This window comes from Pieris rapae, chromosome 4, assembly GCF_905147795.1.
Source record: "Pieris rapae chromosome 4, ilPieRapa1.1, whole genome shotgun sequence".
Lineage (NCBI taxonomy): Eukaryota > Metazoa > Arthropoda > Insecta > Lepidoptera > Pieridae > Pieris > Pieris rapae.
This window is the reverse complement of record NC_059512.1, coordinates 48,840-119,841: the sequence shown is the minus strand read 5'-3', so window position 1 is coordinate 119,841 and position 71,002 is coordinate 48,840. Positions and strand designations below refer to the sequence as shown.

Below are 71,002 nucleotides of genomic sequence, written 5' to 3'. Positions count from 1 at the left end.
TTGCGTTACATTTTGTAGAACTTTTTTATAATATATAAAGTCATGAAAACATTTCAGTTATGTTAAAATAAGCTTTAATATGTTACTGAAATTGTGGTTTACTTATTATTAAACATTTTGAATTATATTACCAATTACTTTTTATATTTTACGCTTTGCACAACTTTCTCTACTAGATGAACTATTTTGCATCGGTGCTCGTATATTAACCACTCACGTATAACAAAAGAATATTGCTTATTAATTAAATGCTTATTGCTATGTAATGTTATGCTGAAGAGTGCCTGCGTCTAGGCGAAGCGGGATTCTCGGGGCGTAAATCTGACAAATTAATTAGATCGCCACAAATAATAATAAAAAAAACGGTTTAATGATTAAGGATGACTAAACCTTACGTTTAGTCTAACAAAGTTAGTTATTTTATTGACCCCAAAAGGTAACCATGGAGTTGCACCTTTCTACTTTTCCTACACGTGCCTTAGTGAATTCAAGCCTTTCAACTAAATTCGCAATATCGAATCACTTTTGTGTTATAATTAATTATGTCTAATTTAAAATAAAAATAGGCGCAAATTTGGCCCCACATGGAGTACTGTTCCCAGCTCTGGACGGGAGCTCCCAAGTACTACGACGAACTCTTAAAAGGTCGGGAACGCATTTGCGAGCCTTCTGGCAATGTTAGTGGCCATGGGCGGCGGTATCATCGGTCAACGGAAGATACGATAGCAAATAGGTAATAAGAAAAAAAATAATGAATGTAAACACTTGTTTAGATTGGAAATCAACTGGCTTTATTATTATGTACATTTTCGTTGAACAAACGTTTATTGACTATATAAATAAAACAAGAACGAGAAGCCAATCTAACATCGTACTATAGGCACAAACTATAGCCTGGGCTAAGCTAACACTCAGCTTGACTGTAGTATTGATGGTTGCTTGTAATAAGTTTTGCGATATCTAAGATAAATGTCTCTCCATAGGCGATAGGCGCTGGGGTTTGGCATTGCACCCATGCGGCGCACTTGCCCGATATGCAAAAACCGTAGTTGGCCCGTATCGCTTGGCTCCCAACGGACTAAACTGGGTTGCTTTGGCGGAGTCGGATTCCTACAATACAATACAATACACATTTTATTAACACTTTCCTTCAAAAAAAGAAACAGTCTCACAACAAGGTGTAATTTATATCAACAAACCCGTATTTCGCGAAATTAGACCAAAGTGAGGTAAGGAACTCCACCATATCACGGTCGGCGTCGCTAAGACGAAAGGGCAGAACAGCAGCATCAAACAGATAGAAAAGCTCGTCCCCGTGACATGCGCCCTTCTCACCTCCGCCACCACGCGACGAGCGAAACTTTAGCAGATTACGTCCGCCGGAGTAATCAAATATATAGTTGAACACTGGCTCACTGCTTGCGTTTAGCAAAAGTTCTGACTCCAGTATTGAAGGTACTTCGAAATATAAATGCGTATATAGATCTGTAATATTATTAATTCTTTCGATAGAAATACGATCGGAGCCGAAATAAAAGTGTTGCGCAGCGCGGGAGACGCGCATGCCTTCCTCCACGCTAGAGAAGCTTAGGTCACTGGCAACTATGTATTTCCCGTTTCTTCCCTCCACAGAGCCGTCCACCTCCGCCGTTAAGAACATTCCCTCTCGTGAATTAGTGCCGTAGACAACTGGAACGCGATTTTTCTTCTTGATAAATAAATTCCAAGGTAGGTCTGTGATCACCGACATCTCCCCTGGGATTATTTCCTCGACGCAGGGCAAATGGAGTAATTGAGTGTCGAAAAACAGTTCTTCAGGTTTACCATGCATAACCGGAACCAAATCCCGATAATCAGTTTTACTTAAAAACTCATAGAGTTTGTGTGGGTCCTCTGAATGATAACCTAATTTGGAGGCGACAAGACTCGCTACCTTAACTGGTTCCCGATTGATAGCCCAGTTGGATATCCCACTACCGCTCTGCAGGATGGCGCGTTTGAAAAGGCCGGAGGCAGTGGTACTCGCCATCAGAAGAGAAGCGGAAGTGGCACCTGCACTTTCTCCGAACACTGTCACGTTGTCCGGATCACCACCAAATGCACCAATATTATCTCGAACCCATTTCAGAGCGGCTATTTGATCCTTTAAGCCGGCATTGCCGGGAGCCTCTTTTATACCGAGGCATGTGAATCCCAGAGCGCCGAGTCTATAGTTAAAGGTGACGAGAATTACGTCTTTTTTCATGAGAAACTCCGGGCCATAAATAAAAGGACCACCGCTGCCCAAGATAAAAGCTCCACCATGTATAAATACCATGACGGCCCGCGGACGAATCACTGTCATCGCCGGCACGTACACGTTGAGTTTAAGACAATCCTCCGAGCCCACCACCGAGCCCGTCACGATGCTTACTTGAGGGCAAACCTCAATATCGTTGACAGCCCTCAGCGTGCCTTTCCATTTAGGCGGAGGTCCCGGGGCCTATTAAAAATATCGGTTATTGTTATTTTATATTATTGCCCTTGCAGTTATAGGTACCATTAAATGGCTACCTATAACTGCAAGGGCAATATTCTCATAAATAAATAAATTCTACTTTATATTATGCTCTCACTCCGTTCGCTGAATAGTTGCTTTGAAAACTGAGTATTCAACTTTTCCAAAAGCTATATAAAAATCTGTTTAGGTATCCAACTGAGAAACTTTCTTGTGATTAACATAAAAAGGAAAGAGTGAAGTTTTCACCCAAACCAAGTTTCAATAGACTATATGAAAATGATTCTGATAACAAAATGTAGATGTTCAATGAATAAAAAGGTAATCTTCTAAGAATTATTTTAACGGGAAGTAATTTGTTTCTTGTAGAGTCAGAAATAAATCATATGAGAACAAAAAATATGAGGATTATCTTTAAAATATCATATATATAATACCTACATATTAATATTAATGTAAAATCGTAGTTAATGAGATATTATTTAGACATATTGCATCAATGTTTATTTATTGTAAGAACCCTTATGTAAAAATGTTAGCCACCATGTTGCTCAAGAAATTACTTATGCTTGTAGGCTAGTTAGATGGAAATCCAATTTTATTGATAGTTTAATATTTTATATTATATGATTTAAAAATTATTTTAATTATGCTATTAGATTTTAAAAAAATATTGTAAACTACAAAATATGAATGTACTTAAATGTATTCCACCCACTGGTGGAGAGCACTTTATCAACATAATATTCTTAGTAAATGTCAATCTACCTATATTAATTATATACTTATTTTTATTAATATAAATTATCAGCTACATTATTATTATTTTATTAATATATGAGACTACTATAGTGTTCATACAATCTCTTACAAGTGTCCGACTGAACCTATTTAGACAGTAAACTACTCCTTAAACAGTATCATTCCTTATACTTACTAAAATCTCAAATACAATAATACTAGTCTTTATTATAAATAATCTTTGTAACATTAGACATATTGCAAACATTTGTATAATATCATTACAAAGATAGATAAGTAAAATTATAAAAAATAATTATGTACCATACCAAATATTAAAGCATAATTTTTCTTGATGAATATAGGTAGTGACAAGGTTACAGTCATATATTAAACTATTTCAATCCGAATCACGGTAATACCACAATTTAATTATAGTTGATAGTGTGTATCTATTGTGTAGAAGACCTTTGTGATAATAATAGGTGTGTAAGACAAACCCTGAAACGGGTGGCAGTAGCGTAAGGAATGCCAGTGTAAAGAAAGAAGGAGCCATCAGCACTGATGATGCCCTGAACCCAGCCGCCGCTCACTTGAACCTCCGGTGCCGGCTGCTGCACCAGGGACGCCGCTACCAATGACCATAGTACTACGCGCTGTTTCCACTGCATAATAATACTCTAAACCACTACACTACCAGAAACATTCTGGAAATCCGGTTTCACAAATTCTTAGCCCTCACGGTATTTTGCTTACAGAAACAACAATAGTAGAAAAATATAAAATACTAAATGGTGCTACTAGAGAGTGATGTGATACGTAATTAATTATTTCTGATTCGTCATTCAATCCTTTAGATGATAATAACTAAGTTGAATAATTTAGTAATGACAAGGTACATAATTAATGATAACGATATCGGATAATAAATACTCCTCAGAGATTACGTTTAGTTTATATTAAGAAGTAAGATCTACGGTTAAGCATAGAAAGCGTGTTAAAAACAATTTTGAGTTCAAAATTATATTAACCTCGGACTTCTACATTTTCAATTTGATGTTTCTTTTCTTGTAGTTTCAAATAATAATAATATCATGCAGCATGTACCATGTGACAACTGACAAGTCGCCTTGGCGTCAAGACAACTGACAGATTGCCGTCGATAACTCGATAAGTTTTCAACATACATTCTTGTTTTTTCACAGCCAAGGAACAAAATATGGCGATATAACTGTAATATTATATTTCTTTGAATTGCATGTTAATATTATGGATTGTTTCATGTTCTATCAGAAATAATAGGCGATAAATAATTAATATATGTTTCATTATTGCGACTGACATTTTTTAATTATACCTACTCATACTTTTATATTTTCAGCATTTTATTTCAATAACTAATCTGCAATATTATGAAGCAGTTTATTAAGGTATGCCCTTTAAGAAACAATAAGAATACCACTACACATTGATAAATTAAATAATTTAAGTAGAGAGAAATTGATAAACACTCCAAGGAATTATTAAGATATAGCTGACCTGGCAAACGTCGTCTTGCCAGGTCAGCTAGTAATTTATAAAACTACTACCTTTAACTCAGCGCCATCTGTTAGAATTGTATCAAATAATAAACAAATGTTAATGTTATCGTAATTTTAGTAAGGATGCCTATTTTTTTGAAAATGAAATATAGCCTATGTCACTCAGGAATGATGTAGCTTTCCAACAGTGAAAGAATTTTTCAAATCTGCCAAGTAGTTTCGGAGCCTATTCAATTCATACAAACAAACAAACAAAAAATCAAACCTTTCCTCTTTATAATATTAAGTATAGATAGAAGTTTGAAAGACTTACTTAAACTTAGACAAGTGTTAACACTAAAATGAGAGTTAATTAAAGTGATAAAAAATTTTATTTGGAACGCTTGAACATTTTGAATGTGAACTTTAAAGCAGAGTTGATGTAATTGTTTTAAATGAATTGTCTCTGCACGAAGACATCATCTAGCCTAACTTATTATACAGGGTGGTCCAATCAATATTAAATGATGTGAGGAATCTAAAAAAATATTTACTTTACTAGTTGGACCACCCTGTATACCAGTGATTCCCAAAGTGCTATATATCGACCTCTAGGGGTCTATGACAACCTGCAAGGGGTCTACGTCAGTGAAAAAAAACTTGGGTGTCCATGAAAGGAAATGGACCACGATAGTGGATCTCAACACATACACTGATAGTACCTATTTACTTACATCATACTATCTTATTTCCCCAATTTGTCACAGACAAGCTGCTAGGAAGACGACGTGTCAACTTACGTTCAACATTTAAATACTCTCTATTCAGATTTAGATTGAAAATCTAAAGGTTTGAGGATATTTTGACTATGGTAATACCATCGTGGTTAATTATTAATCCATATGGAAATATATATAGAAGAAACGAATGTCATAATACAAGAGGAACTGACTGAACTAAGTACAAAGAAAGAACTTAAGGTTCAGTTTAAAAACGGATATGAGTAACTCGGGCTGCAAAACAACATACCCGTTACTTATCCCGTATTATGAAATATAGCGAGGAAATTTTTAATTTCCTTTCCAACCTAGTGGAAAGGGGGTTCGGCGCTGTTACCAATCTCCTAACAAAAAAAAAGAAACAGACTGGACATCATTAGCCGAGGAGATTTAACATTAACCCTAACAAGTTTGACACCAAATGTTGATAATTTATTATTTATTTATTTATTTATTTTTTCCAGTAAATTTTCCTATCTTAACAGTTACAACTAATGCGATAGAATTCCATTATATTACCCACACCAACTAACCTACATACAAACATTAAAAAATTAAACTTAAATTCCTAAATCTTATAACTAACAATATAGCAAGCAACTCTTGTGAACTCAGCCAGCGTACAAACAAATAGGTCCACCTCAATGGAAATTTTGTTAATGATCTGTATTGCTCGCGTGAGTGGCGCTTTGCTAACCATTTATTAAAGCATCAGGTTCATCATTCTAACTAAAAATATTGACTTATTGTTTATGTTATTTTATTAATAGTTTATTTAATGTTACGTATATTTTACATACATACATTTAGAACGGAATCAATACCGGAACAATGGGCAAACTCGACGATAACACTTATACACAAAAAAGGAGATAAGAGTGACATCAACAACTACAGGCCCATAAGCTCTATAACGAATATATACAAAGTCTTCGCTAAAATAATTCTACATAGACTTGGTAAAATCTTAGAAGACAACCAACCTATAGAGCAGGCAGGTTTCCGGAGTGGATATTCGACAATAGACCATATCTTCGTAGTAAGGCAAATCTTAGAAAAAAGCAAAGAATATAATCTCGCAATCTACCTATGCTTTGTTGATTATTCTAAGGCGTTTGACTCTCTGGAACATGAAAAAATATGGCAAGCCTTGCAAAGTCAGTGGATAAACAATAAATATATAAAAATAATCAGGAATATATATAAAAATGGAAAAACTAGAATAAAAATGGATAAATTAGGAGGGATTATAAATATTGAACGGGGAGTGCGACAGGGAGACCCTCTGTCACCTAAACTGTTTTCGGCTGTTCTGGAGGAAATTTTCAAAAAACTAAGTTGGGATAAGTACGGACTAATGATAAACGGCGAAAGATTGAACCACTTAAGGTTTGCAGACGACCTAATTCTATTTGCCTCAACACGCGATGAACTGGAGAAGATGGTCACAGATCTTGACACAGAAAGTAGGTTTGTCGGTCTGAAAATGAATACCGAGAAAACCAAAGTAATGACGAATTCCATAAAGGAAAAAGTACTGTTAAATAACAATATTATAGAATACGTAGATGAGTACTTATACCTCGGGCAGACAATATCTATGACCGATTCAACAACAAAAGAAATCGACACAAGAATAGCAAAATCATGGAAGAGCTTCTGGGCGCTTAAAGAAGTCATGAAAAATAAGAAAACAAGCATGGTAATTAAAAGAAAGGTCTTCAATACTTGTGTACTACCTGTACTAACATATGGATCACAAACTTGGGCGCCTACTAAAGCGCAGTATACAAAGCTACAGGTGTGTCAAAGAGCGATGGAACGATGTATGATAGGGAAAACAAGAAGAGACAAAATAAAGAATACAGTATTAAGGAAAATAACTAAGGTAACAGATGTTACAATAACGATCAAGAAGCTAAAGTGGAAATGGGTGGGACACATCGCAAGAGGTACAGAAAAGTGGAGCAAAAAACTGCTTAACTGGTGCCCAAGGTACAGCAAACGCAAAAGAGGGAGACAACTGAGAAGGTGGATTGACCACATTAAAGAAACGGCAGGTGGTACATGGCAGAGAGTGACACAGTGCAGAGAGGAATGGCGGGATTTGGAGGAGGCCTTTGCCAAAAAAGGGCACACAGATGCACCAGAATTAGATTAAAATGAAAATTTGTTTAAATGTATATAAAATACCAATATATGTGTATTCGGACATACATACATAGACATCTACAAGCGTAACATGGCTACCTACAATGCGCTGCTATTGTGTTATTTCTAAAGACTGCAAGAGGTACATTCTAGGCTTAGATAACTTTTACATTGTTAAAGATTGACATGCAATATTTAATAAACAATTTATATTATTTTTTTATGATTTTTTTACAACAGGTCTTTTTTTACAACTCTTTATTGTTTTTAATATCATATTTGAAGTTGACTATAATCTCTTTTAGGTCTTGGCCTCAGATTTCTGAATCTGTTTCATGATCATTTGTCAATCTAAGAGAAAACTAGGCCATCAGCCTCCTGTGACACACGCCGTGGACGGGGTCTCCTCAAGTGGGTTTCCTCACGATGTTTTCCTTTGCCATTCCAGCGAAAGTTAAATTCCCGCATAGAAAGAAAGTACATTGGTGAGCCGGGGATCGAACCTACGACCTCAGGTATGAGAGTCGCACGCTGAAGCCACTAGGCGAACACTGCTCTTTTCTTTGGCTTAGGTCAATTAAATCTGACAAAATTTCTTCGCTGTATTACAAAGAAAGTATTAGTTCTGCTGTCACCAGCACCGTCTCGTCACTATATTTGTACCTACAACCCAAAAAGATACTCACTTTTAACTAACTATTCAGTGAATTGGAGGAAAGACTCTTGCATTGAATATTTCTTACTACTAAAACAAAACCACAGTTTTTATCAAAGGAGGTTTTAAGCGATTTACGATCTCTGTCGGTTATAAACATTTATGCACCTGTTTTGACCATTTACCAGGACCTTTTCGACTTTGATTGACAGTTAAAAGAGCCTCTTAGTACAAATACGTAACCTACCTCGATTTTGATTGAAATTGCCTGTAAAAACATTTCGAATTAATGTGAAGGGCAATATTTTTAAGACGTGTATTTAACTCAAATCTTTTTATATCAAGTATTTGTCATTATATTTTTAAATATGCATTTCTCTATTTACTTAGAGGAATTTTAAGAAAGAGAAGATTTTCTACTATATCTTTGATATTAAAAAATAAATTTAGATTATATTCTGATCAGTTCAATGTAAGGAGATACGTTACAAACTAACACATCAGATATTGAATTGTTAACTCACTTGACTGTTTTATAAATGTTTTATTTCTGTGCGAAATAGAAATTAGAATTTTTCAAAGTGATCCTTAACTGAAGTGGTATATATAAATATGTCAATAAGCAAATATTCCCATATTACAGTATACTTCACTTTATATGCTAGACAACAATCGTAAAAATAAATAGCCGATTAAAAAAACACATAAAACTTTCAAATACGAAAAATATCAGGACTTTAATACATCCGCAACTTTTTCCTATTCAAACTATTCAATATGCCAAGTATTATCAATACATTTGCCTCCATAGACTGCGCTTAATGCCAAAAAAGTTTGGCAATTTTATCCATAAAATTCTAGATATTGCTCTCAGCCAGCGATTCCGTACATGCGGTATAAGTTCAATAATATACCAAAAGGGTAGAAAAGCTGTCTGTTTATTGAGGAGGTATAAATACGGCCATATTCTCGAAAATTCCACTTTGTGGAATCTTCGATAAATATATGTGTATTCGGTGGGGAGGCCCGTAAAGTGTGCGGACCTCCGCATCCGGGACCTTTGATGTTCCTCCTATGTCCGGTTGCCTCGGCCAATAAGATCAAGAGTGGGAGGCTCCTCATTGGGTGGAGTTCCTGTCGGGTGGAAATCCAGGAGCACCGCCCTTTGAGGTGCTTTAAGTGTCAACAGCTGGGTCATGTACGCGCAACATGCAACTCAGTGGTGGACCTGGCGGAGGCTTGCCACCGATGTGGGGTTGCGGGCCATAAGGCCAATGAATGCAGCTCGAAAGAGCTGCATTGGCAGCGAACCACAAGATGGCGGGAAGGGCCTGCAACCCTCCAAGGCAAGGGAGGGCCCCGCATGCCCCTAAAGCGTCCGGCACAGTGGTGGAGAACGTTCCCATGGAGGTTGGTGTGGAGGTGTCAAACAAATAAAATGTCTGACAACCTCACTAGCCTCCTCCAGGGGAACCTAAGGCGCTCCGCTGCGGCTCAGGACTTGTTCCTGCAGTCGATGGCGGAGTGGGGTGTGATGGCGGCCGTTGTCACAGAGCCCTATTACGTGACTCGACGCACTTCGGGACCTGAGGTCTCACACCGCTGGGGTGGTAGACGGGGGAGGGAGAGCATTGGCAGTATCGTTAGATATTGCAAATGCTTTCAATAGTCTTCCCTTTGGTGTGATCAGAGAGGCCCTTGCTTTTTTCGAGGTCCCTCTGTATCTGCGCCAAATAGTGGGGGACTGTTTTATGGAAAGACGGATCGTGTACTTCAATATGGAGGGCACGGTCTCCTACCACCCTGTGCGGTGTGGAGTTCCTCAGGGCTCAGTACTTGGGCCGCTTTTGTGGGACATGGCCTACGATTGGGTGTTGCGGGGCGCGCTTCTTCCGGGAGTGCGCGTCTTCTGCTATGCAGACGACACCCTCGTGGTGGCCAGTGGGGCCAATTTTGGAGAGGTGGCTCGACTCGCAACGGTCGGCATCTCCCTTGTTGTGAGACGGATAAGGGCCCTGGGCCTTAGGGTGTCTCTCGATAAGACGGACGCCCTATTGTTCCATGGCCCTAGGAATGGTCCACCTCCTGGGGCGGTCCTGATGGTGGAAGGAGTGAGGGTACCGGTGGCGGCCAAGATGAAGTATCTCGGTCTCATCTTGGATGGGCGCTGGAACTTTGAGGCCCACTTTGAGGCTCTTGGGGGGAAGCTGGTAGGGGCAGCGGGGGCGCTTGCAAAACTCCTGCCGAACATTGGGGGCCCAAAGCAGAGTGTGCGCAGGCTCTACTGCGGAATTATACGCAGTATGGCCTTGTATGGGGCCCCAATATGGGATGATCGATTGGGGTCGAGGAACCGCACCCTTCTCAGGAGGCCGCAGCGAGTGATGGCGGTTCGGGTGGCTCGTTGCTACCGGACCGTCTCGTTCGAGGCGGCATGCCTGTTGGCGGCGACTCCTCCCTGGGAGTTAGAGGCGGTGGCCCTAGGGTCCCTGTATCGCCTCAAGTGCGAGACGAGGGCGGATGGCCGATGGGCCGAACTGGTCGGACCGGCGAGGAGGCAGGCCAGGGAGGTCATCTTTGATAGGTGGGCCCATGATCTGGCCACGCCGAGGGCGGGAGTACGCACTGTGGAGGCGATTCGCCCATGCTTACGGGAATGGGTGAATCGCCCCAGTGGAGCTGTGTCCTTTCGGATGGCGCAGATTCTGTCCGGGCATGGATGCTTTGGACGGTTTCTGCACAGGGTGGCAGGGCAGGAAATCTATCCTATCTGCCACCACTGTGGCGCCCCAGAGGACACGGCGGAGCACACCCTGGCTGAATGTGCCACCTGGTCGAGGCAACGCCACGACCTGGTGTCGGTCATCGGGACGGACCTCTCGCTACCGAGCGTTGTTGCAGCGATGCTAGGTAGCCAAGAGGCATGGCGTGCGGTGGCTTTCTTCTGCGAGCGCGTGCTTCTGCAGAAGGAGTTTGCCGAGCGTCAGCGGGAGGTGCGTGGCGATGGCCGGAGGGGTTGTGCTCGGCGGCGGCGAGGCAGGTGCGCGGGGGCTAGACGCGGAAGCCGTCTGCCCAACAGCGTCCCGCTGCGTCGTCGCTGAGCCCGTATGCAGACATATTTGCCTAAATTCCCTGGGTTGAATGCCTAGTGCGACCCCCGGGGAATTTAATGTGGGGCCAGACGTCATTCATTCAGAATGGATGAGGCTGGCACTGCAGGCGATATGGAGGGTTCTGGAGGAGTTTTTAGTGGGTCGGGTATCTCCCCTCTGACTAGCAGAGGGATAAGAGTTAACCATCCCCACAGTCCCCGCGTTAGCGACTGCATACGCGCGCGGGCCTGCATCTGTGCATTTCAACCTCCATTATAAAAAAAAAAAAAAAAAAAAAAAGGTTAGGTTAGGTTAGGTTAGGTTAGGTTAGGTTAGGTTCCCCCCCCCCCCTCCGCGGACGAATTTACCCGCGGCTCCTAGGCTTGTCGTGCCGGGGGGGCTTAGTACCTGGAACGATTGCAGCAATGCCGTCGTAAAGGGGAAGCAAATAAGGAGGTATAGGCTGGCCTTCACTTCGAAGGCTAGTCTCTGGAGAGGGCATCAGCGCCCAGCGGAAAAGATTTCCGTGAGCCCTTAGCAAGCTGGAGAGATCATTTGATCTCAAAGGTGAAACTGAGGGACTTTTACTTATTGGTGTTCTTTGGAGTGTGCCGGAGGCGGCCAGGGAGGGGGTCTGCTTCATAGCGCTACTGCGTACTTGACTCTGGGCCTCATCTGCTCTCGACTCTTTCTTTTCTAAGAAACGTGCTAGATGCGGTGTAGCTACATGCCACGCGAACTTGCGGGGTGCAAACAATAATCTCGGGAGAACCAATATTAAATCTGGTGTTGTTGTTGTCTTCTTGGGCCAAAGTGCAGTGGAACGATGGATAGCCAGCGGAACCGGCAATTATTGGATATACCTTTTGGCGATATAGTCAGCGTATAGCGGCGAACGCTCGAATACTCTTCAGCTTGTGATTGTTCTGTGTTCAATTGAAGGAGAGGCCTTATTGGGCAACAAGAGGAAGGAAACCTTGATACAAAAATCCCCTAACGTTCGGCGCTGATGAGCGTGGCGTCGGACACCTAATCCCCTCTATGAGGAATTGAGGTCGTTGACGGGCAGGTCAATGCCTAGCGCCAAAAAACAAAAAAAAAAAAAAACGCGTCCCCGGTTCCCTCCGGAGTGACGGCGAGGACTCGCTACAGCTCGGGCACTCGGCTGCGGTACATGGGTCTTAAAGAGGGCCACAGGGGAGCGGCCCCTGGTCAAATAAAAGCAAGCATGAGTTCGAATACACGTTTAACTACCCCAGGTGGGTTAAATCCCACCCATGGCGATGCCATGGCTCAGCCCCACCGTACTCTGGGGGGGGGCAAAACTCATGAGGAAGAGAAGGATGAGGAGAGAAGAGTGGTAGGATGTGGTGATGTGAAGGAGAATACAAGGGACGGAGGCGAGATGTCTAACCGGAGTACGCCCGTCCCACTCAAAGATTGTAGAGTTATGCTGGTGCGAACTCCACTACCCATATTGAGTCCAAATAACAGCACAGGAGACCGTGAAGTTGAGGCCATTACTGCCATAGGAAAAAATGTCGGACGACAAGTGATGGAGGCCAGCCTGGAGACGAGCTGTGAGATGCTCAGCGCTGACGTATCGTTTACCTCCATCAACTCACCACATGTACAAGGGCGACCGGCGCGATTTTTTCGTCGGAAAAGAAGGAAGGAAGAATGCAGCTCTAGCGACGCTGGAACCCCTCACTCGACGAGAAAGTCGCGGGCTGCATTAAGTAAACTCCAACGAGTAGAACGGGAGAAGAGGGTTGAAGCAGAACTACTAGAGGCGACCCCCAGTCCCCCAACAAAAACTGGAAGCACAGCGCAAACCGAACGTCACGCTGATCCAAAGGTGAGGATTGAGGCCAGTCTCGCTGCAGTGGAAAAAGTCGCCCGACACTCGAGTAACCTGAAGGGCACTTTTGTCTCAGCGCTAAAACAGGCGGTAACCTCGATCCGTAGAGACGCCGAAGAGCTAGCTGACCGTACAGTCAGCGAGGAAACGAGGGCGCTCCGGAACGAAAATGAGAGACTTCGTGGACAGGTGGAAGCACTTCAAAAAGAAATGGCTGAGTTGAGAACCCTGATACAAGAGTGCTCAAGGAAACCGGTGCATAAAGAGCCATTACGGACTTCTTCACCATCTTCGCAGCTACCACAACTCTTAGCCGAGCTGGAAGGTCGTTTAATGAGGCAAATGGGCGAATGTCTTAGCGCGAGACTCGCAAACCTGGAGCCTCGATTAAATGCGGAACCGAAAATTCGGCCACCATTAGCCGCGGATCCGATTCCAATTGAGGACTCTACGACAAAGAGCATAGAAGAACACTCGATAGGGGAGAAGAGAAAATCTAGGAAAGGAAAGAAGCTGCGGGCACCTGATGCTAACAATGCACCCGATGCAGTAAGTGCGCAGATCCCACCAACCCAGAGCAACCCAGAGGCAAACTGCGAGCAAGAGTGGATAACAGTGCAAAGTAAGCGTAAACAGGCCAAGAATACCCCAACCGCTGCCATCGTAAAGCCCGTGGCTACGACTACTCAACGGCCACGAGCAAAGCTGAGAGCCCCGAGATCCACGGCCGTTGTGCTTACAATCACCGAAAAAGAACAGACCTACGCCTCTGTATTACGGGAGGCAAAGGAAAAAATTAAACTAAGTGATTTGGGCATAGAAGCCGTCAAATTTAAGCGGGCGGCGACGGGAGCGGTGATACTAGAGCTACCCGGATCACGCAGTGGAGACAAGGCCGATGCCCTTGCTAGTAAACTGAAAGAAATCTATGCTAGCGGGGTGAGCGTGTCGAGGCCGGAGAAGTGTGCCGAGGTACGAGTGGCCGGCCTCGATGACTCTGTAACGTCGGACGATATCAAAAAGGCGATAGCGGAGATTGGGGGCTGCAACCGCGAACAAGTAATAGTGAGTGAGGTTCGGCCAGACAGAACTGGATTGTTTGGAGCCTGGGTTCGGTGTCCAATTCTTGCGGCCAAGAAAATCACCGAGGGACGACTACTCATAGGCTGGGTCGCAGCAAGGGTAACCTTACTGGAACGCAAGGAAATTAGGTGCTACCGGTGCCTTCAAAGTGGGCACGTAGCCAGCCGGTGCACGTTTGGCGCTGATCGTAGCAATCTCTGCTACCGCTGCGCACAACCAGGCCACCGGGCCGCGACTTGCGAGGGCAAACCCGTGTGCGTCCTTTGCACGGAAGCGGGCCGAAAGGCAGACCATCGGCTAGGGAGCGCTAAATGTCCGGCCCCTAGCGCCAAAGTTGCTAGAAGAGAGACGCCGCGGCACAACATGGTTCCGACCGGGTCCGCCCCACCGGACGGGGCAGCAATGCTTACAGATAAAATCATAAATGCCTAGCACGGTACGGTTCCTCCAATGTAACCTCAACCACTGTGCCAATGCCCAGGATCTTCTGACACAAAGCATGGCACAGTGGTCCATTAATGTTGCAATGGTGTCAGAACCATATATCTCAGAGCTGAGGACCGCTTCAAATTGGATTGTGGATACGGAAGGCCTCGCAGCCGTTATACTCGACGGGGACCAGATGGCACTTGCGGGACCGCACCTAAAGGGTCGCGGGTGTGTCGCCGTCCGAGTCTCGGAGAATCTGGTAGTAATAAGCGCCTACTTTTCACCCAACAAGACACTCGCCGAGTTCGAGCGGTTTTTAGTCGAGATAGGCTCACTGGTAGATTGGGCCCGACCCCACGAGGTAATTGTCGCCGGTGACTTCAACGCAAAGTCGACTGCGTGGGGGACGCTGGATGACCGTGGACGAGGACAGGCCTTGTTACGATGGGCCGCAATGTACAATTTGACAGTATTAAATAAAGGCTCCGAGCACACGTGCGTACGCAGAGCGGGAGGCTCTATCGTTGATGTCACTTTTGCGAGTTCCTGTCTTGCTCGTCGCGTTGAAGATTGGGAGGTTATGACAAAGGTAGAAACACTGTCGGACCATAGATACATCCAATTCCGTATCCCTCCATTGTCGTCTGCTAGATCGGCTGAGCAGAGTCTCATTCCGTCTGAAATCGGCCCTAAATGGTCGCTGAGGTCGTTGGATAGAGTCGTGTTCGAAGAGGCGACAATAGTTAAGTCCTGGTGTTCCAGCCGCACTAATGCTGATATAGAAAGTGAAGTTCGGTGGCATGCAAAAGCGTTAGCAGACCTATCAGAGGCGTCAATGAGACGCGTACGAATTTTGAGGCCGAGGGATAAAGTTTACTGGTGGTCTGACGAACTAGCTGGTCTTCGATCAATCTGTGTGAGATCGCGGAGGATGTTTACGCGGTACAGGCGCCGACCGCTAGCACGTCGCAGTCAAGATGAAGAGGAACGGCTATACGTAGACTATCAAACTGCAAAAAAGGATCTAAGGGTAGCAATAGCAAGGTCCAAAGAAAATGCTTGGAATGAGTTTCTTAACACGTTGCAACAAGATCCCTGGGGTCGCCCCTTTCGACTTGTAATGAGCAAATTGCGACCCCGGGCGCCGCCACTGACGTCCACCATGCAACCTTCGCTTCTTGACTCGGTGGTATCCACCCTGTTTCCACGTGGGAATGGGCGTACACCTACCCCAGCGCATCCGTACTCGATTCCAAGCGAAGAGTCAATACGCGTGACGCCTGAAGAATTAGAAGCAGCATTGGCAAAGGTCGCCGCTAAAAACACAGCTCCAGGCCCTGATGGCATTCATGGCAAGGTGTGGGCTCTCGCCCTTAAGGACGAAGAATTGGCGTGGAGGTTCTGCAGTTTGTTGACGCAAATCATGCAGAAGGGAGAGTTTCCCTCCGCCTGGAAGACTGGGAAATTAGTGCTGCTAAAGAAGCCCGGAAAAATCGAAACATCCCCTTCTGCTTACCGCCCAATCGTATTGTTGGATGAGGGTGGCAAAATCTTGGAGCGGATCATGGCTAAAAGAATAAATAGACATCTAGAAACCATCGGACCAGATCTGCACAGTGCTCAGTTTGGCTTCCGGCGGTCGCGGTCTACTGTGGACGCAATCGCAGAGGTGCGAGAAATCAGCGAGGAGACCACGGAGCAGGGTGGAGTTGTACTGGCGGTGTCCCTTGACATCGCCAACGCCTTCAACACCATTCCTCACGAGGCTGTTCTGCGAGGCTTAGTACATCATGGGATACCGTTATATCTCCAGAGGCTAGTAGAATCGTACCTGTGCGATCGTAAAATTGTGTTCCCGGGTAGGGATTCTTGGAGAAGCTACCGAGTCACATGTGGTGTACCTCAAGGGTCCGTTCTGGGGCCCCTGCTTTGGAATATAGGCTACAATTGCATCATTAAGACATCTCTGTCTATAGGTGTTAGGGTCATCTGTTACGCCGACGATACCTTGGTTGTGGCATCTGGCAGTTCCTACGTCGAGGCGAGCCGTCGCGTAACTGCTGGGGTAGCTCAAGTCGTAGCGCAGATAAGACACCTCGGGCTGCGTGTCGCGCTGGAGAAGTCCGAAGCGATCTGTTTTCACGGCCCGGGGCGAGCGCCTCCAGCGGGTGCGCACATCGTCGTTGCGGGAGTGTCCATCGAGGTAGGAAAATCCCTGAAATATCTGGGCCTAGTACTAGATTCCCGGTGGACGTTTAGAGCACATTTTGCGGCACTTGCCCCGAAGCTCACCGCCACTGCAATGGCTCTTAGCCGGATTATGCCAAATCTAGGCGGGCCGAGCGAGGGGTGTCGTCGACTCTACTCCGGCGTCGTCAAGTCGCAAGCTATGTACGGGTGCCCAATATGGGCTGATAAGCTGTCCCGCAAGAACAAGCAGCTTCTGAGGCGTTATCAAAAACTAATGACGATTAAGGTTGCGCGAGCGTACCGCACGGTGTCATACGATGCCGTGTGTTTGATCGCAGGTTCCGCGCCCTGGCACCTCGAGGCTACCGCTCTGGCAGACGTCTATTGGCGCAGGGCTGATACGCGTGAAGCAGGGAGAGAACCGGACACAGAGACCATACGCTCCTGGCGCCTGGATGCCTGCCAGCGCGTGATACAAGACTGGAGAACCAACTTAGACAGGGCAGAGATGGGCGGATATACAATAAGTGCCATATTGCCCGTCCTAACCAAGTGGCTGGAGAAGAAGCGCGGCCCGTTATCCTTTCGTCTGGTGCAGGTCATAACAGGCCATGGCTGTTTTGGCAAATACCTCCACCGCATCAGACGGGAACCGACCCCTGCGTGCCACCACTGCCAAGGGGATAACGATGATGCCGCGCACACTCTAGCGGCTTGTCCGGCGTGGGCGGAGGAGAGGCGCCACCTGGTTGCGGCCTTCGGGACGGACCTGGGCTTGCCTGAAGTTATTAAGAAGGCGGTGGACGACCTTGACAAGTGGACCGTCCTAACAAGATTCTGTGGCGTGGTGATGCGGCTGAAGGAGGAAGCGGAGAGAGCCCGAGAATGTTAAAAAAAAAAAAAAAAATTAAATAAAAAAAATTAAAAAAATAAATAAATATATAAATCAATAAATAAAAAATAAAAAAAAAGTAATAAAAAAACAAAAAAAAAAAAAAAAAAAAAAAAAAAAAAAGAAAGGGCTTATTACTAGTGTGGTGTCGAGAGAGTAACAGAGAGTCGCGAAAGCGGCAGTCGCTAGACGGGGCGCGGTGAAAAGGCCTAGCTGTTACCCGCCCTCGTCTAATAGCGAACAGTGGGCCCTGGTGGTTTTAGTGGGTATGGGGTCATCGTATTTTACGGCCTTGACCCCCACACTCCCCGCGCCACTTAACAACTTGCCCAGGCGCGGGCGCCCGTAATCGGGTTTCCCCAGGTAAAAAAAAAAAAAAAAAGGTTAGGTTCCCCCCCTCCGCGGACGAATTTACCCGCGGCTCCTAGGCTTGTCGTGCCGGGGGGGCTTAGTACCTGGAACGATTGCAGCAATGCCGTCGTAAAGGGGAAGCAAATAAGGAGGTATAGGCTGGCCTTCACTTCGAAGGCTAGTCTCTGGAGAGGGCATCAGCGCCCAGCGGAAAAGATTTCCGTGAGCCCTTAGCAAGCTGGAGAGATCATTTGATCTCAAAGGTGAAACTGAGGGACTTTTACTTATTCGACGTTCCCGATTGGTGTTCTTTGGAGTGTGCCGGAGGCGGCCAGGGAGGGGGTCTGCTTCATAGCGCTACTGCGTACTTGACTCTGGGCCTCATCTGCTCTCGACTCTTTCTTTTCTAAGAAACGTGCTAGATGCGGTGTAGCTACATGCCACGCGAACTTGCGGGGTGCAAACAATAATCTCGGGAGAACCAATATTAAATCTGGTGTTGTTGTTGTCTTCTTGGGCCAAAGTGCAGTGGAACGATGGATAGCCAGCGGAACCGGCAATTATTGGATATACCTTTTGGCGATATAGTCAGCGTATAGCGGCGAACGCTCGAATACTCTTCAGCTTGTGATTGTTCTGTGTTCAATTGAAGGAGAGGCCTTATTGGGCAACAAGAGGAAGGAAACCTTGATACAAAAATCCCCTAACGTTCGGCGCTGATGAGCGTGGCGTCGGACACCTAATCCCCTCTATGAGGAATTGAGGTCGTTGACGGGCAGGTCAATGCCTAGCGCCAAAAAACAAAAAAAAAAAAAAAACGCGTCCCCGGTTCCCTCCGGAGTGACGGCGAGGACTCGCTACAGCTCGGGCACTCGGCTGCGGTACATGGGTCTTAAAGAGGGCCACAGGGGAGCGGCCCCTGGTCAAATAAAAGCAAGCATGAGTTCGAATACACGTTTAACTACCCCAGGTGGGTTAAATCCCACCCATGGCGATGCCATGGCTCAGCCCCACCGTACTCTGGGGGGGGGCAAAACTCATGAGGAAGAGAAGGATGAGGAGAGAAGAGTGGTAGGATGTGGTGATGTGAAGGAGAATACAAGGGACGGAGGCGAGATGTCTAACCGGAGTACGCCCGTCCCACTCAAAGATTGTAGAGTTATGCTGGTGCGAACTCCACTACCCACATTGAGTCCAAATAACAGCACAGGAGACCGTGAAGTTGAGGCCATTACTGCCATAGGAAAAAATGTCGGACGACAAGTGATGGAGGCCAGCCTGGAGACGAGCTGTGAGATGCTCAGCGCTGACGTATCGTTTACCTCCATCAACTCACCACATGTACAAGGGCGACCGGCGCGATTTTTTCGTCGGAAAAGAAGGAAGGAAGAATGCAGCTCTAGCGACGCTGGAACCCCTCACTCGACGAGAAAGTCGCGGGCTGCATTAAGTAAACTCCAACGAGTAGAACGGGAGAAGAGGGTTGAAGCAGAACTACTAGAGGCGACCCCCAGTCCCCCAACAAAAACTGGAAGCACAGCGCAAACCGAACGTCACGCTGATCCAAAGGTGAGGATTGAGGCCAGTCTCGCTGCAGTGGAAAAAGTCGCCCGACACTCGAGTAACCTGAAGGGCACTTTTGTCTCAGCGCTAAAACAGGCGGTAACCTCGATCCGTAGAGACGCCGAAGAGCTAGCTGACCGTACAGTCAGCGAGGAAACGAGGGCGCTCCGGAACGAAAATGAGAGACTTCGTGGACAGGTGGAAGCACTTCAAAAAGAAATGGCTGAGTTGAGAACCCTGATACAAGAGTGCTCAAGGAAACCGGTGCATAAAGAGCCATTACGGACTTCTTCACCATCTTCGCAGCTACCACAACTCTTAGCCGAGCTGGAAGGTCGTTTAATGAGGCAAATGGGCGAATGTCTTAGCGCGAGACTCGCAAACCTGGAGCCTCGATTAAATGCGGAACCGAAAATTCGGCCACCATTAGCCGCGGATCCGATTCCAATTGAGGACTCTACGACAAAGAGCATAGAAGAACACTCGATAGGGGAGAAGAGAAAATCTAGGAAAGGAAAGAAGCTGCGGGCACCTGATGCTAACAATGCACCCGATGCAGTAAGTGCGCAGATCCCACCAACCCAGAGCAACCCAGAGGCAAACTGCGAGCAAGAGTGGATAACAGTGCAAAGTAAGCGTAAACAGGCCAAGAATACCCCAACCGCTGCCATCGTAAAGCCCGTGGCTACGACTACTCAACGGCCACGAGCAAAGCTGAGAGCCCCGAGATCCACGGCCGTTGTGCTTACAATCACCGAAAAAGAACAGACCTACGCCTCTGTATTACGGGATGCAAAGGAAAAAATTAAACTAAGTGATTTGGGCATAGAAGCCGTCAAATTTAAGCGGGCGGCGACGGGAGCGGTGATACTAGAGCTACCCGGATCACGCAGTGGAGACAAGGCCGATGCCCTTGCTAGTAAACTGAAAGAAATCTATGCTAGCGGGGTGAGCGTGTCGAGGCCGGAGAAGTGTGCCGAGGTACGAGTGGCCGGCCTCGATGACTCTGTAACGTCGGACGATATCAAAAAGGCGATAGCGGAGATTGGGGGCTGCAACCGCGAACAAGTAATAGTGAGTGAGGTTCGGCCAGACAGAACTGGATTGTTTGGAGCCTGGGTTCGGTGTCCAATTCTTGCGGCCAAGAAAATCACCGAGGGACGACTACTCATAGGCTGGGTCGCAGCAAGGGTAACCTTACTGGAACGCAAGGAAATTAGGTGCTACCGGTGCCTTCAAAGTGGGCACGTAGCCAGCCGGTGCACGTTTGGCGCTGATCGTAGCAATCTCTGCTACCGCTGCGCACAACCAGGCCACCGGGCCGCGACTTGCGAGGGCAAACCCGTGTGCGTCCTTTGCACGGAAGCGGGCCGAAAGGCAGACCATCGGCTAGGGAGCGCTAAATGTCCGGCCCCTAGCGCCAAAGTTGCTAGAAGAGAGACGCCGCGGCACAACATGGTTCCGACCGGGTCCGCCCCACCGGACGGGGCAGCAATGCTTACAGATAAAATCGTAAATGCCTAGCACGGTACGGTTCCTCCAATGTAACCTCAACCACTGTGCCAATGCCCAGGATCTTCTGACACAAAGCATGGCACAGTGGTCCATTAATGTTGCAATGGTGTCAGAACCATATATCTCAGAGCTGAGGACCGCTTCAAATTGGATTGTGGATACGGAAGGCCTCGCAGCCGTTATACTCGACGGGGACCAGATGGCACTTGCGGGACCGCACCTAAAGGGTCGCGGGTGTGTCGCCGTCCGAGTCTCGGAGAATCTGGTAGTAATAAGCGCCTACTTTTCACCCAACAAGACACTCGCCGAGTTCGAGCGGTTTTTAGTCGAGATAGGCTCACTGGTAGATTGGGCCCGACCCCACGAGGTAATTGTCGCCGGTGACTTCAACGCAAAGTCGACTGCGTGGGGGACGCTGGATGACCGTGGACGAGGACAGGCCTTGTTACGATGGGCCGCAATGTACAATTTGACAGTATTAAATAAAGGCTCCGAGCACACGTGCGTACGCAGAGCGGGAGGCTCCATCGTTGATGTCACTTTTGCGAGTTCCTGTCTTGCTCGTCGCGTTGAAGATTGGGAGGTTATGACAAAGGTAGAAACACTGTCGGACCATAGATACATCCAATTCCGTATCCCTCCATTGTCGTCTGCTAGATCGGCTGAGCAGAGTCTCATTCCGTCTGAAATCGGCCCTAAATGGTCGCTGAGGTCGTTGGATAGAGTCGTGTTCGAAGAGGCGACAATAGTTAAGTCCTGGTGTTCCAGCCGCACTAATGCTGATATAGAAAGTGAAGTTCGGTGGCATGCAAAAGCGTTAGCAGACCTATCAGAGGCGTCAATGAGACGCGTACGAATTTTGAGGCCGAGGGATAAAGTTTACTGGTGGTCTGACGAACTAGCTGGTCTTCGATCAATCTGTGTGAGATCGCGGAGGATGTTTACGCGGTACAGGCGCCGACCGCTAGCACGTCGCAGTCAAGATGAAGAGGAACGGCTATACGTAGACTATCAAGCTGCAAAAAAGGATCTAAGGGTAGCAATAGCAAGGTCCAAAGAAAATGCTTGGAATGAGTTTCTTAACACGTTGCAACAAGATCCCTGGGGTCGCCCCTTTCGACTTGTAATGAGCAAATTGCGACCCCGGGCGCCGCCACTGACGTCCACCATGCAACCTTCGCTTCTTGACTCGGTGGTATCCACCCTGTTTCCACGTGGGAATGGGCGTACACCTACCCCAGCGCATCCGTACTCGATTCCAAGCGAAGAGTCAATACGCGTGACGCCTGAAGAATTAGAAGCAGCATTGGCAAAGGTCGCCGCTAAAAACACAGCTCCAGGCCCTGATGGCATTCATGGCAAGGTGTGGGCTCTCGCCCTTAAGGACAAAGAATTGGCGTGGAGGTTCTGCAGTTTGTTGACGCAAATCATGCAGAAGGGAGAGTTTCCCTCCGCCTGGAAGACTGGGAAATTAGTGCTGCTAAAGAAGCCCGGAAAAATCGAAACATCCCCTTCTGCTTACCGCCCAATCGTATTGTTGGATGAGGGTGGCAAAATCTTGGAGCGGATCATGGCTAAAAGAATAAATAGACATCTAGAAACCATCGGACCAGATCTGCACAGTGTTCAGTTTGGCTTCCGGCGGTCGCGGTCTACTGTGGACGCAATCGCAGAGGTGCGAGAAATCAGCGAGGAGACCACGGAGCAGGGTGGAGTTGTACTGGCGGTGTCCCTTGACATCGCCAACGCCTTCAACACCATTCCTCACGAGGCTGTTCTGCGAGGCTTAGTACATCATGGGATACCGTTATATCTCCAGAGGCTAGTAGAATCGTACCTGTGCGATCGTAAAATTGTGTTCCCGGGTAGGGATTCTTGGAGAAGCTACCGAGTCACATGTGGTGTACCTCAAGGGTCCGTTCTGGGGCCCCTGCTTTGGAATATAGGCTACAATTGCATCATTAAGACATCTCTGTCTATAGGTGTTAGGGTCATTTGTTACGCCGACGATACCTTGGTTGTGGCATCTGGCAGTTCCTACGTCGAGGCGAGCCGTCGCGTAACTGCTGGGGTAGCTCAAGTCGTAGCGCAGATAAGACACCTCGGGCTGCGTGTCGCGCTGGAGAAGTCCGAAGCGATCTGTTTTCACGGCCCGGGGCGAGCGCCTCCAGCGGGTGCGCACATCGTCGTTGCGGGAGTGTCCATCGAGGTAGGAAAATCCCTGAAATATCTGGGCCTAGTACTAGATTCCCGGTGGACGTTTAGAGCACATTTTGCGGCACTTGCCCCGAAGCTCACCGCCACTGCAATGGCTCTTAGCCGGATTATGCCAAATCTAGGCGGGCCGAGCGAGGGGTGTCGTCGACTCTACTCCGGCGTCGTCAAGTCGCAAGCTATGTACGGGTGCCCAATATGGGCTGATAAGCTGTCCCGCAAGAACAAGCAGCTTCTGAGGCGTTATCAAAAACTAATGACGATTAAGGTTGCGCGAGCGTACCGCACGGTGTCATACGATGCCGTGTGTTTGATCGCAGGTTCCGCGCCCTGGCACCTCGAGGCTACCGCTCTGGCAGACGTCTATTGGCGCAGGGCTGATACGCGTGAAGCAGGGAGAGAACCGGACACAGAGACCATACGCTCCTGGCGCCTGGATGCCTGCCAGCGCGTGATACAAGACTGGAGAACCAACTTAGACAGGGCAGAGATGGGCGGATATACAATAAGTGCCATATTGCCCGTCCTAACCAAGTGGCTGGAGAAGAAGCGCGGCCCGTTATCCTTTCGTCTGGTGCAGGTCATAACAGGCCATGGCTGTTTTGGCAAATACCTCCACCGCATCAGACGGGAACCGACCCCTGCGTGCCACCACTGCCAAGGGGATAACGATGATGCCGCGCACACTCTAGCGGCTTGTCCGGCGTGGGCGGAGGAGAGGCGCCACCTGGTTGCGGCCTTCGGGACGGACCTGGGCTTGCCTGAAGTTATTAAGAAGGCGGTGGACGACCTTGACAAGTGGACCGTCCTAACAAGATTCTGTGGCGTGGTGATGCGACTGAAGGAGGAAGCGGAGAGAGCCCGAGAATGTTAAAAAAATAATAATAATAATAATAAAAAAAAAAATAATAAAAAAAAAAAAAAATAATAAAAAAAAAAAAAAAAAAAAAAAAAAAAAAAAAAAAAAAAAAAAAAAAAAAAAAAAAAAAAAAAAAAAAAAAAAAAAAAAAAGAAAGGGCTTATTACTAGTGTGGTGTCGAGAGAGTAACAGAGAGTCGCGAAAGCGGCAGTCGCTAGACGGGGCGCGGTGAAAAGGCCTAGCTGTTACCCGCCCTCGTCTAATAGCGAACAGTGGGCCCTGGTGGTTTTAGTGGGTATGGGGTCATCGTATTTTACGGCCTTGACCCCCACACTCCCCGCGCCACTTAACAACTTGCCCAGGCGCGGGCGCCCGTAATCGGGTTTCCCCAGGTAAAAAAAAAAAAAAAAAAAAAAAAAAAAAGGTTAGGTTAGGTTCCCCCCCTCCCCCCCCCTCCGCGGACGAATTTACCCGCGGCTCCTAGGCTTGTCGTGCCGGGGGGGCTTAGTACCTGGAACGATTGCAGCAATGCCGTCGTAAAGGGGAAGCAAATAAGGAAGTATAGGCTGGCCTTCACTTCGAAGGCTAGTCTCTGGAGAGGGCATCAGCGCCCAGCGGAAAAGATTTCCGTGAGCCCTTAGCAAGCTGGAGAGATCATTTGATCTCAAAGGTGAAACTGAGGGACTTTTACTTATTCGACGTTCCCGATTGGTGTTCTTTGGAGTGTGCCGGAGGCGGCCAGGGAGGGGGTCTGCTTCATAGCGCTACTGCGTACTTGACTCTGGGCCTCATCTGCTCTCGACTCTTTCTTTTCTAAGAAACGTGCTAGATGCGGTGTAGCTACATGCCACGCGAACTTGCGGGGTGCAAACAATAATCTCGGGAGAACCAATATTAAATCTGGTGTTGTTGTTGTCTTCTTGGGCCAAAGTGCAGTGGAACGATGGATAGCCAGCGGAACCGGCAATTATTGGATATACCTTTTGGCGATATAGTCAGCGTATAGCGGCGAACGCTCGAATACTCTTCAGCTTGTGATTGTTCTGTGTTCAATTGAAGGAGAGGCCTTATTGGGCAACAAGAGGAAGGAAACCTTGATACAAAAATCCCCTAACGTTCGGCGCTGATGAGCGTGGCGTCGGACACCTAATCCCCTCTATGAGGAATTGAGGTCGTTGACGGGCAGGTCAATGCCTAGCGCCAAAAAACAAAAAAAAAAAAAAAACGCGTCCCCGGTTCCCTCCGGAGTGACGGCGAGGACTCGCTACAGCTCGGGCACTCGGCTGCGGTACATGGGTCTTAAAGAGGGCCACAGGGGAGCGGCCCCTGGTCAAATAAAAGCAAGCATGAGTTCGAATACACGTTTAACTACCCCAGGTGGGTTAAATCCCACCCATGGCGATGCCATGGCTCAGCCCCACCGTACTCTGGGGGGGGGCAAAACTCATGAGGAAGAGAAGGATGAGGAGAGAAGAGTGGTAGGATGTGGTGATGTGAAGGAGAATACAAGGGACGGAGGCGAGATGTCTAACCGGAGTACGCCCGTCCCACTCAAAGATTGTAGAGTTATGCTGGTGCGAACTCCACTACCCATATTGAGTCCAAATAACAGCACAGGAGACCGTGAAGTTGAGGCCATTACTGCCATAGGAAAAAATGTCGGACGACAAGTGATGGAGGCCAGCCTGGAGACGAGCTGTGAGATGCTCAGCGCTGACGTATCGTTTACCTCCATCAACTCACCACATGTACAAGGGCGACCGGCGCGATTTTTTCGTCGGAAAAGAAGGAAGGAAGAATGCAGCTCTAGCGACGCTGGAACCCCTCACTCGACGAGAAAGTCGCGGGCTGCATTAAGTAAACTCCAACGAGTAGAACGGGAGAAGAGGGTTGAAGCAGAACTACTAGAGGCGACCCCCAGTCCCCCAACAAAAACTGGAAGCACAGCGCAAACCGAACGTCACGCTGATCCAAAGGTGAGGATTGAGGCCAGTCTCGCTGCAGTGGAAAAAGTCGCCCGACACTCGAGTAACCTGAAGGGCACTTTTGTCTCAGCGCTAAAACAGGCGGTAACCTCGATCCGTAGAGACGCCGAAGAGCTAGCTGACCGTACAGTCAGCGAGGAAACGAGGGCGCTCCGGAACGAAAATGAGAGACTTCGTGGACAGGTGGAAGCACTTCAAAAAGAAATGGCTGAGTTGAGAACCCTGATACAAGAGTGCTCAAGGAAACCGGTGCATAAAGAGCCATTACGGACTTCTTCACCATCTTCGCAGCTACCACAACTCTTAGCCGAGCTGGAAGGTCGTTTAATGAGGCAAATGGGCGAATGTCTTAGCGCGAGACTCGCAAACCTGGAGCCTCGATTAAATGCGGAACCGAAAATTCGGCCACCATTAGCCGCGGATCCGATTCCAATTGAGGACTCTACGACAAAGAGCATAGAAGAACACTCGATAGGGGAGAAGAGAAAATCTAGGAAAGGAAAGAAGCTGCGGGCACCTGATGCTAACAATGCACCCGATGCAGTAAGTGCGCAGATCCCACCAACCCAGAGCAACCCAGAGGCAAACTGCGAGCAAGAGTGGATAACAGTGCAAAGTAAGCGTAAACAGGCCAAGAATACCCCAACCGCTGCCATCGTAAAGCCCGCGGCTACGACTACTCAACGGCCACGAGCAAAGCTGAGAGCCCCGAAATCCACGGCCGTTGTGCTTACAATCACCGAAAAAGAACAGACCTACGCCTCTGTATTACGGGAGGCAAAGGAAAAAATTAAACTAAGTGATTTGGGCATAGAAGCCGTCAAATTTAAGCGGGCGGCGACGGGAGCGGTGATACTAGAGCTACCCGGATCACGCAGTGGAGACAAGGCCGATGCCCTTGCTAGTAAACTGAAAGAAATCTATGCTAGCGGGGTGAGCGTGTCGAGGCCGGAGAAGTGTGCCGAGGTACGAGTGGCCGGCCTCGATGACTCTGTAACGTCGGACGATATCAAAAAGGCGATAGCGGAGATTGGGGGCTGCAACCGCGAACAAGTAATAGTGAGTGAGGTTCGGCCAGACAGAACTGGATTGTTTGGAGCCTGGGTTCGGTGTCCAATTCTTGCGGCCAAGAAAATCACCGAGGGACGACTACTCATAGGCTGGGTCGCAGCAAGGGTAACCTTACTGGAACGCAAGGAAATTAGGTGCTACCGGTGCCTTCAAAGTGGGCACGTAGCCAGCCGGTGCACGTTTGGCGCTGATCGTAGCAATCTCTGCTACCGCTGCGCACAACCAGGCCACCGGGCCGCGACTTGCGAGGGCAAACCCGTGTGCGTCCTTTGCACGGAAGCGGGCCGAAAGGCAGACCATCGGCTAGGGAGCGCTAAATGTCCGGCCCCTAGCGCCAAAGTTGCTAGAAGAGAGACGCCGCGGCACAACATGGTTCCGACCGGGTCCGCCCCACCGGACGGGGCAGCAATGCTTACAGATAAAATCGTAAATGCCTAGCACGGTACGGTTCCTCCAATGTAACCTCAACCACTGTGCCAATGCCCAGGATCTTCTGACACAAAGCATGGCACAGTGGTCCATTAATGTTGCAATGGTGTCAGAACCATATATCTCAGAGCTGAGGACCGCTTCAAATTGGATTGTGGATACGGAAGGCCTCGCAGCCGTTATACTCGACGGGGACCAGATGGCACTTGCGGGACCGCACCTAAAGGGTCGCGGGTGTGTCGCCGTCCGAGTCTCGGAGAATCTGGTAGTAATAAGCGCCTACTTTTCACCCAACAAGACACTCGCCGAGTTCGAGCGGTTTTTAGTCGAGATAGGCTCACTGGTAGATTGGGCCCGACCCCACGAGGTAATTGTCGCCGGTGACTTCAACGCAAAGTCGACTGCGTGGGGGACGCTGGATGACCGTGGACGAGGACAGGCCTTGTTACGATGGGCCGCAATGTACAATTTGACAGTATTAAATAAAGGCTCCGAGCACACGTGCGTACGCAGAGCGGGAGGCTCTATCGTTGATGTCACTTTTGCGAGTTCCTGTCTTGCTCGTCGCGTTGAAGATTGGGAGGTTATGACAAAGGTAGAAACACTGTCGGACCATAGATACATCCAATTCCGTATCCCTCCATTGTCGTCTGCTAGATCGGCTGAGCAGAGTCTCATTCCGTCTGAAATCGGCCCTAAATGGTCGCTGAGGTCGTTGGATAGAGTCGTGTTCGAAGAGGCGACAATAGTTAAGTCCTGGTGTTCCAGCCGCACTAATGCTGATATAGAAAGTGAAGTTCGGTGGCATGCAAAAGCGTTAGCAGACCTATCAGAGGCGTCAATGAGACGCGTACGAATTTTGAGGCCGAGGGATAAAGTTTACTGGTGGTCTGACGAACTAGCTGGTCTTCGATCAATCTGTGTGAGATCGCGGAGGATGTTTACGCGGTACAGGCGCCGACCGCTAGCACGTCGCAGTCAAGATGAAGAGGAACGGCTATACGTAGACTATCAAGCTGCAAAAAAGGATCTAAGGGTAGCAATAGCAAGGTCCAAAGAAAATGCTTGGAATGAGTTTCTTAACACGTTGCAACAAGATCCTTGGGGTCGCCCCTTTCGACTTGTAATGAGCAAATTGCGACCCCGGGCGCCGCCACTGACGTCCACCATGCAACCTTCGCTTCTTGACTCGGTGGTATCCACCCTGTTTCCACGTGGGAATGGGCGTACACCTACCCCAGCGCATCCGTACTCGATTCCAAGCGAAGAGTCAATACGCGTGACGCCTGAAGAATTAGAAGCAGCATTGGCAAAGGTCGCCGCTAAAAACACAGCTCCAGGCCCTGATGGCATTCATGGCAAGGTGTGGGCTCTCGCCCTTAAGGACGAAGAATTGGCGTGGAGGTTCTGCAGTTTGTTGACGCAAATCATGCAGAAGGGAGAGTTTCCCTCCGCCTGGAAGACTGGGAAATTAGTGCTGCTAAAGAAGCCCGGAAAAATCGAAACATCCCCTTCTGCTTACCGCCCAATCGTATTGTTGGATGAAGGTGGCAAAATCTTGGAGCGGATCATGGCTAAAAGAATAAATAGACATCTAGAAACCATCGGACCAGATCTGCACAGTGCTCAGTTTGGCTTCCGGCGGTCGCGGTCTACTGTGGACGCAATCGCAGAGGTGCGAGAAATCAGCGAGGAGACCACGGAGCAGGGTGGAGTTGTACTGGCGGTGTCCCTTGACATCGCCAACGCCTTCAACACCATTCCTCACGAGGCTGTTCTGCGAGGCTTAGTACATCATGGGATACCGTTATATCTCCAGAGGCTAGTAGAATCGTACCTGCGCGATCGTAAAATTGTGTTCCCGGGTAGGGATTCTTGGAGAAGCTACCGAGTCACATGTGGTGTACCTCAAGGGTCCGTTCTGGGGCCCCTGCTTTGGAATATAGGCTACAATTGCATCATTAAGACATCTCTGTCTATAGGTGTTAGGGTCATTTGTTACGCCGACGATACCTTGGTTGTGGCATCTGGCAGTTCCTACGTCGAGGCGAGCCGTCGCGTAACTGCTGGGGTAGCTCAAGTCGTAGCGCAGATAAGACACCTCGGGCTGCGTGTCGCGCTGGAGAAGTCCGAAGCGATCTGTTTTCACGGCCCGGGGCGAGCGCCTCCAGCGGGTGCGCACATCGTCGTTGCGGGAGTGTCCATCGAGGTAGGAAAATCCCTGAAATATCTGGGCCTAGTACTAGATTCCCGGTGGACGTTTAGAGCACATTTTGCGGCACTTGCCCCGAAGCTCACCGCCACTGCAATGGCTCTTAGCCGGATTATGCCAAATCTAGGCGGGCCGAGCGAGGGGTGTCGTCGACTCTACTCCGGCGTCGTCAAGTCGCAAGCTATGTACGGGTGCCCAATATGGGCTGATAAGCTGTCCCGCAAGAACAAGCAGCTTCTGAGGCGTTATCAAAAACTAATGACGATTAAGGTTGCGCGAGCGTACCGCACGGTGTCATACGATGCCGTGTGTTTGATCGCAGGTTCCGCGCCCTGGCACCTCGAGGCTACCGCTCTGGCAGACGTCTATTGGCGCAGGGCTGATACGCGTGAAGCAGGGAGAGAACCGGACACAGAGACCATACGCTCCTGGCGCCTGGATGCCTGCCAGCGCGTGATACAAGACTGGAGAACCCACTTAGACAGGGCAGAGATGGGCGGATATACAATAAGTGCCATATTGCCCGTCCTAACCAAGTGGCTGGAGAAGAAGCGCGGCCCGTTATCCTTTCGTCTGGTGCAGGTCATAACAGGCCATGGCTGTTTTGGCAAATACCTCCACCGCATCAGACGGGAACCGACCCCTGCGTGCCACCACTGCCAAGGGGATAACGATGATGCCGCGCACACTCTAGCGGCTTGTCCGGCGTGGGCGGAGGAGAGGCGCCACCTGGTTGCGGCCTTCGGGACGGACCTGGGCTTGCCTGATGTTATTAAGAAGGCGGTGGACGACCTTGACAAGTGGACCGTCCTAACAAGATTCTGTGGCGTGGTGATGCGGCTCAAGGAGGAAGCGGAGAGAGCCCGAGAATGGTTAAAAAAAAAAAAAAAAAAAAAAAAAAATATTAACAAAAAAAATACATAAGGGAGAAAAGGGGAGAGGGAAAAAAAAAAAAAAAAAAAAAAAAAAAAAAGGGCTTATTACTACTGTGGTGTCGAGAGAGTAACAGAGAGTCGCGAAAGCGGCAGTCGCTAGACGGGGCGCGGTGAAAAGGCCTAGCTGTTACCCGCCCTCGTCTAATAGCGAACAGTGGGCCCTGGTGGTTTTAGTGGGTATGGGGTCATCGTATTTTACGGCCTTGACCCCCACACTCCCCGCGCCACTTAACAACTTGCCCAGGCGCGGGCGCCCGTAATCGGGTTTCCCCAGGTAAAAAAAAAAAAAAAAAAAAAAAAAAAAAAAAAAAGGTTCCCCCCCTCCGCGGACGAATTTACCCGCGGCTCCTAGGCTTGTCGTGCCGGGGGGGCTTAGTACCTGGAACGATTGCAGCAATGCCGTCGTAAAGGGGAAGCAAATAAGGAGGTATAGGCTGGCCTTCACTTCGAAGGCTAGTCTCTGGAGAGGGCATCAGCGCCCAGCGGAAAAGATTTCCGTGAGCCCTTAGCAAGCTGGAGAGATCATTTGATCTCAAAGGTGAAACTGAGGGACTTTTACTTATTCGACGTTCCCGATTGGTGTTCTTTGGAGTGTGCCGGAGGCGGCCAGGGAGGGGGTCTGCTTCATAGCGCTACTGCGTACTTGACTCTGGGCCTCATCTGCTCTCGACTCTTTCTTTTCTAAGAAACGTGCTAGATGCGGTGTAGCTACATGCCACGCGAACTTGCGGGGTGCAAACAATAATCTCGGGAGAACCAATATTAAATCTGGTGTTGTTGTTGTCTTCTTGGGCCAAAGTGCAGTGGAACGATGGATAGCCAGCGGAACCGGCAATTATTGGATATACCTTTTGGCGATATAGTCAGCGTATAGCGGCGAACGCTCGAATACTCTTCAGCTTGTGATTGTTCTGTGTTCAATTGAAGGAGAGGCCTTATTGGGCAACAAGAGGAAGGAAACCTTGATACAAAAATCCCCTAACGTTCGGCGCTGATGAGCGTGGCGTCGGACACCTAATCCCCTCTATGAGGAATTGAGGTCGTTGACGGGCAGGTCAATGCCTAGCGCCAAAAAACAAAAAAAAAAACGCGTCCCCGGTTCCCTCCGGAGTGACGGCGAGGACTCGCTACAGCTCGGGCACTCGGCTGCGGTACATGGGTCTTAAAGAGGGCCACAGGGGAGCGGCCCCTGGTCAAATAAAAGCAAGCATGAGTTCGAATACACGTTTAACTACCCCAGGTGGGTTAAATCCCACCCATGGCGATGCCATGGCTCAGCCCCACCGTACTCTGGGGGGGGGCAAAACTCATGAGGAAGAGAAGGATGAGGAGAGAAGAGTGGTAGGATGTGGTGATGTGAAGGAGAATACAAGGGACGGAGGCGAGATGTCTAACCGGAGTACGCCCGTCCCACTCAAAGATTGTAGAGTTATGCTGGTGCGAACTCCACTACCCATATTGAGTCCAAATAACAGCACAGGAGACCGTGAAGTTGAGGCCATTACTGCCATAGGAAAAAATGTCGGACGACAAGTGATGGAGGCCAGCCTGGAGACGAGCTGTGAGATGCTCAGCGCTGACGTATCGTTTACCTCCATCAACTCACCACATGTACAAGGGCGACCGGCGCGATTTTTTCGTCGGAAAAGAAGGAAGGAAGAATGCAGCTCTAGCGACGCTGGAACCCCTCACTCGACGAGAAAGTCGCGGGCTGCATTAAGTAAACTCCAACGAGTAGAACGGGAGAAGAGGGTTGAAGCAGAACTACTAGAGGCGACCCCCAGTCCCCCAACAAAAACTGGAAGCACAGCGCAAACCGAACGTCACGCTGATCCAAAGGTGAGGATTGAGGCCAGTCTCGCTGCAGTGGAAAAAGTCGCCCGACACTCGAGTAACCTGAAGGGCACTTTTGTCTCAGCGCTAAAACAGGCGGTAACCTCGATCCGTAGAGACGCCGAAGAGCTAGCTGACCGTACAGTCAGCGAGGAAACGAGGGCGCTCCGGAACGAAAATGAGAGACTTCGTGGACAGGTGGAAGCACTTCAAAAAGAAATGGCTGAGTTGAGAACCCTGATACAAGAGTGCTCAAGGAAACCGGTGCATAAAGAGCCATTACGGACTTCTTCACCATCTTCGCAGCTACCACAACTCTTAGCCGAGCTGGAAGGTCGTTTAATGAGGCAAATGGGCGAATGTCTTAGCGCGAGACTCGCAAACCTGGAGCCTCGATTAAATGCGGAACCGAAAATTCGGCCACCATTAGCCGCGGATCCGATTCCAATTGAGGACTCTACGACAAAGAGCATAGAAGAACACTCGATAGGGGAGAAGAGAAAATCTAGGAAAGGAAAGAAGCTGCGGGCACCTGATGCTAACAATGCACCCGATGCAGTAAGTGCGCAGATCCCACCAACCCAGAGCAACCCAGAGGCAAACTGCGAGCAAGAGTGGATAACAGTGCAAAGTAAGCGTAAACAGGCCAAGAATACCCCAACCGCTGCCATCGTAAAGCCCGTGGCTACGACTACTCAACGGCCACGAGCAAAGCTGAGAGCCCCGAGATCCACGGCCGTTGTGCTTACAATCACCGAAAAAGAACAGACCTACGCCTCTGTATTACGGGAGGCAAAGGAAAAAATTAAACTAAGTGATTTGGGCATAGAAGCCGTCAAATTTAAGCGGGCGGCGACGGGAGCGGTGATACTAGAGCTACCCGGATCACGCAGTGGAGACAAGGCCGATGCCCTTGCTAGTAAACTGAAAGAAATCTATGCTAGCGGGGTGAGCGTGTCGAGGCCGGAGAAGTGTGCCGAGGTACGAGTGGCCGGCCTCGATGACTCTGTAACGTCGGACGATATCAAAAAGGCGATAGCGGAGATTGGGGGCTGCAACCGCGAACAAGTAATAGTGAGTGAGGTTCGGCCAGACAGAACTGGATTGTTTGGAGCCTGGGTTCGGTGTCCAATTCTTGCGGCCAAGAAAATCACCGAGGGACGACTACTCATAGGCTGGGTCGCAGCAAGGGTAACCTTACTGGAACGCAAGGAAATTAGGTGCTACCGGTGCCTTCAAAGTGGGCACGTAGCCAGCCGGTGCACGTTTGGCGCTGATCGTAGCAATCTCTGCTACCGCTGCGCACAACCAGGCCACCGGGCCGCGACTTGCGAGGGCAAACCCGTGTGCGTCCTTTGCACGGAAGCGGGCCGAAAGGCAGACCATCGGCTAGGGAGCGCTAAATGTCCGGCCCCTAGCGCCAAAGTTGCTAGAAGAGAGACGCCGCGGCACAACATGGTTCCGACCGGGTCCGCCCCACCGGACGGGGCAGCAATGCTTACAGATAAAATCGTAAATGCCTAGCACGGTACGGTTCCTCCAATGTAACCTCAACCACTGTGCCAATGCCCAGGATCTTCTGACACAAAGCATGGCACAGTGGTCCATTAATGTTGCAATGGTGTCAGAACCATATATCTCAGAGCTGAGGACCGCTTCAAATTGGATTGTGGATACGGAAGGCCTCGCAGCCGTTATACTCGACGGGGACCAGATGGCACTTGCGGGACCGCACCTAAAGGGTCGCGGGTGTGTCGCCGTCCGAGTCTCGGAGAATCTGGTAGTAATAAGCGCCTACTTTTCACCCAACAAGACACTCGCCGAGTTCGAGCGGTTTTTAGTCGAGATAGGCTCACTGGTAGATTGGGCCCGACCCCACGAGGTAATTGTCGCCGGTGACTTCAACGCAAAGTCGACTGCGTGGGGGACGCTGGATGACCGTGGACGAGGACAGGCCTTGTTACGATGGGCCGCAATGTACAATTTGACAGTATTAAATAAAGGCTCCGAGCACACGTGCGTACGCAGAGCGGGAGGCTCTATCGTTGATGTCACTTTTGCGAGTTCCTGTCTTGCTCGTCGCGTTGAAGATTGGGAGGTTATGACAAAGGTAGAAACACTGTCGGACCATAGATACATCCAATTCCGTATCCCTCCATTGTCGTCTGCTAGATCGGCTGAGCAGAGTCTCATTCCGTCTGAAATCGGCCCTAAATGGTCGCTGAGGTCGTTGGATAGAGTCGTGTTCGAAGAGGCGACAATAGTTAAGTCCTGGTGTTCCAGCCGCACTAATGCTGATATAGAAAGTGAAGTTCGGTGGCATGCAAAAGCGTTAGCAGACCTATCAGAGGCGTCAATGAGACGCGTACGAATTTTGAGGCCGAGGGATAAAGTTTACTGGTGGTCTGACGAACTAGCTGGTCTTCGATCAATCTGTGTGAGATCGCGGAGGATGTTTACGCGGTACAGGCGCCGACCGCTAGCACGTCGCAGTCAAGATGAAGAGGAACGGCTATACGTAGACTATCAAGCTGCAAAAAAGGATCTAAGGGTAGCAATAGCAAGGTCCAAAGAAAATGCTTGGAATGAGTTTCTTAACACGTTGCAACAAGATCCCTGGGGTCGCCCCTTTCGACTTGTAATGAGCAAATTGCGACCCCGGGCGCCGCCACTGACGTCCACCATGCAACCTTCGCTTCTTGACTCGGTGGTATCCACCCTGTTTCCACGTGGGAATGGGCGTACACCTACCCCAGCGCATCCGTACTCGATTCCAAGCGAAGAGTCAATACGCGTGACGCCTGAAGAATTAGAAGCAGCATTGGCAAAGGTCGCCGCTAAAAACACAGCTCCAGGCCCTGATGGCATTCATGGCAAGGTGTGGGCTCTCGCCCTTAAGGACGAAGAATTGGCGTGGAGGTTCTGCAGTTTGTTGACGCAAATCATGCAGAAGGGAGAGTTTCCCTCCGCCTGGAAGACTGGGAAATTAGTGCTGCTAAAGAAGCCCGGAAAAATCGAAACATCCCCTTCTGCTTACCGCCCAATCGTATTGTTGGATGAGGGTGGCAAAATCTTGGAGCGGATCATGGCTAAAAGAATAAATAGACATCTAGAAACCATCGGACCAGATCTGCACAGTGCTCAGTTTGGCTTCCGGCGGTCGCGGTCTACTGTGGACGCAATCGCAGAGGTGCGAGAAATCAGCGAGGAGACCACGGAGCAGGGTGGAGTTGTACTGGCGGTGTCCCTTGACATCGCCAACGCCTTCAACACCATTCCTCACGAGGCTGTTCTGCGAGGCTTAGTACATCATGGGATACCGTTATATCTCCAGAGGCTAGTAGAATCGTACCTGTGCGATCGTAAAATTGTGTTCCCGGGTAGGGATTCTTGGAGAAGCTACCGAGTCACATGTGGTGTACCTCAAGGGTCCGTTCTGGGGCCCCTGCTTTGGAATATAGGCTACAATTGCATCATTAAGACATCTCTGTCTATAGGTGTTAGGGTCATTTGTTACGCCGACGATACCTTGGTTGTGGCATCTGGCAGTTCCTACGTCGAGGCGAGCCGTCGCGTAACTGCTGGGGTAGCTCAAGTCGTAGCGCAGATAAGACACCTCGGGCTGCGTGTCGCGCTGGAGAAGTCCGAAGCGATCTGTTTTCACGGCCCGGGGCGAGCGCCTCCAGCGGGTGCGCACATCGTCGTTGCGGGAGTGTCCATCGAGGTAGGAAAATCCCTGAAATATCTGGGCCTAGTACTAGATTCCCGGTGGACGTTTAGAGCACATTTTGCGGCACTTGCCCCGAAGCTCACCGCCACTGCAATGGCTCTTAGCCGGATTATGCCAAATCTAGGCGGGCCGAGCGAGGGGTGTCGTCGACTCTACTCCGGCGTCGTCAAGTCGCAAGCTATGTACGGGTGCCCAATATGGGCTGATAAGCTGTCCCGCAAGAACAAGCAGCTTCTGAGGCGTTATCAAAAACTAATGACGATTAAGGTTGCGCGAGCGTACCGCACGGTGTCATACGATGCCGTGTGTTTGATCGCAGGTTCCGCGCCCTGGCACCTCGAGGCTACCGCTCTGGCAGACGTCTATTGGCGCAGGGCTGATACGCGTGAAGCAGGGAGAGAACCGGACACAGAGACCATACGCTCCTGGCGCCTGGATGCCTGCCAGCGCGTGATACAAGACTGGAGAACCAACTTAGACAGGGCAGAGATGGGCGGATATACAATAAGTGCCATATTGCCCGTCCTAACCAAGTGGCTGGAGAAGAAGCGCGGCCCGTTATCCTTTCGTCTGGTGCAGGTCATAACAGGCCATGGCTGTTTTGGCAAATACCTCCACCGCATCAGACGGGAACCGACCCCTGCGTGCCACCACTGCCAAGGGGATAACGATGATGCCGCGCACACTCTAGCGGCTTGTCCGGCGTGGGCGGAGGAGAGGCGCCACCTGGTTGCGGCCTTCGGGACGGACCTGGGCTTGCCTGAAGTTATTAAGAAGGCGGTGGACGACCTTGACAAGTGGACCGTCCTAACAAGATTCTGTGGCGTGGTGATGCGGCTGAAGGAGGAAGCGGAGAGAGCCCGAGAATGTTAAAAAAAAAAATAAAAAAAAAAAATAAAAAAAAATAAATAAAAAAAAAAAATATATATATAAATCAATAAAAAATAAAAAAAAAAAAAAATAAAAAAAAAAAAAAAAAAAAAAAGTAATAAAAAAAAAATAGAAAAAAAAAAAAAAAAAAAAAAAAAAAGAAAGGGCTTATTACTAGTGTGGTGTCGAGAGAGTAACAGAGAGTCGCGAAAGCGGCAGTCGCTAGACGGGGCGCGGTGAAAAGGCCTAGCTGTTACCCGCCCTCGTCTAATAGCGAACAGTGGGCCCTGGTGGTTTTAGTGGGTATGGGGTCATCGTATTTTACGGCCTTGACCCCCACACTCCCCGCGCCACTTAACAACTTGCCCAGGCGCGGGCGCCCGTAATCGGGTTTCCCCAGGTAAAAAAAAAAAAAAAAAAAAAAGGTTAGGTTAGGTTAGGTTAGGTTCCCCCCCTCCGCGGACGAATTTACCCGCGGCTCCTAGGCTTGTCGTGCCGGGGGGGCTTAGTACCTGGAACGATTGCAGCAATGCCGTCGTAAAGGGGAAGCAAATAAGGAGGTATAGGCTGGCCTTCACTTCGAAGGCTAGTCTCTGGAGAGGGCATCAGCGCCCAGCGGAAAAGATTTCCGTGAGCCCTTAGCAAGCTGGAGAGATCATTTGATCTCAAAGGTGAAACTGAGGGACTTTTACTTATTCGACGTTCCCGATTGGTGTTCTTTGGAGTGTGCCGGAGGCGGCCAGGGAGGGGGTCTGCTTCATAGCGCTACTGCGTACTTGACTCTGGGCCTCATCTGCTCTCGACTCTTTCTTTTCTAAGAAACGTGCTAGATGCGGTGTAGCTACATGCCACGCGAACTTGCGGGGTGCAAACAATAATCTCGGGAGAACCAATATTAAATCTGGTGTTGTTGTTGTCTTCTTGGGCCAAAGTGCAGTGGAACGATGGATAGCCAGCGGAACCGGCAATTATTGGATATACCTTTTGGCGATATAGTCAGCGTATAGCGGCGAACGCTCGAATACTCTTCAGCTTGTGATTGTTCTGTGTTCAATTGAAGGAGAGGCCTTATTGGGCAACAAGAGGAAGGAAACCTTGATACAAAAATCCCCTAACGTTCGGCGCTGATGAGCGTGGCGTCGGACACCTAATCCCCTCTATGAGGAATTGAGGTCGTTGACGGGCAGGTCAATGCCTAGCGCCAAAAAAAAAAAAAAAAACGCGTCCCCGGTTCCCTCCGGAGTGACGGCGAGGACTCGCTACAGCTCGGGCACTCGGCTGCGGTACATGGGTCTTAAAGAGGGCCACAGGGGAGCGGCCCCTGGTCAAATAAAAGCAAGCATGAGTTCGAATACACGTTTAACTACCCCAGGTGGGTTAAATCCCACCCATGGCGATGCCATGGCTCAGCCCCACCGTACTCTGGGGGGGGGCAAAACTCATGAGGAAGAGAAGGATGAGGAGAGAAGAGTGGTAGGATGTGGTGATGTGAAGGAGAATACAAGGGACGGAGGCGAGATGTCTAACCGGAGTACGCCCGTCCCACTCAAAGATTGTAGAGTTATGCTGGTGCGAACTCCACTACCCATATTGAGTCCAAATAACAGCACAGGAGACCGTGAAGTTGAGGCCATTACTGCCATAGGAAAAAATGTCGGACGACAAGTGATGGAGGCCAGCCTGGAGACGAGCTGTGAGATGCTCAGCGCTGACGTATCGTTTACCTCCATCAACTCACCACATGTACAAGGGCGACCGGCGCGATTTTTTCGTCGGAAAAGAAGGAAGGAAGAATGCAGCTCTAGCGACGCTGGAACCCCTCACTCGACGAGAAAGTCGCGGGCTGCATTAAGTAAACTCCAACGAGTAGAACGGGAGAAGAGGGTTGAAGCAGAACTACTAGAGGCGACCCCCAGTCCCCCAACAAAAACTGGAAGCACAGCGCAAACCGAACGTCACGCTGATCCAAAGGTGAGGATTGAGGCCAGCCTCGCTGCAGTGGATAAAGTCGCCCGACACTCGAGTAACCTGAAGGGCACTTTTGTCTCAGCGCTAAAACAGGCGGTAACCTCGATCCGTAGAGACGCCGAAGAGCTAGCTGACCGTACAGTCAGCGAGGAAACGAGGGCGCTCCGGAACGAAAATGAGAGACTTCGTGGACAGGTGGAAGCACTTCAAAAAGAAATGGCTGAGTTGAGAACCCTGATACAAGAGTGCTCAAGGAAACCGGTGCATAAAGAGCCATTACGGACTTCTTCACCATCTTCGCAGCTACCACAACTCTTAGCCGAGCTGGAAGGTCGTTTAATGAGGCAAATGGGCGAATGTCTTAGCGCGAGACTCGCAAACCTGGAGCCTCGATTAAATGCGGAACCGAAAATTCGGCCACCATTAGCCGCGGATCCGATTCCAATTGAGGACTCTACGACAAAGAGCATAGAAGAACACTCGATAGGGGAGAAGAGAAAATCTAGGAAAGGAAAGAAGCTGCGGGCACCTGATGCTAACAATGCACCCGATGCAGTAAGTGCGCAGATCCCACCAACCCAGAGCAACCCAGAGGCAAACTGCGAGCAAGAGTGGAAAACAGTGCAAAGTAAGCGTAAACAGGCCAAGAATACCCCAACCGCTGGCATCGTAAAGCCCGCGGCTACGACTACTCAACGGCCACGAGCAAAGCTGAGAGCCCCGAGATCCACGGCCGTTGTGCTTACAATCACCGAAAAAGAACAGACCTACGCCTCTGTATTACGGGAGGCAAAGGAAAAAATTAAACTAAGTGATTTGGGCATAGATGCCGTCAAATTTAAGCGGGCGGCGACGGGAGCGGTGATACTAGAGCTACCCGGATCACGCAGTGGAGACAAGGCCGATGCCCTTGCCAGTAAACTGAAAGAAATCTATGCTAGCGGAGTGAGTGTGTCGAGGCCGGAGAAGTGTGCCGAGGTACGAGTGGCTGGCCTCGATGACTCTGTAACGTCGGACGATATCAAAAAGGCGATAGCGGAGATTGGGGGCTGCAACCGCGAACAAGTAATAGTGAGTGAGGTTCGGCCAGACAGAACTGGATTGTTTGGAGCCTGGGTTCGGTGTCCAATTCTTGCGGCCAAGAAAATCACCGAGGGACGACTACTAATAGGCTGGGTCGCAGCAAGGGTAACCTTACTGGAACGCAAGGAAATTAGGTGCTACCGGTGCCTTCAAAGCGGGCACGTAGCGAGCCGGTGCACGTTTGGCGCTGATCGTAGCAATCTCTGCTACCGCTGCGCACAACCAGGCCACCGGGCCGCGACTTGCGAGGGCAAACCCGTGTGCGTCCTTTGCACGGAAGCGGGCCGAAAGGCAGACCATCGGCTAGGGAGCGCTAAATGTCCGGCCCCTAGCGCCAAAGTTGCTAGAAGAGAGACGCCGCGGCACAACATGGTTCCGACCGGGTCCGCCCCACCGGACGGGGCAGCAATGCTTACAGATAAAATCGTAAATGCCTAGCACGGTACGGTTCCTCCAATGTAACCTCAACCACTGTGCCAACGCCCAGGATCTTCTGACACAAAGCATGGCACAGTGGTCCATTAATGTTGCAATGGTGTCAGAACCATATATCTCAGAGCTGAGGACCGCTTCAAATTGGATTGTGGATACGGAAGGCCTCGCAGCCGTTATACTCGACGGGGACCAGATGGCACTTGCGGGACCGCACCTAAAGGGTCGCGGGTGTGTCGCCGTCCGAGTCTCGGAGAATCTGGTAGTAATAAGCGCCTACTTTTCACCCAACAAGACACTCGCCGAGTTCGAGCGGTTTTTAGTCGAGATAGGCTCACTGGTAGATTGGGCCCGACCCCACGAGGTAATTGTCGCCGGTGACTTCAACGCAAAGTCGACTGCGTGGGGGACGCTGGATGACCGTGGACGAGGACAGGCCTTGTTACGATGGGCCGCAATGTACAATTTGACAGTATTAAATAAAGGCTCCGAGCACACGTGCGTACGCAGAGCGGGAGGCTCCATCGTTGATGTCACTTTTGCGAGTTCCTGTCTTGCTCGTCGCGTTGAAGATTGGGAGGTTATGACAAAGGTAGAAACACTGTCGGACCATAGATACATCCAATTCCGTATCCCTCCATTGTCGTCTGCTAGATCGGCTGAGCAGAGTCTCATTCCGTCTGAAATCGGCCCTAAATGGTCGCTGAGGTCGTTGGATAGAGTCGTGTTCGAAGAGGCGACAATAGTTAAGTCCTGGTGTTCCAGCCGCACTAATGCTGATATAGAAAGTGAAGTTCGGTGGCATGCAAAAGCGTTAGCAGACCTATCAGAGGCGTCAATGAGACGCGTACGAATTTTGAGGCCGAGGGATAAAGTTTACTGGTGGTCTGACGAACTAGCTGGTCTTCGATCAATCTGTGTGAGATCGCGGAGGATGTTTACGCGGTACAGGCGCCGACCGCTAGCACGTCGCAGTCAAGATGAAGAGGAACGGCTATACGTAGACTATCAAGCTGCAAAAAAGGATCTAAGGGTAGCAATAGCAAGGTCCAAAGAAAATGCTTGGAATGAGTTTCTTAACACGTTGCAACAAGATCCCTGGGGTCGCCCCTTTCGACTTGTAATGAGCAAATTGCGACCCCGGGCGCCGCCACTGACGTCCACCATGCAACCTTCGCTTCTTGACTCGGTGGTATCCACCCTGTTTCCACGTGGGAATGGGCGTACACCTACCCCAGCGCATCCGTACTCGATTCCAAGCGAAGAGTCAATACGCGTGACGCCTGAAGAATTAGAAGCAGCATTGGCAAAGGTCGCCGCTAAAAACACAGCTCCAGGCCCTGATGGCATTCATGGCAAGGTGTGGGCTCTCGCCCTTAAGGACGAAGAATTGGCGTGGAGGTTCTGCAGTTTGTTGACGCAAATCATGCAGAAGGGAGAGTTTCCCTCCGCCTGGAAGACTGGGAAATTAGTGCTGCTAAAGAAGCCCGGAAAAATCGAAACATCCCCTTCTGCTTACCGCCCAATCGTATTGTTGGATGAGGGTGGCAAAATCTTGGAGCGGATCATGGCTAAAAGAATAAATAGACATCTAGAAACCATCGGACCAGATCTGCACAGTGCTCAGTTTGGCTTCCGGCGGTCGCGGTCTACTGTGGACGCAATCGCAGAGGTGCGAGAAATCAGCGAGGAGACCACGGAGCAGGGTGGAGTTGTACTGGCGGTGTCCCTTGACATCGCCAACGCCTTCAACACCATTCCTCACGAGGCTGTTCTGCGAGGCTTAGTACATCATGGGATACCGTTATATCTCCAGAGGCTAGTAGAATCGTACCTGTGCGATCGTAAAATTGTGTTCCCGGGTAGGGATTCTTGGAGAAGCTACCGAGTCACATGTGGTGTACCTCAAGGGTCCGTTCTGGGGCCCCTGCTTTGGAATATAGGCTACAATTGCATCATTAAGACATCTCTGTCTATAGGTGTTAGGGTCATTTGTTACGCCGACGATACCTTGGTTGTGGCATCTGGCAGTTCCTACGTCGAGGCGAGCCGTCGCGTAACTGCTGGGGTAGCTCAAGTCGTAGCGCAGATAAGACACCTCGGGCTGCGTGTCGCGCTGGAGAAGTCCGAAGCGATCTGTTTTCACGGCCCGGGGCGAGCGCCTCCAGCGGGTGCGCACATCGTCGTTGCGGGAGTGTCCATCGAGGTAGGAAAATCCCTGAAATATCTGGGCCTAGTACTAGATTCCCGGTGGACGTTTAGAGCACATTTTGCGGCACTTGCCCCGAAGCTCACCGCCACTGCAATGGCTCTTAGCCGGATTATGCCAAATCTAGGCGGGCCGAGCGAGGGGTGTCGTCGACTCTACTCCGGCGTCGTCAAGTCGCAAGCTATGTACGGGTGCCCAATATGGGCTGATAAGCTGTCCCGCAAGAACAAGCAGCTTCTGAGGCGTTATCAAAAACTAATGACGATTAAGGTTGCGCGAGCGTACCGCACGGTGTCATACGATGCCGTGTGTTTGATCGCAGGTTCCGCGCCCTGGCACCTCGAGGCTACCGCTCTGGCAGACGTCTATTGGCGCAGGGCTGATACGCGTGAAGCAGGGAGAGAACCGGACACAGAGACCATACGCTCCTGGCGCCTGGATGCCTGCCAGCGCGTGATACAAGACTGGAGAACCGACTTAGACAGGGCAGAGATGGGCGGATATACAATAAGTGCCATATTGCCCGTCCTAACCAAGTGGCTGGAGAAGAAGCGCGGCCCGTTATCCTTTCGTCTGGTGCAGGTCATAACAGGCCATGGCTGTTTTGGCAAATACCTCCACCGCATCAGACGGGAACCGACCCCTGCGTGCCACCACTGCCAAGGGGATAACGATGCGCACACTCTAGCGGCTTAGCGGCTTGTCCGGCGAGGCGGAGGAGAGGCGCCACCTGGTTGCGGCCTTCGGGACGGACCTGGGCTTGCCTGAAGTTATTAAGAAGGCGGTGGACGACCTTGACAAGTGGACCGTCCTAACAAGATTCTGTGGCGTGGTGATGCGGCTGAAGGAGGAAGCGGAGAGAGCCCGAGAATGTAAAAAAAAAAAAAAAAAAAAAAAAAAAAATAAAAAAAAAAAAAAAAAAATAAAAAAAAAATAAAATAAAAAAAAAAATAAAAAAAATATATATATATATAAATCAATAAATAAAAAAAAAAAAAAAAAAAAGTAATAAAAAAAAACAAAAAAAAAAAAAAAAAAAAATATTAAAAAAACAGAATCGCGAAAGCGGCAGTCGCTAGACGGGGCGCGGTGAAAAGGCCTAGCTGTTACCCGCCCTCGTCTAATAGCGAACAGTGGGCCTGGTGGTTTTAGTGGGTATGGGGTCATCGTATTTTACGGCCTTGACCCCCACACTCCCCGCGCCACTTAACAACTTGCCCAGGCGCGGGCGCCCGTAATCGGGTTTCCCCAGGTAAAAAAAAAAAAAAAAAAAGGTTAGGTTCCCCCCCTCCGCGGACGAATTTACCCGCGGCTCCTAGGCTTGTCGTGCCGGGGGGGCTTAGTACCTGGAACGATTGCAGCAATGCCGTCGTAAAGGGGAAGCAAATAAGGAGGTATAGGCTGGCCTTCACTTCGAAGGCTAGTCTCTGGAGAGGGCATCAGCGCCCAGCGGAAAAGATTTCCGTGAGCCCTTAGCAAGCTGGAGAGATCATTTGATCTCAAAGGTGAAACTGAGGGACTTTTACTTATTCGACGTTCCCGATTGTGTGTTCTTTGGAGTGTGCCGGAGGCGGCCAGGGAGGGGGTCTGCTTCATAGCGCTACTGCGTACTTGACTCTGGGCCTCATCTGCTCTCGACTCTTTCTTTTCTAAGAAACGTGCTAGATGCGGTGTAGCTACATGCCACGCGAACTTGCGGGGTGCAAACAATAATCTCGGGAGAACCAATATTAAATCTGGTGTTGTTGTTGTCTTCTTGGGCCAAAGTGCAGTGGAACGATGGATAGCCAGCGGAACCGGCAATTATTGGATATACCTTTTGGCGATATAGTCAGCGGTATAGCGGCGAACGCTCGAATACTCTTCAGCTTGTGATTGTTCTGTGTTCAATTGAAGGAGAGGCCTTATTGGGCAACAAGAGGAAGGAAACCTTGATACAAAAATCCCCTAACGTTCGGCGCTGATGAGCGTGGCGTCGGACACCTAATCCCCTCTATGAGGAATTGAGGTCGTTGACGGGCAGGTCAATGCCTAGCGCCAAAAAACAAAAAAAAAAAAAAAAACGCGTCCCCGGTTCCCTCCGGAGTGACGGCGAGGACTCGCTACAGCTCGGGCACTCGGCTGCGGTACATGGGTCTTAAAGAGGGCCACAGGGGAGCGGCCCCTGGTCAAATAAAAGCAAGCATGAGTTCGAATACACGTTTAACTACCCCAGGTGGGTTAAATCCCACCCATGGCGATGCCATGGCTCAGCCCCACCGTACTCTGGGGGGGGGCAAAACTCATGAGGAAGAGAAGGATGAGGAGAGAAGAGTGGTAGGATGTGGTGATGTGAAGGAGAATACAAGGGACGGAGGCGAGATGTCTAACCGGAGTACGCCCCGTCCCACTCAAAGATTGTAGAGTTATGCTGGTGCGAACTCCACTACCCATATTGAGTCCAAATAACAGCACAGGAGACCGTGAAGTTGAGGCCATTACTGCCATAGGAAAAAATGTCGGACGACAAGTGATGGAGGCCAGCCTGGAGACGAGCTGTGAGATGCTCAGCGCTGACGTATCGTTTACCTCCATCAACTCACCACATGTACAAGGGCGACCGGCGCGATTTTTCGTCGGAAAAGAAGGAAGGAAGAATGCAGCTCTAGCGACGCTGGAACCCCTCACTCGACGAGAAAGTCGCGGGCTGCATTAAGTAAACTCCAACGAGTAGAACGGGAGAAGAGGGTTGAAGCAGAACTACTAGAGGCGACCCCCAGTCCCCCAACAAAAACTGGAAGCACAGCGCAAACCGAACGTCACGCTGATCCAAAGGTGAGGATTGAGGCCAGCCTCGCTGCAGTGGATAAAGTCGCCCGACACTCGAGTAACCTGAAGGGCACTTTTGTCTCAGCGCTAAAACAGGCGGTAACCTCGATCCGTAGAGACGCCGAAGAGCTAGCTGACCGTACAGTCAGCGAGGAAACGAGGGCGCTCCGGAGCGAAAATGAGAGACTTCGTGGACAGGTGGAAGCACTTCAAAAGAAATGGCTGAGTTGAGAACCCTGATACAAGAGTGCTCCAGGAAACCGGTGCATAAAGAGCCATTACGGACATCTTCACCATCTTCGCAGCTACCACAACTCTTAGCCGAGCTGGAAGGTCGTTTAATGAGACAAATGGGCGAATGTCTTAGCGCGAGACTCGCAAACCTGGAGCCTCGATTAAATGCGGAACCGAAAATTCGGCACCATTAGCCGCGGATCCGATTCCAATTGAGGACTCTACGACAAAGAGCATAGAAGAACACTCGATAGGGGAGAAGAGAAAATCTAGGAAAGGAAAGAAGCTGCGGGCACCTGATGCTAACAATGCACCCGATGCAGTAAGTGCGCAGATCCCACCAACCCAGAGCAACCCAGAGGCAAACTGCGAGCAAGAGTGGAAAACAGTGCAAAGTAAGCGTAAACAGGCCAAGATACCCCAACCGCTGGCATCGTAAAGCCCGCGGCTACGACTACTCAACGGCCACGAGCAAAGCTGAGAGCCCCGAGATCCACGGCCGTTGTGCTTACAATCACCGAAAAAGAACAGACCTACGCCTCTGTATTACGGGAGGCAAAGGAAAAAATTAAACTAAGTGATTTGGGCATAGAAGCCGTCAAATTTAAGCGGGCGGCGACGGGAGCGGTGATACTAGAGCTACCCGGATCACGCAGTGGAGACAAGGCCGATGCCCTTGCTAGTAAACTGAAAGAAATCTATGCTAGCGGGGTGAGCGTGTCGAGGCCGGAGAAGTGTGCCGAGGTACGAGTGGCCGGCCTCGATGACTCTGTAACGTCGGACGATATCAAAAAGGCGATAGCGGAGATTGGGGGCTGCAACCGCGAACAAGTAATAGTGAGTGAGGTTCGGCCAGACAGAACTGGATTGTTTGGAGCCTGGGTTCGGTGTCCAATTCTTGCGGCCAAGAAAATCACCGAGGGACGACTACTCATAGGCTGGGTCGCAGCAAGGGTAACCTTACTGGAACGCAAGGAAATTAGGTGCTACCGGTGCCTTCAAAGTGGGCACGTAGCCAGCCGGTGCACGTTTGGCGCTGATCGTAGCAATCTCTGCTACCGCTGCGCACAACCAGGCCACCGGGCCGCGACTTGCGAGGGCAAACCCGTGTGCGTCCTTTGCACGGAAGCGGGCCGAAAGGCAGACCATCGGCTAGGGAGCGCTAAATGTCCGGCCCCTAGCGCCAAAGTTGCTAGAAGAGAGACGCCGCGGCACAACATGGTTCCGACCGGGTCCGCCCCACCGGACGGGGCAGCAATGCTTACAGATAAAATCGTAAATGCCTAGCACGGTACGGTTCCTCCAATGTAACCTCAACCACTGTGCCAATGCCCAGGATCTTCTGACACAAAGCATGGCACAGTGGTCCATTAATGTTGCAATGGTGTCAGAACCATATATCTCAGAGCTGAGGACCGCTTCAAATTGGATTGTGGATACGGAAGGCCTCGCAGCCGTTATACTCGACGGGGACCAGATGGCACTTGCGGGACCGCACCTAAAGGGTCGCGGGTGTGTCGCCGTCCGAGTCTCGGAGAATCTGGTAGTAATAAGCGCCTACTTTTCACCCAACAAGACACTCGCCGAGTTCGAGCGGTTTTTAGTCGAGATAGGCTCACTGGTAGATTGGGCCCGACCCCACGAGGTAATTGTCGCCGGTGACTTCAACGCAAAGTCGACTGCGTGGGGACGCTGGATGACCGTGGACGAGGACAGGCCTTGTTACGATGGGCCGCAATGTACAATTTGACAGTATTAAATAAAGGCTCCGAGCACACGTGCGTACGCAGAGCGGGAGGCTCTATCGTTGATGTCACTTTTGCGAGTTCCTGTCTTGCTCGTCGCGTTGAAGATTGGGAGGTTATGACAAAGGTAGAAACACTGTCGGACCATAGATACATCCAATTCCGTATCCCTCCATTGTCGTCTGCTAGATCGGCTGAGCAGAGTCTCATTCCGTCTGAAATCGGCCCTAAATGGTCGCTGAGGTCGTTGGATAGAGTCGTGTTCGAAGAGGCGACAATAGTTAAGTCCTGGTGTTCCAGCCGCACTAATGCTGATATAGAAAGTGAAGTTCGGTGGCATGCAAAAGCGTTAGCAGACCTATCAGAGGCGTCAATGAGACGCGTACGAATTTTGAGGCCGAGGGATAAAGTTTACTGGTGGTCTGACGAACTAGCTGGTCTTCGATCAATCTGTGTGAGATCGCGGAGGATGTTTACGCGGTACAGGCGCCGACCGCTAGCACGTCGCAGTCAAGATGAAGAGGAACGGCTATACGTAGACTATCAAGCTGCAAAAAAGGATCTAAGGGTAGCAATAGCAAGGTCCAAAGAAAATGCTTGGAATGAGTTTCTTAACACGTTGCAACAAGATCCCTGGGGTCGCCCCTTTCGACTTGTAATGAGCAAATTGCGACCCCGGGCGCCGCCACTGACGTCCACCATGCAACCTTCGCTTCTTGACTCGGTGGTATCCACCCTGTTTCCACGTGGGAATGGGCGTACACCTACCCCAGCGCATCCGTACTCGATTCCAAGCGAAGAGTCAATACGCGTGACGCCTGAAGAATTAGAAGCAGCATTGGCAAAGGTCGCCGCTAAAAACACAGCTCCAGGCCCTGATGGCATTCATGGCAAGGTGTGGGCTCTCGCCCTTAAGGACGAAGAATTGGCGTGGAGGTTCTGCAGTTTGTTGACGCAAATCATGCAGAAGGGAGAGTTTCCCTCCGCCTGGAAGACTGGGAAATTAGTGCTGCTAAAGAAGCCCGGAAAAATCGAAACATCCCCTTCTGCTTACCGCCCAATCGTATTGTTGGATGAGGGTGGCAAAATCTTGGAGCGGATCATGGCTAAAAGAATAAATAGACATCTAGAAACCATCGGACCAGATCTGCACAGTGCTCAGTTTGGCTTCCGGCGGTCGCGGTCTACTGTGGACGCAATCGCAGAGGTGCGAGAAATCAGCGAGGAGACCACGGAGCAGGGTGGAGTTGTACTGGCGGTGTCCCTTGACATCGCCAACGCCTTCAACACCATTCCTCACGAGGCTGTTCTGCGAGGCTTAGTACATCATGGGATACCGTTATATCTCCAGAGGCTAGTAGAATCGTACCTGTGCGATCGTAAAATTGTGTTCCCGGGTAGGGATTCTTGGAGAAGCTACCGAGTCACATGTGGTGTACCTCAAGGGTCCGTTCTGGGGCCCCTGCTTTGGAATATAGGCTACAATTGCATCATTAAGACATCTCTGTCTATAGGTGTTAGGGTCATTTGTTACGCCGACGATACCTTGGTTGTGGCATCTGGCAGTTCCTACGTCGAGGCGAGCCGTCGCGTAACTGCTGGGGTAGCTCAAGTCGTAGCGCAGATAAGACACCTCGGGCTGCGTGTCGCGCTGGAGAAGTCCGAAGCGATCTGTTTTCACGGCCCGGGGCGAGCGCCTCCAGCGGGTGCGCACATCGTCGTTGCGGGAGTGTCCATCGAGGTAGGAAAATCCCTGAAATATCTGGGCCTAGTACTAGATTCCCGGTGGACGTTTAGAGCACATTTTGCGGCACTTGCCCCGAAGCTCACCGCCACTGCAATGGCTCTTAGCCGGATTATGCCAAATCTAGGCGGGCCGAGCGAGGGGTGTCGTCGACTCTACTCCGGCGTCGTCAAGTCGCAAGCTATGTACGGGTGCCCAATATGGGCTGATAAGCTGTCCCGCAAGAACAAGCAGCTTCTGAGGCGTTATCAAAAACTAATAAATAGGTTGCGCGAGCGTACCGCACGGTGTCATACGATGCCGTGTGTTTGATCGCAGGTTCCGCGCCCTGGCACCTCGAGGCTACCGCTCTGGCAGACGTCTATTGGCGCAGGGCTGATACGCGTGAAGCAGGGAGAGAACCGGACACAGAGACCATACGCTCCTGGCGCCTGGATGCCTGCCAGCGCGTGATACAAGACTGGAGAACCCACTTAGACAGGGCAGAGATGGGCGGATATACAATAAGTGCCATATTGCCCGTCCTAACCAAGTGGCTGGAGAAGAAGCGCGGCCCGTTATCCTTTCGTCTGGTGCAGGTCATAACAGGCCATGGCTGTTTTGGCAAATACCTCCACCGCATCAGACGGGAACCGACCCCTGCGTGCCACCACTGCCAAGGGGATAACGATGATGCCGCGCACACTCTAGCGGCTTGTCCGGCGTGGGCGGAGGAGAGGCGCCACCTGGTTGCGGCCTTCGGGACGGACCTGGGCTTGCCTGATGTTATTAAGAAGGCGGTGGACGACCTTGACAAGTGGACCGTCCTAACAAGATTCTGTGGCGTGGTGATGCGGCTCAAGGAGGAAGCGGAGAGAGCCCGAGAATGGTAAAAAAAAAAAAAAAAAAAAAAAAAAAAAAAAATAAAAAAAAAAAAAACAAAAAAAAAAAAAAATACATAAGGGAGAAAAAGGGAGAGGGAAAAAAAAAAAAAAAAAATAAAAAAAAAAAAAAAAAACAAAACAAAAAAAAAAGGGCTTATTACTAGTGTGGTGTCGAGAGAGTAACAGAGAGTCGCGAAAGCGGCAGTCGCTAGACGGGGCGCGGTGAAAAGGCCTAGCTGTTACCCGCCCTCGTCTAATAGCGAACAGTGGGCCCTGGTGGTTTTAGTGGGTATGGGGTCATCGTATTTTACGGCCTTGACCCCCACACTCCCCGCGCCACTTAACAACTTGCCCAGGCGCGGGCGCCCGTAATCGGGTTTCCCCAGGTAAAAAAAAAAAAAAAGGTTAGGTTAGGTTAGGTTAGGTTAGGTTAGGTTAGGTTAGGTTAGGTTAGGTTAGGTTAGGTTAGGTTAGGTTAGGTTAGGTTAGGTTAGGTTAGGTTAGGTTAGGTTAGGTTAGGTTAGGTTAGGTTAGGTTAGGTTAGGTTAGGTTAGGTTAGGTTAGGTTAAGGGCCTCATAGCCTAGCGGTCTTTGTATGTGGCCGCTGTGGTGAGGGGTACTGGGTTCGATTCCCGGTTCGAGGATAAGTTTTCAATTTATCCTCGGCCTTTGGTAGGGTTGTACGGTACCGGGCGAGTGCTTAAACCGTACATGGTGGGCACGGTTGAATTTCTATAGAATGCAGTGGGCAACTATAGAAAGGATACTGTGTAGGTTTAGAACGTAGCAATACGTTCTAGGCCGAGGATGGTAATTACAGTGGTCAGTAATTCAACATTCCTTTTTTTTAGTACGCGTTGAGCCTTCATAGCGACAACAGTGACTGTTTGCGCTCCGCGTCCTGAAAATCTTTTGAGGGTCTTTCCGGTGTCGGAGAATACTGTGAGGTGCATCAAAACAACCGCACAAGTGTGCTGCGTGTTTTGACATATATGTGATATTTATATATTAAATACTTTTTAATATATAATAGAAAAGAAGTGTGGGAAATTGACCCGGTGTTTTTTGTGTTTTTATGTTGTTTTTGTCGCGACGACATATTAATTTTTCATTGTGTTTGTGTTGTGTGGATTGTCCTGCATATGTGAGTACTTTTTATTTAAAAATCGGCTCACAGAGTTGGCCGGAAATATTTTTCAAAAAGTGGAGGCGGTTTTTTAACCACAACATTTTGGCGGGAGGTTTAATCACAAATTGAGGAGTACCATCGTCTCCGCCGTGATCAGGCGGTTCGATTTCACACCTCAAAGTTGAGATTGGGAGAAAGAGGAAGGAATTATTGATGTAAGCATCATTTATAGCTACATAATATCATAAGACGCCATCTTGTTTGACAAGTAAGGTGCAAAGGTCGGCATTGTGTGGCGCCGGTCGTCTGGCGGCGGTTGACGTCATACGATTTATCGAGCGGGCGTTCAAGTTTTCCGAAGTGGATAGAGACGATATTGTTCTTAGTTTTAATTTTTGTATATAATTTAATTTAAGTTTAGATTTAAGTTAGAATTAAGACTTTACTATAATATTATCTCTGTTCATAAATATATTTATTATTTATTTATATATTTGGTGGAAGTACTTTTTGTATAATTCGCAAAATGCGAAAGAGGCGGGTTAAGCCGCAGGCCTCGGATAGCGAGGAAGAAGAAATGTCCAGGGCTGGCTCAAAAGAGCGGAGGAAGCGGTCCTTTTTTAAAAACCCTACTAGGGATGGGGACGAGGACGTGTCTCCTCCTCCTAAAGGTAAGCCGCCAAAGAAAGCGGCTGCCCATAAGGAAGGATTTAAGGAGGCGGAGGAAGAGTTGCGTGCTCTCGAGGCTCGCTCTCTTCATGGAGGTGAAGATAGTGGTGCTGGAGGCCACCAGCCAGACGGGGCCTCGACAAGTACAGGTCGGGCCCCGGACGGGCCCCCGTCATCGTGGGAGGACTACGAGGACGATGTGGTCCTCCTGGGGGTGCCTGAAATAAAGGAGAGGTCGGTTTCTCGAGTCCGCAAAATCCTAGAGATTGCGGCGAAATCGGGAAACCTAAAAGGGACGTACGTCCGCGACCTGAAGGTTGCGGCCAAGGAAATTGGAGAGATCGTGGAGGATCTCGCTGATAGGTGTCTGGGGGGGGAAGAGGGCAGACGTCTACAAAGAGACAATAATCGTCTGAGGGCCCAGGTCAAGGAGCTGGGCCTGGAGCTTGCCGCCCTCAGACGCGAGTTCAACGAGCGCACTGCGCTATTTGCACAATCAAAGGGGGACAACAGGGATCCCGTCTCGGTGGATAGTCCCATCACGCCGGATGCTCTCCGTCAAATGATGGAGGGTCTCTTAGACGGGATCAAGGAGAGCCTGATGGGGGAGTTGATGAGGGCTGTGGGGGGCATGCTTGATGCGAAGTTGGCGGGGATTGGGGACAGGCTGCTCCCTGAGCCTGTGTTACGCCCCCCGCTGATGGCATTAGACCGAGGCCCCCATGGGGCCTCCAAGGGCTCCTTAGGGGGTGAGGCCCAGGTGGCCTCAAATTGTCCGGGGCCACAGGGCAAGAGAGCCCACAGTGGTCCCGCAGGAGTTGGGGTCCAGAGCTCAGAAGAAAATGTCCCGGGAAATGGAGGGGTCTCTTCAGAGATGCCTCCAGCGGGTCCCAGCTGGGCGACAGTGACCGGCAAGAAGAAGAAGAAGAGTAAGGGCAAGAAGAAGTCGGACAGTCTTCCAGCTGCACCGGCTCCTCCTACCAAGGGTGGGGTAGGTCTCCCGGCAAGGCAGCCGGCGGCTATGGAGAAGCCTGTTGGGGTGCGGTCTTCCCTTGCTCCGCCGACAACTGCTGCAGTGGTTTTAACACTGCTGCAGGGAGCGGTGGAGCGGGGGGGTTACCTACGCTTCTGCTCTGTCCAAGGCAAGGCAGGCCATCAGTCTGCCTGACTTGGGGATCGAGCGTATAAGCATCCGAGTAACGGCTACCGGAGCTCGGATGCTGGAGGTGCCCGGAGAAGGTAGGGAGGAGAAGGCTAACCGCCTAGCTGAAAAACTGAGGGTGGTTCTGTCGGAAGAGGCCTCGGTGGGGAGGCCCGTCAAGTGCGCGGACCTCCGCATCCGGGACCTTGATGACAGCATCACCGAGGGGAATGTTGTGGAGGCGGTGGCTGCCATGGGGGAGTGCCCAGTGGCGGCAATTAAACCAGGGAAAATAATGAGGCATGGGGGCCGGGGTTTGGGGGAGATGTTCCTCCTATGTCCGGTTGCCTCCGCCAATAAGATCAAGAGTGGGAGGCTCCTCATTGGGTGGAGTTCTTGTCGAGTGGAAATCCAGGAGCACCGCCCTTTGAGGTGCTTTAAGTGTCAACAGCTGGGTCATGTGCGCGCAACATGCGACTCAGCGGTGGACCTGGCGGAGGCTTGCCACCGATGTGGGGTTGCGGGCCATAAGGCTAATGAATGCAGCTCGAAAGAGCTGCATTGTTTGGTCTGTGCGGCGGCCGGGAAGGCAGCGAACCACAAGATGGCGGGAAGGGCCTGCAACCCTCCAAGGCAAGGGAGGGCCCCGCATGCCCCTAAAGCGTCCGGCACCGTGGTGGAGAACGTTCCCATGGAGGTTGGTGTGGAGGTGTCAAACAAATAAAATGTCTGACAACCTCACTAGCCTCCTCCAGGGGAACCTAAGGCGCTCCGCTGCGGCTCAGGACTTGTTCTTGCAGTCGATGGCGGAGTGGGGTGTGATGGCGGCCGTTGTCACAGAGCCCTATTACGTGTCGCGGCAGAATTCGTGTGCCAATGCCCAGGATCTTCTGACACAAAGCATGGCACAGTGGTCCATTAATGTTGCAATGGTGTCAGAACCATATATCTCAGAGCTGAGGACCGCTTCAAATTGGATTGTGGATACGGAAGGTCAGCCGTTATACTCGACGGGGACCAGATGGCACTTGCGGGACCGCACCTAAAGGGTCGCGGGTGTGTCGCCGTCCGAGTCTCGGAGAATCTGGTAGTAATAAGCGCCTACTTTTCACCCAACAAGACACTCGCCGAGTTCGAGCGGTTTTTAGTCGAGATAGGCTCACTGGTAGATTGGGCCCGACCCCACGAGGTAATTGTCGCCGGTGACTTCAACGCAAAGTCGACTGCGTGGGGGACGCTGGATGACCGTGGACGAGGACAGGCCTTGTTACGATGGCCGCAATGTACAATTTGACAGTATTAAATAAAGGCTCCGAGCACACGTGCGTACGCAGAGCGGGAGGCTCCATCGTTGATGTCACTTTTGCGAGTTCCTGTCTTGCTCGTCGCGTTGAAGATTGGGAGGTTATGACAAGGTAGAAACACTGTCGGACCATAGATACATCCAATTCCGTATCCCTCCATTGTCGTCTGCTAGATCGGCTGAGCAGAGTCTCATTCCGTCTGAAATCGGCCCTAAATGGTCGCTGAGGTCGTTGGATAGAGTCGTGTTCGAAGAGGCGACAATAGTTAAGTCCTGGTGTTCCAGCCGCACTAATGCTGATATAGAAAGTGAAGTTCGGTGGCATGCAAAAGCGTTAGCAGACCTATCAGAGGCGTCAATGAGACGCGTACGAATTTTGAGGCCGAGGGATAAAGTTTACTGGTGGTCTGACGAACTAGCTGGTCTTCGATCAATCTGTGTGAGATCGCGGAGGATGTTTACGCGGTACAGGCGCCGACCGCTAGCACGTCGCAGTCAAGATGAAGAGGAACGGCTATACGTAGACTATCAAGCTGCAAAAAAGGATCTAAGGGTAGCAATAGCAAGGTCCAAAGAAAATGCTTGGAATGAGTTTCTTAACACGTTGCAACAAGATCCCTGGGGTCGCCCCTTTCGACTTGTAATGAGCAAATTGCGACCCCGGGCGCCGCCACTGACGTCCACCATGCAACCTTCGCTTCTTGACTCGGTGGTATCCACCCTGTTTCCACGTGGGAATGGGCGTACACCTACCCCAGCGCATCCGTACTCGATTCCAAGCGAAGAGTCAATACGCGTGACGCCTGAAGAATTAGAAGCAGCATTGGCAAAGGTCGCCGCTAAAAACACAGCTCCAGGCCCTGATGGCATTCATGGCAAGGTGTGGGCTCTCGCCCTTAAGGACGAAGAATTGGCGTGGAGGTTCTGCAGTTTGTTGACGCAAATCATGCAGAAGGGAGAGTTTCCCTCCGCCTGGAAGACTGGGAAATTAGTGCTGCTAAAGAAGCCCGGAAAAATCGAAACATCCCCTTCTGCTTACCGCCCAATCGTATTGTTGGATGAGGGTGGCAAAATCTTGGAGCGGATCATGGCTAAAAGAATAAATAGACATCTAGAAACCATCGGACCAGATCTGCACAGTGCTCAGTTTGGCTTCCGGCGGTCGCGGTCTACTGTGGACGCAATCGCAGAGGTGCGAGAAATCAGCGAGGAGACCACGGAGCAGGGTGGAGTTGTACTGGCGGTGTCCCTTGACATCGCCAACGCCTTCAACACCATTCCTCACGAGGCTGTTCTGCGAGGCTTAGTACATCATGGGATACCGTTATATCTCCAGAGGCTAGTAGAATCGTACCTGTGCGATCGTAAAATTGTGTTCCCGGGTAGGGATTCTTGGAGAAGCTACCGAGTCACATGTGGTGTACCTCAAGGGTCCGTTCTGGGGCCCCTGCTTTGGAATATAGGCTACAATTGCATCATTAAGACATCTCTGTCTATAGGTGTTAGGGTCATTTGTTACGCCGACGATACCTTGGTTGTGGCATCTGGCAGTTCCTACGTCGAGGCGAGCCGTCGCGTAACTGCTGGGGTAGCTCAAGTCGTAGCGCAGATAAGACACCTCGGGCTGCGTGTCGCGCTGGAGAAGTCCGAAGCGATCTGTTTTCACGGCCCGGGGCGAGCGCCTCCAGCGGGTGCGCACATCGTCGTTGCGGGAGTGTCCATCGAGGTAGGAAAATCCCTGAAATATCTGGGCCTAGTACTAGATTCCCGGTGGACGTTTAGAGCACATTTTGCGGCACTTGCCCCGAAGCTCACCGCCACTGCAATGGCTCTTAGCCGGATTATGCCAAATCTAGGCGGGCCGAGCGAGGGGTGTCGTCGACTCTACTCCGGCGTCGTCAAGTCGCAAGCTATGTACGGGTGCCCAATATGGGCTGATAAGCTGTCCCGCAAGAACAAGCAGCTTCTGAGGCGTTATCAAAAACTAATGACGATTAAGGTTGCGCGAGCGTACCGCACGGTGTCATACGATGCCGTGTGTTTGATCGCAGGTTCCGCGCCCTGGCACCTCGAGGCTACCGCTCTGGCAGACGTCTATTGGCGCAGGGCTGATACGCGTGAAGCAGGGAGAGAACCGGACACAGAGTCCATACGCTCCTGGCGCCTGGATGCCTGCCAGCGCGTGATACAAGACTGGAGAACCAACTTAGACAGGGCAGAGATGGGCGGATATACAATAAGTGCCATATTGCCCGTCCTAACCAAGTGGCTGGAGAAGAAGCGCGGCCCGTTATCCTTTCGTCTGGTGCAGGTCATAACAGGCCATGGCTGTTTTGGCAAATACCTCCACCGCATCAGACGGGAACCGACCCCTGCGTGCCACCACTGCCAAGGGGATAACGATGATGCCGCGCACACTCTAGCGGCTTGTCCGGCGTGGGCGGAGGAGAGGCGCCACCTGGTTGCGGCCTTCGGGACGGACCTGGGCTTGCCTGAAGTTATTAAGAAGGCGGTGGACGACCTTGACAAGTGGACCGTCCTAACAAGATTCTGTGGCGTGGTGATGCGGCTGAAGGAGGAAGCGGAGAGAGCCCGAGAATGTTAAAAAAAAAAAAAAAAAAAAAAAAAAAAAAAATAAAAAAAAAAAAATAAAAAAAAAATAAAATAAAAAAAAAAATAAAAAAAATATATAATAACAAAAAAAAAAAAAAATTATTAACAAAAAAAAAAAAAAAAAAAAAAGGAGTAAAAGGGAGGGGGAAAAAAAAAAAAAAAAAAAAAAAAAAAGGGCTTATTACTAGTGTGGTGTCGAGAGAGTAACAGAGAGTCGCGAAAGCGGCAGTCGCTAGACGGGGCGCGGTGAAAAGGCCTAGCTGTTACCCGCCCTCGTCTAATAGCGAACAGTGGGCCCTGGTGGTTTTAGTGGGTATGGGGTCATCGTATTTTACGGCCTTGACCCCCACACTCCCCGCGCCACTTAACAACTTGCCCAGGCGCGGGCGCCCGTAATCGGGTTTCCCCAGGTAAAAGGTTAGGTTAGGTTAAAAAAAAAAAAAAAAAAAGGGCTTATTACTAGTGTGGTGTCGAGAGAGTAACAGAGAGTCGCGAAAGCGGCAGTCGCTAGACGGGGCGCGGTGAAAAGGCCTAGCTGTTACCCGCCCTCGTCTAATAGCGAACAGTGGGCCCTGGTGGTTTTAGTGGGTATGGGGTCATCGTATTTTACGGCCTTGACCCCCACACTCCCCGCGCCACTTAACAACTTGCCCAGGCGCGGGCGCCCGTAATCGGGTTTCCCCAGGTAAAAAAAAAAAAAAAAAAAAGGTTAGGTTCCCCCCCTCCGCGGACGAATTTACCCGCGGCTCCTAGGCTTGTCGTGCCGGGGGGGCTTAGTACCTGGAACGACTGCAGCAATGCCGTCGTAAAGGGGAAGCAAATAAGGAGGTAAAGGCTGGCCTTCACTTCGAAGGCTAGTCTCTGGAGAGGGCATCAGCGCCCAGCGGAAAGATTTCCGTGAGCCCTTAGCAAGCTGGAGAGATCATTTGATCTCAAAGGTGAAACTGAGGGACTTTTACTTATTCGACGTTCCCGACTGGTGTTCTTTTGAGTGTGCCGGAGGCGGCCAGGGAAGGGGTCTGCTTCATAGCGCTACTGCGTACTTGACTCCGGGCCTCATCTGCTCTCGACTCTTTCTTTTCTAAGAAACGTGCTAGATGCGGTGTAGCTTCATGCCACGCGAACTTACGGGGTGCAAACAATAATCTCGGGAGAACCAATATTAAATCTGGTGTTGTTGTTGTGTTCTTGGGCCAAAGTGCAGTGGAACGATGGATAGCCGGCGGAACCGGCAATTATTGGATATACCTTTTGGCGATATAGTCAGCGTATGGCGGCGAACGCTCGAATACTCTTCAGCTTGTGATTGTTCTGTGTTCAATTGAAGGAGAGGCCTTATTGGGCAACAAGAGGAAGGAAACCTTGATACAAAAATCCCCTAACGTTCGGCGCTGATGAGCGTGGCGTCGGACACCTAATCCCCTCTATGAGGAATTGAGGTCGTTGACGGGCAGGTCAATGCCTAGCGCCAAAAAATAAAAAAAAACGCGTCCCCGGTTCCCTCCGGAGTGACGGCGAGGACTCGCTACAGCTCGGGCACTCGGCTGCGGTACATGGGTCTTAAAGAGGGCCACAGGGGAGCGGCCCCTGGTCAAATAAAAGCAAGCATGAGTTCGAATACACGTTTAACTACCCCAGGTGGGTTAAATCCCACCCATGGCGATGCCATGGCTCAGCCCCACCGTACTCTGGGGGGGGGGCAAAACTCATGAGGAAGAGAAGGATGAGGAGAGAAGAGTGGTAGGATGTGGTGATGTGAAGGAGAATACAAGGGACGGAGGCGAGATGTCTAACCGGAGTACGCCCGTCCCACTCAAAGATTGTAGAGTTATGCTGGTGCGAACTCCACTACCCATATTGAGTCCAAATAACAGCACAGGAGACCGTGAAGTTGAGGCCATTACTGCCATAGGAAAAAATGTCGGACGACAAGTGATGGAGGCCAGCCTGGAGACGAGCTGTGAGATGCTCAGCGCTGACGTATCGTTTACCTCCATCAACTCACCACATGTACAAGGGCGACCGGCGCGATTTTTTCGTCGGAAAAGAAGGAAGGAAGAATGCAGCTCTAGCGACGCTGGTACCCCTCACTCGACGAGAAAGTCTCGGGCTGCATTAAGTAAACTCCAACGAGTAGAACGGGAGAAGAGGGTTGAAGCAGAACTACTAGAGGCGACCCCCAGTCCCCCAACAAAAACTGGAAGCACAGCGCAAACCGAACGTCACGCTGATCCAAAGGTGAGGATTGAGGCCAGTCTCGCTGCAGTGGAAAAAGTCGCCCGACACTCGAGTAACCTGAAGGGCACTTTTGTCTCAGCGCTAAAACAGGCGGTAACCTCGATCCGTAGAGACGCCGAAGAGCTAGCTGACCGTACAGTCAGCGAGGAAACGAGGGCGCTCCGGAGCGAAAATGAGAGACTTCGTGGACAGGTGGAAGCACTTCAAAAAGAAATGGCTGAGTTGAGAACCCTGATACAAGAGTGCTCCAGGAAACCGGTGCATAAAGAGCCATTACGGACATCTTCACCATCTTCGCAGCTACCACAACTCTTAGCCGAGCTGGAAGGTCGTTTAATGAGACAAATGGGCGAATGTCTTAGCGCGAGACTCGCAAACCTGGAGCCTCGATTAAATGCGGAACCGAAAATTCGGCCACCATTAGCCGCGGATCCGATTCCAATTGAGGACTCTACGACAAAGAGCATAGAAGAACACTCGATAGGGGAGAAGAGAAAATCTAGGAAAGGAAAGAAGCTGCGGGCACCTGATGCTAACAATGCACCCGATGCAGTAAGTGCGCAGATCCCACCAACCCAGAGCAACCCAGAGGCAAACTGCGAGCAAGAGTGGAAAACAGTGCAAAGTAAGCGTAAACAGGCCAAGAATACCCCAACCGCTGGCATCGTAAAGCCCGCGGCTACGACTACTCAACGGCCACGAGCAAAGCTGAGAGCCCCGAGATCCACGGCCGTTGTGCTTACAATCACCGAAAAAGAACAGACCTACGCCTCTGTATTACGGGAGGCAAAGGAAAAAATTAAACTAAGTGATTTGGGCATAGATGCCGTCAAATTTAAGCGGGCGGCGACGGGAGCGGTGATACTAGAGCTACCCGGATCACGCAGTGGAGACAAGGCCGATGCCCTTGCCAGTAAACTGAAAGAAATCTATGCTAGCGGAGTGAGTGTGTCGAGGCCGGAGAAGTGTGCCGAGGTACGAGTGGCTGGCCTCGATGACTCTGTAACGTCGGACGATATCAAAAAGGCGATAGCGGAGATTGGGGGCTGCAACCGCGAACAAGTAATAGTGAGTGAGGTTCGGCCAGACAGAACTGGATTGTTTGGAGCCTGGGTTCGGTGTCCAATTCTTGCGGCCAAGAAAATCACCGAGGGACGACTACTAATAGGCTGGGTCGCAGCAAGGGTAACCTTACTGGAACGCAAGGAAATTAGGTGCTACCGGTGCCTTCAAAGCGGGCACGTAGCGAGCCGGTGCACGTTTGGCGCTGATCGTAGCAATCTCTGCTACCGCTGCGCACAACCAGGCCACCGGGCCGCGACTTGCGAGGGCAAACCCGTGTGCGTCCTTTGCACGGAAGCGGGCCGAAAGGCAGACCATCGGCTAGGGAGCGCTAAATGTCCGGCCCCTAGCGCCAAAGTTGCTAGAAGAGAGACGCCGCGGCACAACATGGTTCCGACCGGGTCCGCCCCACCGGACGGGGAAGCAATGCTTACAGATATAATCGTAAATGCCTAGCACGGTACGGTTCTTCCAATGTAACCTCAACCACTGTGCCAATGCCCAGGATCTTCTGACACAAAGCATGGCACAGTGGTCCATTAATGTTGCAATGGTGTCAGAACCATATATCTCAGAGCTGAGGACCGCTTCAAATTGGATTGTGGATACGGAAGGCCTCGCAGCCGTTATGCTCGACGGGGACCAGATGGCACTTGCGGGACCGCACCTAAAGGGTCGCGGGTGTGTCGCCGTCCGAGTCTCGGAGAATCTGGTAGTAATAAGCGCCTACTTTTCACCCAACAAGACACTCGCCGAGTTCGAGCGGTTTTTAGTCGAGATAGGCTCACTGGTAGATTGGGCCCGACCCCACGAGGTAATTGTCGCCGGTGACTTCAACGCAAAGTCGACTGCGTGGGGGACGCTGGATGACCGTGGACGAGGACAGGCCTTGTTACGATGGGCCGCAATGTACAATTTGACAGTATTAAATAAAGGCTCCGAGCACACGTGCGTACGCAGAGCGGGAGGCTCCATCGTTGATGTCACTTTTGCGAGTTCCTGTCTTGCTCGTCGCGTTGAACATTGGGAGGTTATGACAAAGGTAGAAACACTGTCGGACCATAGATACATCCAATTCCGTATCCCTCCATTGTCGTCTGCTAGATCGGCTGAGCAGAGTCTCATTCCGTCTGAAATCGGCCCTAAATGGTCGCTGAGGTCGTTGGATAGAGTCGTGTTCGAAGAGGCGACAATAGTTAAGTCCTGGTGTTCCAGCCGCACTAATGCTGATATAGAAAGTGAAGTTCGGTGGCATGCAAAAGCGTTAGCAGACCTATCAGAGGCGTCAATGAGACGCGTACGAATTTTGAGGCCGAGGGATAAAGTTTACTGGTGGTCTGACGAACTAGCTGGTCTTCGATCAATCTGTGTGAGATCGCGGAGGATGTTTACGCGGTACAGGCGCCGACCGCTAGCACGTCGCAGTCAAGATGAAGAGGAACGGCTATACGTAGACTATCAAGCTGCAAAAAAGGATCTAAGGGTAGCAATAGCAAGGTCCAAAGAAAATGCTTGGAATGAGTTTCTTAACACGTTGCAACAAGATCCCTGGGGCCGCCCCTTTCGACTTGTAATGAGCAAATTGCGACCCCGGGCGCCGCCACTGACGTCCACCATGCAACCTTCGCTTCTTGACTCGGTGGTATCCACCCTGTTTCCACGTGGGAATGGGCGTACACCTACCCCAGCGCATCCGTACTCGATTCCAAGCGAAGAGTCAATACGCGTGACGCCTGAAGAATTAGAAGCAGCATTGGTAAAGGTCGCCGCTAAAAACACAGCTCCAGGCCCTGATGGCATTCATGGCAAGGTGTGGGCTCTCGCCCTTAAGGACGAAGAATTGGCGTGGAGGTTCTGCAGTTTGTTGACGCAAATCATGCAGAAGGGAGAGTTTCCCTCCGCCTGGAAGACTGGGAAATTAGTGCTGCTAAAGAAGCCCGGAAAAATCGAAACATCCCCTTCTGCTTACCGCCCAATCGTATTGTTGGATGAGGGTGGCAAAATCTTGGAGCGGATCATGGCTAAAAGAATAAATAGACATCTAGAAACCATCGGACCAGATCTGCACAGTGCTCAGTTTGGCTTCCGGCGGTCGCGGTCTACTGTGGACGCAATCGCAGAGGTGCGAGAAATCAGCGAGGAGACCACGGAGCAGGGTGGAGTTGTACTGGCGGTGTCCCTTGACATCGCCAACGCCTTCAACACCATTCCTCACGAGGCTGTTCTGCGAGGCTTAGTACATCATGGGATACCGTTATATCTCCAGAGGCTAGTAGAATCGTACCTGTGCGATCGTAAAATTGTGTTCCCGGGTAGGGATTCTTGGAGAAGCTACCGAGTCACATGTGGTGTACCTCAAGGGTCCGTTCTGGGGCCCCTGCTTTGGAATATAGGCTACAATTGCATCATTAAGACATCTCTGTCTATAGGTGTTAGGGTCATTTGTTACGCCGACGATACCTTGGTTGTGGCATCTGCTAGTTCCTACGTCGAGGCGAGCCGTCGCGTAACTGCTGGGGTAGCTCAAGTCGTAGCGCAGATAAGACACCTCGGGCTGCGTGTCGCGCTGGAGAAGTCCGAAGCAATCTGTTTTCACGGCCCGGGGCGAGCGCCTCCAGCGGGTGCGCACATCGTCGTTGCGGGAGTGTCCATCGAGGTAGGAAAATCCCTGAAATATCTGGGCCTAGTACTAGATTCCCGGTGGACGTTTAGAGCACATTTTGCGGCACTTGCCCCGAAGCTCACCGCCACTGCAATGGCTCTTAGCCGGATTATGCCAAATCTAGGCGGGCCGAGCGAGGGGTGTCGTCGACTCTACTCCGGCGTCGTCAAGTCGCAAGCTATGTACGGGTGCCCAATATGGGCTGATAAGCTGTCCCGCAAGAACAAGCAGCTTCTGAGGCGTTATCAAAAACTAATGGCGATTAAGGTTGCGCGAGCGTACCGCACGGTGTCATACGATGCCGTGTGTTTGATCGCAGGTTCCGCGCCCTGGCACCTCGAGGCTACCGCTCTGGCAGACGTCTATTGGCGCAGGGCTGATACGCGTGAAGCAGGGAGAGAACCGGACACAGAGACCATACGCTCCTGGCGCCTGGATGCCTGCCAGCGCGTGATACAAGACTGGAGAACCGACTTAGACAGGGCAGAGATGGGCGGATATACAATAAGTGCCATATTGCCCGTCCTAACCAAGTGGTTGGAGAAGAAGCGCGGCCCGTTATCCTTTCGTCTGGTGCAGGTCATAACAGGCCATGGCTGTTTTGGCAAATACCTCCACCGCATCAGACGGGAACCGACCCCTGCGTGCCACCACTGCCAAGGGGATAACGATGATGCCGCGCACACTCTAGCGGCTTGTCCGGCGTGGGCGGAGGAGAGGCGCCACCTGGTTGCGGCCTTCGGGACGGACCTGGGCTTGCCTGAAGTTATTAAGAAGGCGGTGGACGACCTTGACAAGTGGACCGTCCTAACAAGATTCTGTGGCGTGGTGATGCGGCTCAAGGAGGAAGCGGAGAGAGCCCGAGAATGTTAAAAAAAAAAAAAAAAAAAAAAAAAAAAAAAAAAAAAAAATAAAAAAAAAAAGGAAAAAAAAAAAAATAAAAAAAAAAAATAATAATAACAAAAAAAAAAAAAATTATTAACAAAAAAAAAAAGGAGTAAAAGGGAGGGGAAAAAAAAAAAAAAAAAAAAAAAAGGGCTTATTACTAGTGTGGTGTCGAGAGAGTAACAGAGAGTCGCGAAAGCGGCAGTCGCTAGACGGGGCGCGGTGAAAAGGCCTAGCTGTTACCCGCCCTCGTCTAATAGCGAACAGTGGGCCCTGGTGGTTTTAGTGGGTATGGGGTCATCGTATTTTACGGCCTTGACCCCCACACTCCCCGCGCCACTTAACAACTTGCCCAGGCGCGGGCGCCCGTAATCGGGTTTCCCCAGGTAAAAAAAAAAAAAAAAAAAAAAGGTTAGGTTAGGTTAGGTTACCCGCCCTCGTCTAATAGCGAACAGTGGGCCCTGGTGGTTTTAGTGGGTATGGGGTCATCGTATTTTACGGCCTTGACCCCCACACTCCCCGCGCCACTTAACAACTTGCCCAGGCGCGGGCGCCCGTAATCGGGTTTCCCCAGGAAAAAAAAAAAAAAAAAAAAAAGGTTAGGTTAGGTTAGGTTAGGTTAGGTTAAAAAAAATAAAAAATAAAAAAAAAAATAAATAAAAAAAAAAAATAAAAAAAAAAAATAAAAAAAAAAAAACATAAATAAATAAATAAATCAATTAAAAAAAAAAAAAAAAAAAAAAAATATTAAAAAAAAAAAGGTTAGGTTAGGTTCCCCCCCTCCGCGGACGAATTTACCCGCGGCTCCTAGGCTTGTCGTGCCGGGGGGGCTTAGTACCTGGAACGATTGCAGCAATGCCGTCGTAAAGGGGAAGCAAATAAGGAGGTATAGGCTGGCCTTCACTTCGAAGGCTAGTCTCTGGAGAGGGCATCAGCGCCCAGCGGAAAAGATTTCCGTGAGCCCTTAGCAAGCTGGAGAGATCATTTGATCTCAAAGGTGAAACTGAGGGACTTTTACTTATTCGACGTTCCCGATTGGTGTTCTTTGGAGTGTGCCGGAGGCGGCCAGGGAGGGGGTCTGCTTCATAGCGCTACTGCGTACTTGACTCTGGGCCTCATCTGCTCTCGACTCTTTCTTTTCTAAGAAACGTGCTAGATGCGGTGTAGCTACATGCCACGCGAACTTGCGGGGTGCAAACAATAATCTCGGGAGAACCAATATTAAATCTGGTGTTGTTGTTGTCTTCCTGGGCCAAAGTGCAGTGGAACGATGGATAGCCAGCGGAACCGGCAATTATTGGATATACCTTTTGGCGATATAGTCAGTGTATAGCGGCGAACGCTCGAATACTCTTCAGCTTGTGATTGTTCTGTGTTCAATTGAAGGAGAGGCCTTATTGGGCAACAAGAGGAAGGAAACCTTGATACAAAAATCCCCTAACGTTCGGCGCTGATGAGCGTGGCGTCGGACACCTAATCCCCTCTATGAGGAATTGAGGTCGTTGACGGGCAGGTCAATGCCTAGCGCCAAAAAACAAAAAAAAAAAAAAAAAAAAAAAAAAAAAAAAAAAAAAAAAAAACGCGTCCCCGGTTCCCTCCGGAGTGACGGCGAGGACTCGCTACAGCTCGGGCACTCGGCTGCGGTACATGGGTCTTAAAGAGGGCCACAGGGGAGCGGCCCCTGGTCAAATAAAAGCAAGCATGAGTTCGAATACACGTTTAACTACCCCAGGTGGGTTAAATCCCACCCATGGCGATGCCATGGCTCAGCCCCACCGTACTCTGGGGGGGGGCAAAACTCATGAGGAAGAGAAGGATGAGGAGAGAAGAGTGGTAGGATGTGGTGATGTGAAGGAGAATACAAGGGACGGAGGCGAGATGTCTAACCGGAGTACGCCCGTCCCACTCAAAGATTGTAGAGTTATGCTGGTGCGAACTCCACTACCCATATTGAGTCCAAATAACAGCACAGGAGACCGTGAAGTTGAGGCCATTACTGCCATAGGAAAAAATGTCGGACGACAAGTGATGGAGGCCAGCCTGGAGACGAGCTGTGAGATGCTCAGCGCTGACGTATCGTTTACCTCCATCAACTCACCACATGTACAAGGGCGACCGGCGCGATTTTTTCGTCGGAAAAGAAGGAAGGAAGAATGCAGCTCTAGCGACGCTGGAACCCCTCACTCGACGAGAAAGTCGCGGGCTGCATTAAGTAAACTCCAACGAGTAGAACGGGAGAAGAGGGTTGAAGCAGAACTACTAGAGGCGACCCCCAGTCCCCCAACAAAAACTGGAAGCACGGCGCAAACCGAACGTCACGCTGATCCAAAGGTGAGGATTGAGGCCAGTCTCGCTGCAGTGGAAAAAGTCGCCCGACACTCGAGTAACCTGAAGGGCACTTTTGTCTCAGCGCTAAAACAGGCGGTAACCTCGATCCGTAGAGACGCCGAAGAGCTAGCTGACCGTACAGTCAGCGAGGAAACGAGGGCGCTCCGGAACGAAAATGAGAGACTTCGTGGACAGGTGGAAGCACTTCAAAAAGAAATGGCTGAGTTGAGAACCCTGATACAAGAGTGCTCAAGGAAACCGGTGCATAAAGAGCCATTACGGACTTCTTCACCATCTTCGCAGCTACCACAACTCTTAGCCGAGCTGGAAGGTCGTTTAATGAGGCAAATGGGCGAATGTCTTAGCGCGAGACTCGCAAACCTGGAGCCTCGATTAAATGCGGAACCGAAAATTCGGCCACCATTAGCCGCGGATCCGATTCCAATTGAGGACTCTACGACAAAGAGCATAGAAGAACACTCGATAGGGGAGAAGAGAAAATCTAGGAAAGGAAAGAAGCTGCGGGCACCTGATGCTAACAATGCACCCGATGCAGTAAGTGCGCAGATCCCACCAACCCAGAGCAACCCAGAGGCAAACTGCGAGCAAGAGTGGATAACAGTGCAAAGTAAGCGTAAACAGGCCAAGAATACCCCAACCGCTGCCATCGTAAAGCCCGTGGCTACGACTACTCAACGGCCACGAGCAAAGCTGAGAGCCCCGAGATCCACGGCCGTTGTGCTTACAATCACCGAAAAAGAACAGACCTACGCCTCTGTATTACGGGAGGCAAAGGAAAAAATTAAACTAAGTGATTTGGGCATAGAAGCCGTCAAATTTAAGCGGGCGGCGACGGGAGCGGTGATACTAGAGCTACCCGGATCACGCAGTGGAGACAAGGCCGATGCCCTTGCTAGTAAACTGAAAGAAATCTATGCTAGCGGGGTGAGCGTGTCGAGGCCGGAGAAGTGTGCCGAGGTACGAGTGGCCGGCCTCGATGACTCTGTAACGTCGGACGATATCAAAAAGGCGATAGCGGAGATTGGGGGCTGCAACCGCGAACAAGTAATAGTGAGTGAGGTTCGGCCAGACAGAACTGGATTGTTTGGAGCCTGGGTTCGGTGTCCAATTCTTGCGGCCAAGAAAATCACCGAGGGACGACTACTCATAGGCTGGGTCACAGCAAGGGTAACCTTACTGGAACGCAAGGAAATTAGGTGCTACCGGTGCCTTCAAAGTGGGCACGTAGCCAGCCGGTGCACGTTTGGCGCTGATCGTAGCAATCTCTGCTACCGCTGCGCACAACCAGGCCACCGGGCCGCGACTTGCGAGGGCAAACCCGTGTGCGTCCTTTGCACGGAAGCGGGCCGAAAGGCAGACCATCGGCTAGGGAGCGCTAAATGTCCGGCCCCTAGCGCCAAAGTTGCTAGAAGAGAGACGCCGCGGCACAACATGGTTCCGACCGGGTCCGCCCCACCGGACGGGGCAGCAATGCTTACAGATAAAATCGTAAATGCCTAGCACGGTACGGTTCCTCCAATGTAACCTCAACCACTGTGCCAATGCCCAGGATCTTCTGACACAAAGCATGGCACAGTGGTCCATTAATGTTGCAATGGTGTCAGAACCATATATCTCAGAGCTGAGGACCGCTTCAAATTGGATTGTGGATACGGAAGGCCTCGCAGCCGTTATACTCGACGGGGACCAGATGGCACTTGCGGGACCGCACCTAAAGGGTCGCGGGTGTGTCGCCGTCCGAGTCTCGGAGAATCTGGTAGTAATAAGCGCCTACTTTTCACCCAACAAGACACTCGCCGAGTTCGAGCGGTTTTTAGTCGAGATAGGCTCACTGGTAGATTGGGCCCGACCCCACGAGGTAATTGTCGCCGGTGACTTCAACGCAAAGTCGACTGCGTGGGGGACGCTGGATGACCGTGGACGAGGACAGGCCTTGTTACGATGGGCCGCAATGTACAATTTGACAGTATTAAATAAAGGCTCCGAGCACACGTGCGTACGCAGAGCGGGAGGCTCTATCGTTGATGTCACTTTTGCGAGTTCCTGTCTTGCTCGTCGCGTTGAAGATTGGGAGGTTATGACAAAGGTAGAAACACTGTCGGACCATAGATACATCCAATTCCGTATCCCTCCATTGTCGTCTGCTAGATCGGCTGAGCAGAGTCTCATTCCGTCTGAAATCGGCCCTAAATGGTCGCTGAGGTCGTTGGATAGAGTCGTGTTCGAAGAGGCGACAATAGTTAAGTCCTGGTGTTCCAGCCGCACTAATGCTGATATAGAAAGTGAAGTTCGGTGGCATGCAAAAGCGTTAGCAGACCTATCAGAGGCGTCAATGAGACGCGTACGAATTTTGAGGCCGAGGGATAAAGTTTACTGGTGGTCTGACGAACTAGCTGGTCTTCGATCAATCTGTGTGAGATCGCGGAGGATGTTTACGCGGTACAGGCGCCGACCGCTAGCACGTCGCAGTCAAGATGAAGAGGAACGGCTATACGTAGACTATCAAGCTGCAAAAAAGGATCTAAGGGTAGCAATAGCAAGGTCCAAAGAAAATGCTTGGAATGAGTTTCTTAACACGTTGCAACAAGATCCCTGGGGTCGCCCCTTTCGACTTGTAATGAGCAAATTGCGACCCCGGGCGCCGCCACTGACGTCCACCATGCAACCTTCGCTTCTTGACTCGGTGGTATCCACCCTGTTTCCACGTGGGAATGGGCGTACACCTACCCCAGCGCATCCGTACTCGATTCCAAGCGAAGAGTCAATACGCGTGACGCCTGAAGAATTAGAAGCAGCATTGGCAAAGGTCGCCGCTAAAAACACAGCTCCAGGCCCTGATGGCATTCATGGCAAGGTGTGGGCTCTCGCCCTTAAGGACGAAGAATTGGCGTGGAGGTTCTGCAGTTTGTTGACGCAAATCATGCAGAAGGGAGAGTTTCCCTCCGCCTGGAAGACTGGGAAATTAGTGCTGCTAAAGAAGCCCGGAAAAATCGAAACATCCCCTTCTGCTTACCGCCCAATCGTATTGTTGGATGAGGGTGGCAAAATCTTGGAGCGGATCATGGCTAAAAGAATAAATAGACATCTAGAAACCATCGGACCAGATCTGCACAGTGCTCAGTTTGGCTTCCGGCGGTCGCGGTCTACTGTGGACGCAATCGCAGAGGTGCGAGAAATCAGCGAGGAGACCACGGAGCAGGGTGGAGTTGTACTGGCGGTGTCCCTTGACATCGCCAACGCCTTCAACACCATTCCTCACGAGGCTGTTCTGCGAGGCTTAGTACATCATGGGATACCGTTATATCTCCAGAGGCTAGTAGAATCGTACCTGTGCGATCGTAAAATTGTGTTCCCGGGTAGGGATTCTTGGAGAAGCTACCGAGTCACATGTGGTGTACCTCAAGGGTCCGTTCTGGGGCCCCTGCTTTGGAATATAGGCTACAATTGCATCATTAAGACATCTCTGTCTATAGGTGTTAGGGTCATTTGTTACGCCGACGATACCTTGGTTGTGGCATCTGCTAGTTCCTACGTCGAGGCGAGCCGTCGCGTAACTGCTGGGGTAGCTCAAGTCGTAGCGCAGATAAGACACCTCGGGCTGCGTGTCGCGCTGGAGAAGTCCGAAGCAATCTGTTTTCACGGCCCGGGGCGAGCGCCTCCAGCGGGTGCGCACATCGTCGTTGCGGGAGTGTCCATCGAGGTAGGAAAATCCCTGAAATATCTGGGCCTAGTACTAGATTCCCGGTGGACGTTTAGAGCACATTTTGCGGCACTTGCCCCGAAGCTCACCGCCACTGCAATGGCTCTTAGCCGGATTATGCCAAATCTAGGCGGGCCGAGCGAGGGGTGTCGTCGACTCTACTCCGGCGTCGTCAAGTCGCAAGCTATGTACGGGTGCCCAATATGGGCTGATAAGCTGTCCCGCAAGAACAAGCAGCTTCTGAGGCGTTATCAAAAACTAATGACGATTAAGGTTGCGCGAGCGTACCGCACGGTGTCATACGATGCCGTGTGTTTGATCGCAGGTTCCGCGCCCTGGCACCTCGAGGCTACCGCTCTGGCAGACGTCTATTGGCGCAGGGCTGATACGCGTGAAGCAGGGAGAGAACCGGACACAGAGACCATACGCTCCTGGCGCCTGGATGCCTGCCAGCGCGTGATACAAGACTGGAGAACCGACTTAGACAGGGCAGAGATGGGCGGATATACAATAAGTGCCATATTGCCCGTCCTAACCAAGTGGCTCGAGAAGAAGCGCGGCCCGTTATCCTTTCGTCTGGTGCAGGTCATAACAGGCCATGGCTGTTTTGGCAAATACCTCCACCGCATCAGACGGGAACCGACCCCTGCGTGCCACCACTGCCAAGGGGATAACGATGATGCCGCGCACACTCTAGCGGCTTGTCCG

The 71,002-nt window shown here is 50.5% G+C and overlaps 2 protein-coding genes across 3 annotated transcripts; one reads left to right on the top strand and one right to left on the bottom strand.

Annotated features, from left to right (window-relative positions):
* Positions 1–752: 752 nt before the first annotated feature.
* Positions 753–4,325, bottom strand: LOC111002572 (bile salt-activated lipase). 2 transcript variants are annotated; one of them, XM_045627908.1, is made up of 3 exons: positions 4,270–4,325; positions 1,200–2,482; positions 753–1,110 (listed from the first exon to the last, which is right to left on the bottom strand). In XM_045627908.1, exons 2-3 carry the CDS (start codon positions 2,342–2,344, stop codon positions 912–914), a joined length of 1,344 nt encoding a protein of 447 aa, XP_045483864.1. In that variant the 5' UTR covers positions 2,345–2,482; positions 4,270–4,325; the 3' UTR covers positions 753–911. The 2 variants fall into 2 exon arrangements, with proteins under 2 accessions (XP_045483864.1, XP_045483863.1); XM_045627907.1 differs by lacking the exon at positions 4,270–4,325 and adding an exon at positions 3,739–4,240.
* Positions 4,326–25,611: 21,286 nt separating this feature from the next.
* On the top strand, positions 25,612–61,326 carry LOC123689158. The gene is made up of 3 exons (XM_045628106.1): positions 25,612–27,964; positions 54,396–54,475; positions 61,313–61,326. Exon 1 carries the CDS (start codon positions 25,685–25,687, stop codon positions 27,884–27,886), a length of 2,202 nt encoding a protein of 733 aa, XP_045484062.1. The 5' UTR covers positions 25,612–25,684; the 3' UTR covers positions 27,887–27,964; positions 54,396–54,475; positions 61,313–61,326.
* The last annotated feature ends 9,676 nt before the right edge of the window (positions 61,327–71,002 follow it).

What these genes read in the sequence shown, in the direction of transcription:
- LOC111002572 (XM_045627907.1), bottom strand. Translation starts at nt 3,909, where the DNA reads ATGCAGTGGAAACAGCGCGTAGTACTATGGTCATTGGTAGCGGCGTCC. An exon ending in CTACTGCCACCCGTTTCAGG is followed by an intron (nt 2,483 to 3,738) that starts GTTTGTCTTACA and finishes TATTTTTAATAG; the next exon opens with GCCCCGGGACCTCCGCCTAA. An exon ending in TCTAATTTCGCGAAATACGG is followed by an intron (nt 1,111 to 1,199) that starts GTTTGTTGATAT and finishes ATTGTATTGTAG; the next exon opens with GAATCCGACTCCGCCAAAGC.
- LOC123689158 (XM_045628106.1), top strand. Translation starts at nt 25,685, where the DNA reads ATGGGTCTTAAAGAGGGCCACAGGGGAGCGGCCCCTGGTCAAATAAAA.